Genomic DNA, 72,089 nt, shown 5'->3' with positions numbered 1-72,089 from the left:
AATACTTTATCATGAATATTACTGTATTATGTTAATTCAGATACCAGACTATCAAATGCTTAAATGTTAACAAATGAACGATTAGCTTCAGCTAAAGGCATCTGAAGAGATGACATTGAACATTGAAATACCTTATCATGAACGTTGTCGTATTGTGTTAATTCAGATATCAGATTGCCAAATGCTTAAATGTTGACAAATGATTGATTAGCTTCGGCTAATGGCATCCAAAAGGATGACCGGGACAAACGAATGATTAGCTTCGGCTAATGGCATCCGAAGGGATGACCGGGACAAATGATTGATTAGCTTCGGCGACAAATGATTGATTAGCTTCGGCTAATGGCATCTGAATGGATGACCGGGACAAACGAATGATTAGCTTCGGCTAATGGCATCCGAAGGGATGACCGGGACAAACGATTGATTAGCTTCGACTAATGGCATCTGAATGGATGACCGGGACAAATGAATGATTAGCTTTGGTTAATGACATCTGAAGGGATGACCGGGACAAACGATTGATTAGCTGCGGCTGATAGCATCCGAATGGATGACCGGAATAAATGAATGATTAGCTTCGGCTAATGGCATCCAAAGGGATGACCAGGACAAACGGTTGATTAGTTTTGGCTGATGGAATTCGAAGGGGATGGCCGGGGTGAGTGAATAGTTAACCTCGACAAATGATGTCTTAAAAGAATGGCCGGATTTAAGTTTATAGCTGATTGCAAGAATTGGTGTATATATATATACTGCAAGTTATGTATACCAAGAACATGAAGGAACTACAAATGTCACGCTTCAAACATGAGATAATGCTAATGCTTCGTTAAACTGCCAGACCATTTTCTTATTGTTGTTGTTATTATTATTATTATTATTAAGTAATTGCATTCTTGTAAATGTTTTGTACTGCAGTAGGGACGTCATACCAACAAGGTGCCTAGGAAACCCGATACATGGGAACCTACTTTTGCAAGGAATCATGTAGTTGCATTCTAAATCATGATGTATTTTATATGAATCAATGTACTGAATGTATAACTATTATTAGATCCTTTTAGATTAAATTCGTGATGACTATTTGTAGGATAGAATACAAACTTATGACTATGCATGTATATTTTAAATGCGAACTTCTAATCATGCAAACATAATATTATAAGTTTATGTAAGATTCACTTTTAAATGAAATGTCGATTGTTGTTGATGTATGGATTATATATTGATGATGTGAAGGGAACATGTTCGCCGATTACCGACACGATGTGTGTCAAGTACAAAAAAAAAAATTACTGTTGTTTTGGGCTTGTAGAAGCCGTGCTGTTACAGTCATACCCACCATTACCAGGTAAATGATCAAATGAGGGTTGGATAGTTTCACTAGTCTTACCTAGGCTAAAATCATTGGAGTACCGTATTCTCCACCTAACCTAAAATTGATATTGTGTATATTTAATATGTAGTGAGCAGTATGTGAAGGCGCAAATTCATATCCAATATATGCATGATAACATGAATAAATATGCATGTTAAAGCTGTAAAAAGTGATAACTGAATAAACATAACATAATAAACATTATAGTAATTAACAAACAAAGGACAAGATTTAGTCTAAAAAAATTCCTTAATGGAGTCGTCATTCTGTCGCACCTGATATCACTATGACCTTTAAATTTTAAGGAAAAAGAATAGATATTTGACATCTTGTTCTTGGAGGGGAAGAGGTCCGGTTTAAGAAGTCGCAACCTAGTATTATGGTTACTAGAAACCCCTAACTGGTCAACGAAGATTTTATGGTACAAGATTGATTACGTAAAAGGAAAGATATTATCACCGCTAAAAAATCCTACATGAGGTAAGCTGCATTGCTGATTTTGTCTTTAATTGAAAAGGGTCTATTGTAACTATTGATGGTCTATCTATAATATTCTTGACTCTAGCATCTGTGAATATTCAACTACAAATTCGTAAGACATATCCTCCCTCATCTCAATCGGTTGAACCTCCAACACATTAGATGAATTAGGTTAATACTTCCTCAATATTGGAACATGGAACACTAGATATATGGAGAATAGATTAGGCGGCAAGACAAGTCTGTATGCCACTGCCTCTACTCTTTCCAAAATCTCAAAGGACCCTATACACTTGGGACTCAATTTTGCCTTATTCCCAAATGTAAATATTCCTTTAGTCGAGAGACGTTTAAGAATATGTTGTCACCCACTAAAAACTCCAAATTACACCTCTTCCTATCTACATGAATCTTTTGCCTGCTTTGAGTTGTTTAAAGCTTATCTTGGATCACCCTCACCCTATTCAAAGTAACCTATATTAAATCAAGACCCATCAATCTCCTCTCACCAACCTCATACCAATATATAATTGATCTCCACTTTTAACCATACAACACCTCATACGAAGACATAACAATATTTGTTTGATAACTATTGTTCTATGCAAACTCCACTAAAGACAAATACTTATATAAAATCCATAGTGATCCTCTCTCATTTCCATTAAGGAATCAATAAATAGCTGGAAAAACCATGATGGCTTCTGATGCTCACCATTAACCCTCTAACAAGTCAAGCATCGAGATACAAACTCAACAGTATCCTTTTTCCTGCCACTCCACCAATAACACTCTCTCAAGTCTTTGTACATCTTATTAGAACTAGATTGTATGATATAAGCAGTTTGGTGTTTTTCCATCATTATATCTTTTTTCAAATCATCCACCTCAGACACACACGACTTAGAACTAAATCTCAACACACCATCATCACTAACAACAAAACCCAATGCCTTTCCTAACTCCAACTCATCTCGAATCTTACATAGCCACTCATCTTTCATCCAAGCTTCTTTAATCCGATCTACCAAGTCTGACCTAGCCTAAAAGTGAGCCATCAATGCTCCCGGTTCACCAATCTCAAAACTAGTATTCTCATCCAATAACCCGTGTAACTCCCTAATCAAAGTTGTTCTTACCTCCTGAATAGCCAAACTACCGATAAAGATTCTGCTCAAGGCATCAACAACAACATTCTATTAGCCTGAGTGATTCTAAATCATGCAATCATAATCACTTAATAGTTTTTTCCACCTTCTCTCTCTCAAATTTAGATCCTTCTATGGGATGATATACTAAAGTAGTGCCTTCAAATCTTAATAGCAAACACTACCCACAACCATCTTCAAATCATTTTGGGAAACTTTGCTCATGCTTCTTCAACTTTCTTGAGGCATAAGTAATCACATTTTTATTCTGCATCAAAACACAACTCAATCCAATCCTTGATGCATCATAGTACACAGTAAAATCACTAGACCCTGAATGTACTGTCAAAATAGGGGCCTTAATCAACCTTTTCTTTAACTCCATGAAACTCTTCTCATATTCTTCAAACCACTAAAATTTGACTTTTTTTTGTCAACTTAATTAACAGAGCTACAATTAGTGAAAAGTTCTCCACAAATCTTTTGTAGTATCCTTCTAAACCCAAGAAACTCCTAATCTCATATATTGTAGTCGATCTAGGCTACTATTTAACTGCTTCCACTTTCTGTGGATCAACATTTATCCTATTGTTAGGCACCACATGTCCTAATAATCCAACACTCTACAACCAAAACTCATTATTCGAGAACTTTCCATACAACTAATGTTCTCTTAGAGTTTAAAGCACCAATCTCAAATGCTCTTCATACTCCTCTTCACTCCTCGGATACACCAAGATGTCATCAATGGTCTATCAATAGACAGACTAAAAACCATGTTCATCATGTCCATAAAGGTCGTTATTGCATTCCTTAACCCAAAAGACACTAAGAACTTGTAGTGCCTATAATAAGACCTAAAAACAATTTTAGGAATATCATCCTTTCTAATCCTTAACTGGTGATAAATGGATTGCAAATCGATCCTTGAGAAACATTGAGCTCCTTGAAACTAATAAAAAAACGTCATCAATACAAGGGAGTGGGTATCTATTCTAAACAGTGACCTTGTTCAATTGCCTATAGTCTATACACATCATCATCGACCCATCATTTTTCTTTACAAACAAAACAAGTGCTTCCCATGGACACTCTAGGACGGATAAACCTCTTATCCAACAAATCTTGTATCTACTCCTTCAACTCCTTCAATTCTGTTGGCGCCATCTTATAAGATGTTATTGAAATTGGTTTTGTTCTTGAATTTAGACTAATACAGAATTATATCTTCCTATTGGGAGGCAGTCCATGTAAGTCATCAGGAAAAACTATGAACTCCTTAATTATTGGAACTTGTTCCATCTTCAAAACCACTATGATCACATCCTACACATAAGCCAAAAAGCCTTGTATACCTTTCATACCATCTTTCTCATGATTGTCGAGAGAATACTCATCGTGGATGATAACCCATCTCCATGGTATGTAAACTCTACCTCCTCGTCAATCTTGAAAACCATTGTCTTATTCCAACAATCCATACCTAATATCACATCAAATCGTATTATCTCTATGATCACCAAATCACCCATTAGCTTTCTACCTTATACCTCTACCTCATAATAAACATAAATATATTCCCCAAACATAACCTCATCGGAAGAGGTAGCCACACACAAAAGACTTTCAAATATAATAGGTTGTATATTAAACCTTAAAGCAAAATATGACACACGAAATAATAGGTCGCTATTGTATCAAACAAAATTCTAGCTGTGAAAAAACATATAAAAAGTGTACTTGAGACAACAATGTTGGATGCCTGGACATCCTGCTAAGGGAGGGAAAAAACATGCGCATATCTTTGACTCGCTGGCGGAAAACCTTCACCACTTGCTTCACAGTCCCGCTGGTTACGCCCACCAATTCTATAACCACCCTAAAACACTAAATGGTTAGCTGATTAAGTCTGAGTAAGAGATGCAACTAATACAGATGCACTTGACGTGGATATTCACCTGTTCAAATAATCCCTCGGTAAATGATCGGTCTTTCCACAACCAAAACAAGCTCTTATCTGCTTGTAACAAATTGATCCATAATGCCTAGATCCACCAGACTAATATAGAGGCTTCCTATTTAAACCTTACAGTGCTAACTTAATAGTATCTTAACTTCGAGTCTGACCACCTCCACTCATACCATATATGGTGAGCCCCCTGCAATGAACCTTTACAAGAAACACCTCAATTATTTAAATTAACCGTGATGGCCTCTTTTTCCATTATTAGAACCTCTATCAGATCGCTGCTGAAAAAAGATCTAACTTTCAACCTTAGGCCTCTTGGTCAAACCAAACAATACTCAATCTTCTAACTTTCGTGCCTCAATAGCTCAGACATAATCCACTATAACCGAGTATGTCTTAAACTCGTGATCCTTAATAGCTTTAACGAGGTAGCTATTACAACCTCAAACAAACCTTATGATCTTCCTCTCCTTAGTTTGTACTATATAACCAGTATATTTGGACAGCCATGTAAACTACACCTCATACTTTGTCACGGTCAAATCACCTTGAACCAACCTCTCAAACTCGTATGCTTTAATGTCCCTTACACTTTCAGATAAAAAACGCTTCAAAAACATTATAAGAAACTCTTTCCACGCCATCGGTGGAGAATTTACTATCATTTCACTCCTTTTGGACTCATACTAGTTCACAACCACCTCACCTTCCAACCTGAAGGATGTTAAAGGCACTGCACGATCGTCCATGCATCTCATAGCCTCACGTCTATGCTATGTTGCATCCAAAAACTGATATGGGTCCTCAAAGTTATCAACTCCTTTAGAGGTGGGAAGTGCCAGCTTAAAAAAGTTCGACAAAGGCACAATCATTTCGTGTATAGTATGGAAAGTTGAAGACACATTCTTATTCTTCTCTTTCTCTCTCTCATCTAAAAGATTAGCTAAGGTTTGTATGACCTGTCCAATCTTATCCAAAGCACCGTAAGCATGAGGCACCTTACATTTGGATTCCTCCTTTTAGTTCTAACCAACATCAAAACCATTACTTCCCTTAGACTTAGTGTCATCCTGAATCTCTTTCCTTAAAGGCTAAGAAGATGGTGTTCTAACCCTACCTTTTCACCTCTCATTCCTCAGCTGAATTATAGAAACATCCTTTTGATTATTACCGACATGATCACTATTAACTATATGTCTAGCCCTCGATATTTTCCTAAAAGAACACTCTTATATCAATATAACTATAAAAAAAGTTCAAAAAAGACATATTACATACTAGATAGAAGGATTTAAAGAGGAATGATTGATTAGTACTTAAAAGTGCATTTTTATCAAGGTTTTATATCATCATTTTGCACTTGAAGTATCAATAACTCCTTAACTAGAGCATGTTTTATAATAACATGTCTAATAATATAAGATATCTTTAATTTATGGTAAATGTTCATCTTAAATGCAAACCTATCACATAAATCAAAGGATTGATTGATGAGTTCAACTACTGAAATTGAGAAGACAGAGAGGGTGAAGTTTAGAAAAGAGATGTTGGTTCAGTCCAAACTGGAACACTATTCAATCATTGGGTCATATCTGGAGTTGTAGATCTTGGATTTCAATTTGGTTTATATGGCTAAAAAGCTAAGACATAGGCCTAAAACATTCATGAGGAATGCAAGACTCAATTCTGCTATCTGGAAGTCCAAATCTTAGCAACAACGGAGAAGTCGGAATCTGTCCTGCAGCCCAGACACTGTTCGGTGTTCAGCCCATATCTTTTCTAGAAGTCCAAATGCACTTATTCTTTTTTTGTTAGAAAGCTAAGACAATTTTCTAGAACTTTCATGGGGAAAATCTGTTCAAATTCTGACGTTAGCAATGATGTTTTGTTCAGACAAGAAGATAAAGATTGTCACCAAGTCAAGATGTGGCCACCCACTCAACAATTAGTCATCATATCAATAGTTTCAAATTTTAGCCTATAAAAGGAGGCATTTGCCATGCATTTAGGCATCTTGGTTTTGATTTCTTATTTATGCTTTTCATTTCCTTTCCTGTACTTAGTTAACTTATATCTTATTTATGTTCTTATCTTGTTTATTTATGTTTCTCTTCTTCATTATGTTTAGTTAAGTTTATTGTGTCAATGTGAAAAGGTTACACTAATGGTGTAAGAATTACACTAATGGTGTAAGAATAAGTATAGTATAAACTCAACATGGACTTTAATGTTTGACACTAACATGTTTTGTATTTGTTATCTTATTTACTCTTAATACTTTTGTGAAAACCCTAGAAATTTATAATTTAAATATGTAGATGTGTAAACCCTCATGTAAACGTAAGACTGAAAGTGGTAATATTTCAATGAGTGATGGAAACCAAGATTAGAAATAATAGATAAATAATGATATATAATGGAAGAAATGACCTCTATAAAATGAATTTTGGTTTAGAATTTATAAGGACAGAGAAACTGGTAACGAGTTTTGATGGATAAAATAATGAGAAAAATAAAAAAATATTTTTAGAAATAATAAAAATAAAAATAAAAAACACATGGGTTCGAAGTAATGAGGTTTCGATGAGTAATGGATATTCAGTATGAAAGAAATGAATAAATAGTAGGAATGACAATAAATGTGTCATGTGAGAGAGAGAATGATCCCCATAAACAAATTTAAAGGTATTTTTGAAGTCGAAAAGAGAATCATGATTTTTAGTTTAAAACTTGTAACGTTGGCGAAACCAGTGACGAGTTTCAATGGATAAAAGAATAAGAAAAAAAAAACCCAGAAGATATGTAAACCCCAGTCAAAAAAACTTATTTTGACAAATTAGTGATAAATGTGGTAATATTAAATTTATTAAGTATAAATTAAGGGGAAATGTCATGAGGATCTAAGTAAATGAATTAATGCATGAAATTCAGATTTTAGCGTAAAAGACACTTATTGTCTAGTTTTACAGTATCGATGATATATCTCAATCCGATCGTTGGATCGGGCTGAAATTTTATAAGGAATCTCCAGACATATTGTTTTATATTAGGTTCAAATTTCGTGTCAATCGGAGTTTGGAAAGGCTTTACGAGAGTACTGAAAATCGGGTAAATTAAAGAAGATGACACAAGGGGCATTAATAAGAGCATTTTTGTAATTTTATCAAAACAAATACTCTCCTCTCCTCTCTTTAAAAATAGAGCACGTCCTCTGGAAATGGAAAAAAAAGGAGGGAGACCATTTGTTTTGTCCCATTTTCTTCATTTTCTCTTCATTTCTTCAAGCTAAATCAAAAGGGAGTGTTCTTAGGAGGATTATATCCAAGAAAACAAATTAAGTGACAAATTAGAGAGTTATAGAGCTTGAGAGAAACAAAGGGAAGAAGCTGGAAATTGGAAGAGGAGGACATGATTTTTGTAAATTTTTGCAAGAATTCATTGAAATAAGTTAAAGTAGCAAAGGGCAAGAACTTCGGCAGCCATATGACTTTCCACCGTTGGATTAGATTGATTTTTGGATATGTTATTTTACTCAATGTCACCTACATTCTGACCGGAGGGATTGTAAGTATCGGACTTCGTTTGAGGGCTGTCACCGGAGGAACATTTCTGGAAAATCACCCTTCAAGACAGTCTTGTTCGTCGGACGTTATATCATTGTTTCACCGTTGGATTGGTCTGGATTTTGGATATGTTGTTCATCCCGATGTTACATAAATTCTGAGCGGTTAAGATCGGAAACAAACAGTCCTACCAGAAACTGTACTTCCCGAATAGTAGGTCTTCAATTTTCAGGTCAGTCCGGTATTGTTCTGATATCGGGAGATTTAACCGTTGGATGTATGTTACTTTTGGGCTGTGTTTGTTTTCCGGAAAGTGGTTTCCGGGAAACCACTTTCCAAACTTTCCTGTGTTTATTTGCCATTAGAAAAGTTGGTCAACGGAAAACACTTTCCAGTCAAAGGAAAATTTGGCTTGGTTTTCAGGAAAGTGTTTTCCTGGAAAATTTGGGCGGAAAACACTTTCCGGAAGTTGTGAAAAATTTAGAAATGTCATTATTTGCTGATTATATCAAATTTGATCCTTAAACTTTTGATTGCTATATATAATTTGTTTTGAATATTTATTTTTCAATTTCATCTCTTAAAATTTAATTTTTATATTAATTTTGGTCCTTATTTTTATAATTGCTATTTGCTTTTTTCTTATCATTTTTTTATTGAAATTTTTTATCTATCAAATTTGGTCCTTATTTTTTTTATTGTTACTTATTTTATTTGAAATAATTTATGAAATGTTAATTATTATTATTTTAATTTATTCACCTTTTATTTTTTTAATTTTTTAGATTTGATCTCTATTATTTTGATTATTATTTATTTTATTTGAGATAATTTATGAAATTATATTTTTTTTCAATTTCATTCTCATTCAACTTTTTAATTTGTAAGATTTGTTTCTCATTATTTTAATAAACTTGAGAAAAATAAAACATTAATAAGTTATTTTCCAGCTCATTTTCCATGACATAACCAAACACTGGAAACTGTTTTCCAACTTATTTTCCATTACACTACCAAACATCGAAAAATACTTTCCCGGAATTCACTTTCCCGGAATTCACTTTCCCCGGGATTCACTTTCCAAAAGGAAACTACTTTCCAGCAAACAAACGGGGCCTTGGATATGTTATTCTAATGATGATGATGTATAATTACACCATTTGGATTTATTGAATTCTAAATTTATAGAATGATGTTTTAAGTTTGGTTTGAGAAATATTGAATGAGAATCTGAGGTTTAGCATAAAAAGTATGTTTTGGGACTAAGGATAATGGCAATGGGTTTAATGATGATGGTTGTGTTTGTGTTGTGTTTGAGTCATGTTTGATGTGTTGATAAGTGATGCTATAGTTAAATTCTATAAAGAATAGTGATTGATTAATACTTTGGTTGTGTTGGAATGGGAAATCATGGTAAGGGATGTTGTAAGTTGAATTATGATATAAGGAATCATTTTAAGTGTGCTTTGGAAAAATTTGGCATATGTAGTCATTGATGAAATTTAAGTTAAATTACATTGTTTGGTGATAGATTAAATGTCTTGGGACATTAGAAAATCGGTGACGAGAATTCATGTCTTTGTACATCCATGGAAATTGTTTACGGAAGTATTTGATTTTGTGAATTTATGAATATTGTGAATAAATCGGGAAGATTCAAATATTGATTCAAGATGTTATATTAAAAATGTTGGAGAAGCATTCACTCGACTTCTCAAGAGCTCGTATAGTAGGAGCTTAAGGAGGGATTGCAGGAGGGGCACAACAACAACAAGGAAGAGCGAGTTGAGCTTTTGCAGCTGGTAGGTGATTCATCACCTTATTTTGTAATTATTAGTTTTTCTTAAATATTTGTATTGTGTGTTTAATTGATGTTAAAAGAATGAAACAAATGAATAAGTTGAGTGATTATTACAAATGAGAATTATTGGTAATTTAAGAGAAATTACCGAAATTATTTGGTTAACAAAAGAGGTTAGCCAGGTGCTGGGTAATTCGTATGGAATTACCGGATTGATTGTGGCAACCAAGACGGGTTAGCCAGATTTCTTGGGTAATTAAGAGAATTACCGGGTTTATTTGTTAACAAGGAAGTTAACTGGATATGGGGTAATTCATATGGAATTACCGGATTGATTGGCTAACAAAAGAGGTTGGCCGGATGTTGGGTAATTCGTATGGAATTACCGGATTAATTGGCTAACAAAAGAGGTTAGCAGGATGTTGTGTGGAATTACCGGATTGATTGGCTAAGAAAAGAGGTTAGCCGGATGTTGGGTAATTCATATGGAATTACCGGATTAATTGGCTAACAAAAAAAAAAAGGTTAGCCGGATGTTGTGTGGAATTACCGGATTAATTGGCTAACAAAAAAAAAGGTTAGCCGGATGTTGTGTGGAATTACCGGATTGATTGGCTAACAAAAGAGGTTAGCCGGATGCTAGGTAATTCGTATGGAATTACCGGATTGACTTTGGCAACCAAGATGGGGTGGCCAGATTTCTTGGGTAATTAAGAAAATTACAGGGTTTATTGGTTAACAAGGAAGTTAACTGGATATGGGGTAATTCGTATGGAATTACAGGATTGATTGACTAACAAAAGAAGTTAGCTGGAGGCTGGGCAATTCGTATGGAATTACCAGATGTACTGGTAACCAAAGAAGGTTAACCAAATGTGTGGGTAATTATATGAAATTACCAGAATTATTGGCAATTGAGATGAGTTAGCCGGATAGTTAAGTTTTGAAAAGATTATGTGAATTAATTGATTGAAGTTAGAAGTAGTAAATTCTAAATGTTATGAGTAAAATAATTAATATATGACTAAGATATTGAGTAAATTAATTAATGTGGTTATTGGGTAGACACAATGATTTGGAGATTGGAGGGGAATTGATAGATAATTGATTATCATAGTGTTGGTGGCTAAGGATACATTACAGTGATACTTAACACCATAATGATGGTGGCTAAGGGCATAAAATTAATACTTGGCACTGTGATGAGGGTGACCAAGGTTATGTGAAGGATGCTTAGTGACCGTAGTGTCGATAACTAAGATTGTGTGCAAATGATACTTGGCAACCGTGGTTACAATGCATATGATGTTAATAAAAAAAAAAAAAGGGATTCGGTACGAATGGAAGAATCAAATGGCATGGATTAACTATCCAGGTTTGGATTACTAATGGTGTCGAGGAAGTTTTATCGGTGCTGGTATTTTTTAAATTGATTAGTCTAACCCAATATTAGAAGACTAATGATACTAATGAGATTTATTAGTTCGGCGATTACCTTCTAGCAACAGATTTAGAAAAGGAAAAATATTGATTAATTATTCCAAAAGAATGAGATAAGCTAATGATACCAAGAGAGGAATATCTTGGTATCAAGTGAGAATTGATTTATAAGGAGATGGTGTTTGCAAACCGTTGAGTTGTGTTGAGATTTCCGAGATGGAATTATTCTTGGCAAATGAGATAGGATATTAGATGGATATTGGTAATAGATGGAAAATATATGTTGTAAAAGAGGTTTATGCCTAATTTTATATATAAAAAGAAATTTCGTAGAGATTATTGTTTGCCATTGTTATTGCTTGTTACTATCTTTTATATTTATGTGTACATGTTAATTTCTATTTTCAGGTCCGTCAGGGTCGCGTCAAGGGTAATACTAGTTTAGTTATCTTTTGCTTTTGACCATGTAAATTATTTGTAAATTAAAAGACTTATCTCCTAAAACTTGAGATGTAATATTAATCCGTAATTTTGAATGTATGTCTTTAATCTAATGGTTGAAACTCTTAGTACCTTTTTGACTATGCATGTTTATAGTTGAAATTGAATCTTTTATTTGAACTACATTATATGATGTTATTAAATAAGATGTGTTGTGTTGATGAGAATGAGTTGGGTTGAGACCCAGGATGATTGGGTCGTGATTTTGAGTTATGAGATGTGAGATATTAGAAGTGTAAACAGGGTATATGTCGATAACTTGGGACCCACCAGTATAGGGGAGACTCTGCTGAAATTTTGGTAGAAATTTTGGTGGAACCTGTATATCAAAAAAAAAAATTACCTGAATATTTCCAATATATTGCGAAAAAGAATGTAGAAAAATCGGGGTTGTTACAACTTTGCTTGTTAAATGGTTAATCTAGATTTATGTTGTGTAACCTTGGTACAACAAATACTTGGCACTTTCATAGCCCAAACCGTATGGTATAACCGACACCTGTGCTATGAAAGGAACTTGATTTGTTGTTAACATAAGTTATAATCATGAATACCTGACAGCATTTACAAGTATTAGCAATATTCGAATAAGATAACTAATGTAATCATGTTAACAATTCATAATCTGCTTGGAACCTCCTTTGTGTGTGGTTTCCAGTTGAGTAATAAAAGTTTATACTATACTTGTTTGAAATACCATTAGTGGATCCTCTAACCTTGACAATTGTTTTTATCACTGTTTAATCCTTAAATCAATATCACATCTTAAAGCTCTCTTCAACTTATTATTATTATTATTATTATTATTATTATAGTTAACCTCTCTGTGGTTCGACCCCGGTCTTGCCGGGTTATTTATTACTTCGACACTCCTGCACTTGGGAGAAGACATCAGTCTTTTGATCGTGTCAATGATATCAAGACAAGATGAATCTTAAGCTCCATATATTACGGGGTATATAACAAAACTAGGTTCTAATACCACATTTATCACAACCTGAATCCCAGGTCCATGACCAACAATGAAAAAGTGGTGTCATGGGAACACCTCATATGAAATAAGCCTCAGAACATACATATTGTCATAACCCAATTTTGGATCCCTAAAAAATTATTTTATGAAAAATACTTTTAATTCAAGAATTCAAAAAATCAAAAAATTGAGAAATATATTTTTGAGATAGGAGGAGATAAGCCTTTGAGCTAAAATAGACCAAGATGCTAGAAGAATAAAGAAAAAATTAATTTAAAATAAAGTTCAAGGTTAAAATCTAATCTAACCAAAATTAGAAGAATTAATTAAGTTTATGGACTTAATTAAACTTCTAATTGGTTTATTTGATTTAATTAACGACTTAATTGAAGCAAAATTAATTCCAAAAGTGAGTATGGGCCTAAAATTGGAAGAATGAATTAAGTTCAAGGACTTATTTAATTTTCCAATTGGGTTTTGAGGATTCAATCAAGGACTTAATTGTACAAAAATCAAGTTTAGACGCTTAATTCGAATCAATTTGTAAAAATTAAAAGATTAGGGACATAATTTAAACTTTGGAAGGCCAAATTAGTATACCCAGGGGTTCAATTGCAAGAAATTTAAAGTTTGAAGGGTAATTGAGGTCCAAATTAAAATAATTTAAGACCAAAAACCCTCTGCAAATAGCGCGCAATAATAGGGACTACATTAAAAAAATCAATGTTTAAAGCTTAATTGGGCACTATATTGTATAAACTGGAAACCAATAGGTGCCAGACTTTTAGGATCTCAATTGATTTTCAGCAAGGGCCTCGTTGTATAAAATTAGTCAATTTTGCTTCAATTAAGAATGCTTGAGCTTAAATTGAAACAACAGGGATCAAATTGAAGTTTTTTAGATCCCAATTAAAAAAATCTAATTTTTAGGGTTTAAAAAGACAACATGTCACTCACTTTTACTAAAAACAATTGAGTGACACGTCGTCTATCCCTGTTTTATTTTCTACCCCAATTGAGAAGGCTAATTACCATGCCATCTTCAGACAAATGAATATGACATCTTCAACCAACTCAAGAGCTTTAACCACCACTAATAGACTAAGAAATATCTCATCTACAAAGATGAGCCACCAATATCTAACATTTACACATTATTTGTTTCAATGAATCAGAAACATCTTTTCTTTGATTAGCCACTCTATATTAATAGATTAAAGCTGATTAAAGGCCAATCTTCCAAGCAATGAATGTGGCATTCTAGATCTCTAACTCGAGTTTGGTTTGTTTCTATGGGTAAATATGCATCCTCTTTACATGGTACAGGTAAACCATAGGTATGATTATCTCCTAATTTTCATGATGACCTCATCAAAGTAGCACACTTAATTAGTCATGACTAAAAAAGAAAAACTCCCTTGATTACTTTATAGTTGCCTTCTCTTTATCAAATTGAACCTATAAGATGACAAAATGAACCATAACCTTTTTTCCAGGGAGGTTAGGAAAGGATGAGAGGAATCTTCCCCAAACCACCCTTTTTTCATACAAAATCATCCTAGTTTTGACAACAAATTTTAGAGGGATTTTGGTTATAAAAAAACAGTTGCTCTTTAAGGAGAGGGGGTTGGAAAAAGAAATAGAGAGAAAAAAAATAAAGAAAACACCTAAAGAATTGATGAAGAAATCCTATAAGGGATTAAGCGAGAAGCTAGAGAAATAGGGCACCAAATTGAAAGAAAAGGAAAGAATAGTATCCAGACTAGTTAGAAGTAGAAAGGAGTTCAAAACCAAAGAGAAAAAAACCAAAGACTCAAAGGAGAAAGTCATATCTTCATCACAAGGTATACCTTTAAGCTTTGATGGGGGTTGCAACTCATTGAGCACACCTTTTTTTTTTATTATGTATGTTAAATGTTGGTATTAGAGGTTTATTATGCATTTCTTTTTTAGCTACTTATTAATTTTGATGCTTTGTTTATCCTTTTTAGTTAGGACATAATTTATTGTATGTGTCTTTTGTTTGAAGTTTAGTTGAATGATTAATTATGTTCATTAAATTGTTAAATGTTATTATAAAATAATATTTTACATGCTTTGATGTTAAAATGATCTTTTTTGAAGTTATGACAATGTGTTTTAAGTTTTGAAGTTGCTATGGTTTAAGTTATTTTGAGGTAGCTTGTTGGGTTAGTTTAGTTTGTATGCATGTTGTTTAAGCATTAGGACATTGAATTTATCCAATAAAACAATGTTTTTACCTAAAGAAATATTATTTTTTCTCATTGTTTTACATGACTTTGCTTACTGATTTTTCTATTATTTTTTGCTTCTTAATTGTTTTGATGATTCAAATTGGTTGTATTAAGAATGCTTAAGCTATGTGTTACTAAGTTTAGTTGTTATTATAGGTTTTATTGCATTTTTCTGGGTTTAAGTTTCTGTTGCTAGGTTTCTGGGTTTATAAGATTTCTAGGCTGGTGTTCTTGCCATGAACTTTGCCTTAGGTCCTTGATTTTGGTATCATTTTGGTCAATTGATGGTTCTTACATGTGCGTGTATACTTATTAGTCGTTAATCTAAGGTTTTCATGGCTTACAAACATCATTTTTATGGATGTTGATCTTTATTTCTGGCTTTTTATTTTTTTGCATAAAACCAAATAATTGTGGCTTTTATTGGATTATTGTGATGATCTAGCCCCCATATCTTGTGCGTGATTATATGCCTTCAATTTATGCAATCTAGTCTGAAATCGAGTTTACATTTTTGGTTTTCTTCTTGGTGTTCTTCGTGTTTGTCAACAAGATTCAAGAATTTTTCTTCTTTCGATCTTTCTTCTTTCTTTCTTTTTTATTTTAGGTTCTGTTTTTTGGGCTTGGGTTTAGAGTCAGGAAGCCCAGCTCATGTGTATGGGCTGAGTCCATCAACTTAATGTCATGTTTGGCTGGATAAAATTTTAGCAAAGGAAAAAACATTTTTTTGTCCTTAAGGCGTGTTTTCCAAAAATAGCCTTCAAATGTTTTTTAAACCTAAGATTTTTAGATAAGGGCGTATTTCCAAATATACCTTACCGATTTTCCTCAATGTTTATTTTCTCATTTCGTATGTTTTTGCAAAACAAACCTTGAATAATTTCCAACAACAACAAGGAGTTTCCATCGTCAATCCATTTATCAACCTTATTTTTATGTCCAACATTTAAATTATTTCTTCAATTTACATTTCCACCCATTTTCAATTTCACAATTTTTCATACTAACCATTTGATCAATATAAACTCTCATTACTTAGTTCCTTCAAACTTCTCACACATCAAAACATAGTATTTTCAATAAGTAATATCACATACTCTTGCACAATTCTTCAATATTCACAATATTCTTTTCATCTCATACTTCATAATTTTTCAAAAATCAAGCCTTAAGTCAATGTATTAATGTCATATAACCTCCAAAAAAATCTTATAACTAGATTCTAATATTACTCCTTCCATACTAATTACTATAAACACATCAATACATCATTAGTCATTTAAGCTCAACATTTATATATTCTGATAAAAGTATATCATATTTGTGCATTTACATAATCAATCAAATTTCTCAATGCTAATTTTACAATTTCACTTAACTCCTCTCTCTCCTAAATATGTTTATCATGGTTGGCCCTAAAATCTAGGGTTTCCATGTTTTTTTTCTTATAGTTATCTTAATTGCTTTCATTCATTTAAAAGCTAGTTCATTTAAATTTAAGTATTTGACATCAAAGTATCAATTTCTTTTAATTTCTATAGTATAACTTATATTTTTATAATAAAATCCTATAATGCATTCACCTTTTCAATTAATTTCATGATAATTCAACACTGTACATGAAACTAACATGTGATTTCAAAAGATTTACTCAATTCTTCCTCCCTCCTAATTCCTCAATTTTGGCTGGCTTTAGGGTACTTCATTAGCCTTGGATTTCTTTTTAATTACCATTACTAATTTGCTTCATTCTCATTTATTCCAAGTTCATTATCTATTATATACATTGCTTTCCATTTCCCCTAAATTTTCCTTACAAACCCAAATTCAAAATTTGAGAATTTCATGTAAAACTCATTTATCTTCACTTAAACTTGTATAAATAGTTTAAAACTCCTTACTCGATAATTATATGAGCTTTGAATGCTAGTCAGTCAAAGATTTCCCACCCTTTCTTCTTTCCCCCTCAACTTGTTGTGATCTCTCTCTAACCCCCATTCTATCTTGATTTCCTTTTAATTCTTTGTGTTTGATGTGTTTAAACACCCACTCTCTCATCTAACATGTTTAATTCATTATTTTCCTTGAGAATTTTAGGTGAAAAACAAGAAAAAAAGAATAACTCTCCTCCCTTTTTCTTTCCAGTAGAACCGGCTATTATAAAGAGAGGAAAAAGTTGAAATTCCTAGCTTATTCAACTTTTTTACGAAAATACCATTAATAAGTCTATATGTTATTTTTTTTGTCCAACTATCAACATTTTTGTATGATTTTTCCAGACTCTGGTTGCCTTAAAATTTTATCCTAAAATAGAACAATGTGTTAAGAAAATTTCAGCTTGATCCAATGGTCAGATTGAGAGTTATGCTTGATAACATAAAATTGGTTGACAAGTGATTTTACACCAAAAATCTGATTTTTCTTGTGCCATCCTTGCATGGATCATATCAATTATTCCACTAAATCCTCATGACCATTTCCTTATTCGAAAATATATTTATTTTACATTTTCATCATTTAATTCATTTATTTTATGTTGAAGGCTGAAATTAAAATAAATCAATTTAAAAAAATAATAAAAGTCAACTCGTGTTAACTTTTGAAATCGGTCTCTGGTTATTAACTTAAAACTAATCTCATAGAAGACAAAACATAAGAAATAACAAAGGAAAACTCTAAAAAAAAATTTAAAAAAATATCATCTTGAAAAAAAACCAAGCAAACCTTAACCTGGTCTAATATAAAAAAATTTCAACTCATGAATTGAAAGCAAGAAAAAAAGTCCAAAGGCCAATTCCTAATAATTCAAATAAGAATGTGATAACTCTATAGATAGCAAAATGAAAAGAAAAGAAAAGTTGAAACTCAATTTCTAGCAAATAAAATATTAAATGATGAAAATTAAGAAAAAGATATAATTAAAAATAGGTTGAGAAAGCCAATCTGAGCGCATCCAGGTCACGATGCAAAATCTTTGACCAAGTCATGATACTAAGGTAACCATGTTTGAAAGCAAACTAAATAAAAATCATGAAGCTCAATCATTGAACAATATAATGTTGAAGGAAGAAAACGAAAACAGAAATTTAATTACAAAAAACTACGAAAAAAATCTGAGTAAACCTGGATTAATCTGCTAACCTCATGATTATGGACATAAGATCAAGATAATCTTATAAAAAGAAAAGGAAAAAAAAGCACAAAGACCAATTTTCAACACATTAAATGTTAAATGATGAAATTGAAATAAATTAATTTAAGAAAAAAAAATCAACCTGCATTAACATTTAAAACTAGTGACTGTAGTCATGAACCCGAGACTAACATTATAGATTGTAAATTGTAAAAACTAATAAAGCAGAACTCTAAAAAAAAAGGTAAAAAAAACTTTAGCTTTTAAAAAAAAAAAACAAAGTAAACACAAGCAAACTTTTTAAACCTGATATAATTTCTAAAACTTGCAACTCATGAAATCCTAGACCTGAGTTCAATCATGAATCTTAATTCTCAACCAATTTAATTTTGAATAATAAAATTGTGAAAAAATATCAATTTTTAAAACTTGCAAAGCAAAAAACAAAAATAGCATTTAAAAGTATGAGGATGTATTTGATAGAAAAAAATCTATGAAGGATGAACTTATAAAAAAAAATCTAAAAAATAATCTCAAACAAAATAAATAGCAATAAAAAATAAGGACCAAATTTAAAATATTAAAATATAAAAGAGGGTGAAATTGAAAAATATTTGTAATTTTATAGATTATTCAAAATAAAAAAAATAACAATAAAAAGAACATGGACCAGATGCAAAGGAAAAAGAAATTGAAGGGGTTTGTTTGAAATTTTAAAGGCGCTGGTGCAAGATTTAAAGAGGAGGAGAAGAAGAAGAAAAAGAAGAAGAAGAAGAAGAAAAAGAAAAGAAATGACCCTAGACGCCAAACTAGAGGTGTGTTTGGCGCACACACTATATCCCATTGTGCAGGGAGCGTTAAGACCTTCCAAATGTTGTCTCTATAAGGTGATGTTCGATGACCGGACGGCCCCGCTCACACCACCCAAAGGGCGTGGGGCTATCCAAGACGCGTGCGCCACAATGTTTTTTAAAATAATATTTAATATATAGTTAATTATAACAATGTCCTTGAATAACCTTCAAATCAATAATAAAACCAGTGTAAAAGAATAAGAAAAACCATTAGAAAAGAGTTAAATTAATTTTTTTAGAACATCAAAATAATTTAACAATTTCAAAAAAAATTAAAAAGAACACGCATCAAAATTTTTATGATAGGGGTAAATTTATAATTTTACTATCAAAGACAATAAAATTACCAACTTAAGACTACATAAATGATTAAAGACAAATATATATAAAAGTAAAAAGTCCACCTTGACCTCAATACCTAATTTAAAGGTTCTTTTGATCTATGAGCAATTTTGTTAAATCACAATTCAAATAAATAGTGATTTGTTCCTAAGGTATAATTAAACCTTCTTTTCCTTTAGTTTTTTTTTAATTAATGATTAATTAATTATTTTGCTTTAATTTAATCGATTAGGAAAGAATATAATTTCGGAAAAAGAAAAAAAAACTATATTCGATTATGTTTTATACTACAAGGACCAATGAGTTATATCTTATAAACTATAGGGATCAATTAAGCTATCTCTTATAAACTATAAGGACAAAGTTATAATGAACTCTGTAAAGTGGTAATAAAACTCAACTTTTAGTCCTTGACTTCATCTCTGATTCGTTACTTCGATCCTCCTCCTACTACACAAGAAACCTGGCCGAGTTACAGCTCAACACACTGAGTCGTAACCGATTCCGATCTCCTCCGCTTCTCGATCTCTCAGGTACCACTCTCTTGACCTAATCGTCACTCATTCGTTTACATTTTAGGGTTTAATTGGATTCTAATATGTGTTTTTTTTTTACTGTTTAGGGTTTAATTCGATCCTGATTAGCGATGGTGTTGAGGTTTAATGTAGGGGGGAAAGTAGTGGAGAGAGTAGATTTGATAAGGAAGAAGAAATGGCCATGGCGCTTAGATATTTTTCCATTTGCGATTTTGTATGCGATTTGGATGGTTACGGTTGTGCCGAGCATTGACATTGTTGATGCTTTTATTGTTCTTGGTGGACTCGTTGCTATTCATGTTCTTGTTTTGCTTTTCACTGCCTGGTCTGTTGATTTCAAGTGCTTTGTTCAGTACAGTAAGGTAATGTAACTGTTTGTGTGTGCTTGGTTTTGTTTTGTTTTTCTTGTGGATTTTGGATTTTTTTTGGGGGTGGTTAGGGTTTCTTTTTTGTGATTTGGGGGTTTTGTGTGTAGGTTAATGATATCCGAGCTGCGGATACTTGTAAAGTTACGCCGGCCAAGTTTTCCGGTTCCAAAGAAGTTGTGCCGTTGTATATTCGTCAACAAGTAAGTTTTTATGTTGTTTTGCTTTGTTTTGGTGAAAATGAGTTTTTTTGATAAGTGGATTGGATGGAATTTGGACGTTCTCAGAGCTGGTAGGGATGAAAGGTTGATGTAGGCTACAAATGGATGCATTTCGTGCTTTTTTTTTTTATCTGTTCTTTTTATATTTGGAGGAGTGAAAAATGCTATTGGCTATAAAATGATAGAAGAATTGTATGCTTATGCTGGTAATGTTATTTGTGAAATTCATGGCGCAATGTTGAAGTTTTTATTGATGGAATGTTTTGGTTTTTCTGAAATTAGGTGTTAGAGGGTTTCTCTACATTAACTGGTCTTATTCTTAAGTTGAAACAACACAGGGCGAAGACTTAGCTCACTTGTTGTCAAATACCATTCATTTCAAACCCAATTATGATAACTCAAACATCTTCATTTTGCAAATATACCTGTTTGTAATACATGATGTGACTTTTCAAAGGTATCATATGAACTTGATATAATGTGTATAAGTTAAACGATGGGCTTTGCAATTTGCTGTTTAGACCTTTGATTTGACTACCAAAGATTACTTTCTCAACACTAGAAGTCCCACTCATGCTAATGAAAAAGAGATTGATTTTATTGGATACCTAAGATAAATTAAACAGGTATAGCTTTTCATCTATCACCTACATAATACCCCTTGTTTCTTTTCTGAAAATTTCTTTTACTTGCATAGTCGGCAACATCCTCATCACCAGGGGATGGGGAAGAGATTTACTTTGATTTCAGAAAGCAGTGGTTCATCTATTCAAAGGAGAATGAGACATTTTGCAAGCTTCCTTACCCTACCAAGGAAACATTTGGCCACTATCTTAAAAGTACTGGCCATGGTTCTGAGGCTAAAGTAGCTGCTGCAACTGAGAAATGGGGACGGAATGTGTGAGTATTTCTATCTTTCTGCTTCATATATGTCCAATATTTGTGGTCCTTTAGTTCTGTTTCTTCAATGTTTAAAATTAAGGTACCAGAGAGTGTCGATCTTATTATAGGCTAAGGTTTCCCAAGTGTTCTTTCTTCTCAATGTCAATTTGTCCTTTCCTTATGGGCTGTTGGTGCGTGTCCTGCTTCCATTGTCTATCGACCAGTTCAATGCGCTCTGATCTGGCTATGCTGCTAGATATGCATTTTCAATAACCTTGCAGTATGGATGGTCATAAAGGGACACTAGGACTGTTTTTTGGTTATGCTCAATTGCTCTTTTAGGATAGTAAAATCAAATTACCTTTTTGGATTTTTATCATATGGAAGGACAAATATTGCATACTATCAACTTATGATATATATTCTTTTTCATGTTCTTAGGAAAAACTACTTCATCAAGTGCGGTTAATTTAATCCCTCGTACACTCGATATAACACGTATTTTGTCGTAGTGGTTTTTGGAATATGCAATTTGGCCGTTGGACTTTTGTTATCAGCATATCATTTTGGTGTCCCTAAAATGATATCAACAATGCTTCCTGAAGCCTGAACTTAAGAAATTTTTACCCGTGTTTTTATTTTCTTCCACTGCTTGATGGGGATTGTTTATGGTTATTTAGATTTGAATATCCACAGCCCACATTCCAAAAATTATTGAAAGAGCAGTGCATGGAGCCCTTTTTTGTATTTCAGGTTCTGTCTTTAAACCACATCCTCTTTTTCCTTATTTCTAATTCAGAATTCTATATTACGCCTTGTGTTATTTTTTGTTTGTCTAAATTCAGTTTTATATATGCTTTAAATCTTTTCATTCTGGCATTCTTCTTTGGTTTTGCAATACATCTGTATAGGTGTTCTGTGTGGGGCTTTGGTGCTTGGATGAATATTGGTATTACAGCTTGTTTACCCTCTTTATGCTGTTTATGTTCGAGTCAACTATGGCAAAGAGTAGGTTGAAGACTCTAAGCGAGCTAAGACGTGTTAGAGTGGATACCCAGACCATAATGGTGCATCGCTGTGGGAAGTATGTATTTTTTATGCAATTTTGGTGCTTTTGTAAATTATGAGTGTCTGTAGATATGTATAATTATGCCATCAACATGATTTTAGATGGGTGAAGCTCTCCGGGACTGATCTTTTACCTGGTGATGTTGTCTCCATTGGACGCTCTTCTGGTCAGCATGGAGAAGATAAATCTGTACCAGCAGACATGCTTCTTTTAGCTGGAAGTGCCATTCTGAATGAAGCCATTCTCACTGGCGAGTCTACTCCCCAATGGAAGGTAGTTCTTTTTCCTGTTTTCTGATTACTGTTATTTTATACACTTTTGAAACTGTGATTATATGACATTGGTTTTGACATTTGAGTGAAAAGCTATTAAATTTGAGTAAGTCTAACCTTATTGGATTTACATTTGGGTTGTTGTGTTTTGACAAGCAGGCTATTTAATTGCTATAAGCCAATTTTTTTTAAAAAAATAATCTGTGATAGGTCATTTATGTGACTTATGCTTGTTTATATTTTTGCTTACCATTGAGGATGTTTGCATTATCAATGTTCCAATATGAAGCCTAAATGCTTTCTTGCTAAATTGATTTCCTCAATTGAGTAATACTTTGTTTTCATCCTTGGCCTGAATGCTTTCTTATGTTCATCTCAAACAAAAGGGAAAAAAAGTGGCTTTGTTTGTTTGTTAGTTATTCTTTCATTGGCTGCTGGTTTGTATATTTGGAAGTTGTTTGAATCACTCTCTCTAGAACTTGTGAAAACAGAAGAAAATTTTTCTCAGGTTTCAATCACGGGTAGAGGGATGGAGGAGAAGTTATCAGCCAAACGCGATAAGAACCACGTTTTATTTGGTGGGACTAAAATTTTGCAGCATACTCCAGATAAGGTCAGTCATGTGAATATGTAACATTGCCTTTTAAATTCCTGAGCACTTTTTTTTTTGTATCAGAGACAGTGTCTTTGCTGTTTCAATTGATTCCTTTAATTCTTCCTGGAGTTAGAACTTTCCCCTAAGGGCTCCTGATGGCGGTTGTCTAGCTGTTGTTCTTCGAACTGGGTTTGAAACAAGTCAAGGGAAACTAATGAGGACCATTTTGTTTTCCACAGAAAGGGTACTTAAAATTTCATTCATAGTTGACTGAGGATTACTGAAACTTTTATGAAACATTCTATTTCTAATTCCTAATTTGGATTCTTCTTTTGATTATACTTGTTGAAGGTTACTGCCAATAGTTGGGAAAGTGGGTTGTTCATCCTATTTTTAGTCGTGTTTGCAGTAATTGCTGCTGGTTATGTACTTAAAAAGGTAAAGTACTACTCCTTTTTGAGGTACTTTTTGGAATATTGTATAAGTTGGCCTATGCTAATGTGATTTTCTTAATGCAGGGACTAGAGGATCCCACGAGGAGCAAGTACAAGCTTTTCCTGAGTTGTTCACTTATCATAACATCTGTAATTCCACCTGAGCTGCCAATGGAATTATCAATAGCAGTTAATACGTCTCTTATTGCATTGGCACGGCGTGGAATTTTTTGTACCGAACCTTTTCGCATCCCGTTTGCAGGAAAGGTAAATTAATGTAGCCAATTAGTCATCCTTTCTCTCTCTCACTCACCAGTCCTTGAATTGCTACTTTTCTTATTAAATCAGAGATGGTGTTTACCTTTCTGACATTAGTTGGTTGCCTTGGCTATTTTAGTTGGGTTGCCATTCCTTCACTTTTGAGAGATGATAAAGGTTATAGATTAGTGTAATTTATCAAGAAACGCCAGCCTTATCAAGAACTGAACTTGTGCTTCTTTTCTCATTGACTCGTACATTAGCGTTTATGACGTACATTTATTTCTTGATTGTATGGTTACACTCTCGCATATGTGGTGATTTGGGGCACAGTGTGTGCTAGGGTTTGTGTATCAATAGGTCACCTTATATTAAGCACTGTCATCATTTTTGTCCTGCAGGTTGATATATGTTGTTTCGATAAAACTGGAACACTTACATCAGATGACATGGTATGCTTCTTACATAACCTGATGTTGCGTGTTGGTTTTTGATATTGAATTTCCTTATATCTTGTTGCTGGTTTCAGGAGTTCCGTGGAGTTGTTGGGTTGACAGAGAGTGCAGATTTAGAATCTGATATGACTAAAGTGCCTGTCCGAACAGCAGAAATTTTGGCCTCTTGTCATGCCTTGGTGTTTGTGGATAACAAACTGGTATGCTTATGTAATTTTTGGCATGCTGTTCCTAGAATCCCTGAATTTTGGTTGTGAGCCATTTTCTATTATTGTACCAGTTCACCTTTACATTTGTTTTCCTTGGATGAAAGAAATATAGTTGGAATGCATATGATTAGAGTATGTCGAACGAACTTGTAGTATAGTTGAAGCACAAGAAAATGTAATATTGAACTGTAAAGGCCTGTATTGTCATAACAAGTCTGGTCGTCTATTCCCACCTTCTATGTCAGCTGAATTAAAAAAAAAAAAAATTGTCTCTGTTGATGCATGGAGGCAAAAATGGAGTTTAGTACAATTCACTAGTAGTATGGTTACCTGGTTCTGTGGCAGTTTTCTAGCAAAACAATTGGTATTTGTATTTCTGAGTTTTTTTAATTGTGTTATTTTATGATGACTTAGATAAATGTTATTTTAATACTCCTTAGACTGGACTGTTTATTAAGTTTCATTTACTTGTAATCAAAGGCTGTAGTGCCTCTGCAGTGTGTACTGTATCCTGTCATTTCATAAATAATAAACTCAGTCTTCTACTATTTTGTCCTCAAGAACTCTAAGCTTGCATGAATTAACACCCTTGAAGAACTGCCTTTTATTTTTTTCTCTAGGAGATCTAAGTTTCAATGAAGCTTGAAGTATCCCTCTCTCGTACTACACTTGTGATTGTTGTGACTAGTAACCATCACTCTGAATCAACTTTGGAGATGCCTTCTGGCTTCTCACCTTTTTGAGAACCAATAAGATGGCAAGGAGGGAGTTGTGCCAGACTTTTTTCCCCACACTTCTCATACTGAATCTGCACTGTAAATGAATGGAAATCGTAAAAGTAAAACAGTGTATGGCCAGCCATCCATGATAATCTTGTCCCCTTTAAGAAGTATTAGGTGTGTTACTTTATTGGGTTTCTATCCCATTATCATCTTATGGTTGTCTTTACTGATGTCTAGGCCTTCCCCTCAGAATAAAGTGTTTGCAGAAATGTCATTTTTGATAGAACAACACATGAAACAAGTTTTCTTGGAATTAGTTTCATCGAGGCCTTGGGAAATTAAGAGCTATATTTTACTGAAATGTCATATTGTATGCTATTCATTGTTCTTGGTGCATCATTAAGATTCCGCCTTATCATATTTTCCAGATAGCACAAGCAAACTATTTACTGATGAAGGCAGCTGGCTGACACGGGCTAAAATCCTTTCCATATGTTTGCTGTCCCTCGAGAATGCTCTAACATTTCCATAATTGCTTGTAGGTTGGTGATCCTCTTGAGAAGGCTGCACTTACAGGAATAGACTGGAGTTATAAATCTGATGAAAAGGCGATGCCCAAAAAGTAAGTTGTGGAAATTGCTCCCATTGGATTGATTTGATTTGTATGTCTACAATGTCATTTTTCTCCTGCTTAATCTCTGCCTAGAATATATTTTGATTGAAATCTTGATGTGGTCATGATCTGTTTTAAAAGGCTATTCTATTATTAAAAGAAAATGAATTGAAGGGAAACAAGGCATGCGTTATAGATTTAATATGCAGTGTAGAATAGATTGAAGGGAGAGATATTTCATAAATAGAGCCAAGTCCAAGGAGAATGATGAAAGAGAGGAATTCAATCACAGGCAATAAAGAGTGCAATATTGATCGAGTTCATTTTCATGGATTGGCTCTTGTTTAAAGCATTTTAAATGTGCTAATTATAGTGCAAAATATTGGAGAAAGTCATTTAACTATTAAGTCATTAAATGACACAAGGATAATATCAAGCTAGTTTTCAACTTTCATCTACATTGAAGCATGGGAAAAATTATCATGTCTTTTAGGAATCCTCAGATAGTTAGTCTGTAAGAACTAGCTGGTAGATAATCAGACTGTGAAGGCAAATGGTTCCATGGAAAGATTTTTTCACAGCAAACTCCGCATCCTAATTCATTGTGTTGGTGTGACAGTCTACCAGTCACTCTAAAATGTCTATATAAGAAACGAGTTTCCTTCTATTAGATATTTTGTTTTTTTTTTAATTTTTCGGAGCACATGGAGTTTGTGGTTTCTTGCATGAAGTTTTCTTTTGACAAGTGATAGATGTATTGAAATGCCCAAATGGAGGTGAGGTGAACCATGTAGGCATTAAGCAAGACATATATTGATGAGAAAGACAGAAAATGGAAGAATGAAAGTTATGGATGAAAGGAAATAAGAGAACCTGATCAAATCCCACTTTGAGTTTTTCATAGTCTGGGTTTATTTCGTTAGGCAGTTTCATTGCAATTATTTGTCATTCTTATGAGTTGCAGAGGAGGTGGCAATGCCGTGCAGATTGTTCAGAGACATCACTTTGCATCCCATTTGAAACGAATGGCAGTTGTTGTTCGCACACAGGAGGAATTCTTGGCATTTGTGAAGGTCAGTTGCTTATGCTTTTCATACGAGTTACTGGACTTGAACAAATTTGGCGAGCAATTCACAGATTTAAGATATTGACCTTTTCATTTGCTGAGGACTCTGTAAACATTTGTTTGTTTTTAAATATTTCAATCACTAGATGGGCCACTATCAGATGTTTTGCAAAGGAGTGTATTGGAAGCTGATCTAAATGTGGTTCTGAGCCTCAATTGCCACATTATGACAATATTTTGCTAATTCTTTGACCCCTCACAACATTATCATTTGTTACTTGATTAGTGACCATTTTCTAATTTCATTGCCTGGCAAAATACAATAATATGAAAAAAGAATTGCTGATTTAATTGCAGTCTATCTTTTACTGTACTTGGAGATAATATCATCATGATTTTTGTTTTGGATGTTTCAGGGTGCACCTGAAACTATTCAGGATAGACTCATTGACTTGCCACCATCATATGTTGATACATATAAAAAGTACACACGTCAAGGGTCTCGAGTTCTGGCCCTTGCTTTCAAGTACCTTCCGGACATGACAGTAAGTTTCTAATATCTTTTACTTTCTTCTCGCCTTTGTATTTACTTAAATAGTGTGCATATTCTATTTTGATTTTCACTGTTATATGCACTTGATACTTTTTCTGATCCACCTGCGAAAAGGTTGTTTGAACCCTATCTTCAATTTTATTGTTTGTCATTCATAATGCTAGATGCGGACCATACATTGAGTCTTAACTTGTAAATACAATTATAGGATTAAACTGATAAATATTCCATGTGAAAGTATCACGACCATTTCCACCCAGCTTCATCGTTTTGCCAGGTCATCTTGAAACACATTTCTGGAGATGTTAGGAATGCACGAGTGACATATTTGTTGTCTTCTTTGTTGTTCAGTCTTCTCTGTTTTGCATCATTTTTAATTCTCTATAATGCCAATCATGAAATTCTTGCTTTTGTTTTTGCCCCTTGTCAATTCAAGCAGCAAACTATACAAGTTAGTTAAAATGATGTTATTTTACATGTTTTTTGGTGGAGCAATAATTACTATAGTAATTTGTAGTTTAGTGTGAAATGCAAATCACTCATTTGTTCTCGTGACGAGGCATGGGATTTACCTTATCTGAATTTTCTCATTGTATAGATTTGTTCAGTTTGTATATGAACTTGCAGAATGGCACTAAAGGGACCTTACTGTCAACCCCAAGTAGTTTGGGATCGAGGTCCTGTTGTATAAATTTGTTCAATGTGTATACCATGCATGCTGAAGTTGCTATATCTTTTTGTTCCTCCCATGAAGGTTAGCGAAGCTAGAAGCTTGGACAGAGATGTAGTGGAGACTGGTCTTGCATTTGCTGGCTTTGCAGTAAGCAATAAATCCTTCAAACCATGATGCAACCCCCCCCCCCCCCCCCCAAAAAAAAAAAGAAAAAAAAAAAGAAACCCTTTCTGGGTTCTGTAATTTGCTTGTCAGTAATTACTTTCTGTATTCTTGTCATTATTAAAGTTTCATGATTGTGATCACAGGTATTCAACTGCCCTATAAGAGAGGATTCTGCTAGTGTATTGTCTGAATTAAAGAATTCATCTCATGACTTGGTAAGTGGTACCTTCTCAGTAATTTTAGTTGGCATATGTATGTATGCCACATTCAACATATTAGATCGCCTGCTGATAAATTAAAAAAAAATATGTTTATTGGTTTTCTTTGTTATGGATTTCAACAACTCCAGTTTTGTTTTTTTTTTCATTGGAATCAAGAAGTGCTCCTTGTGGCTTTTAAGGGTTTAGAACTGCTTGATAAATGAAATTTGAGTTTTTTGCAGCTTTGTGTATTCCTCATTTGATTGAAAATAGCACTTATGATGTTCACTGTTTTTAGGTGATGATCACTGGTGACCAAGCTTTGACAGCTTGCCATGTTGCTAGCCAAGTGCATATCATATCAAAGCCAGCATTAATTCTTGGTCCATCAAGGAGCGGAGAAGGATATGAGTGGATATCTCCAGATGAAATGGAGAAAATCAGTTACGGGTAAAGTTACCACCTCAATAAATTGAAAAAAAGAAAGGGAGGCTATTTTGATACTTTATGCCCAATATTTATGGCATACTTGCTCTTTTTATCAATTGTAATTTGGATTCTTTAGTCTGAAAAAAACAAAATGCATCTAATTTCAGTGACAAAGGGGCTGAAGAATTGTCAGAGACTCATGATCTCTGTATTGGAGGTGACTGTATTGACATGTTGCAACAGAGTTCTGCTGTCCTACAAGTCATTCCTTATGTCAAGGTTCTGAATCATACTGCTTGTTGGGGATTGATTTTCCATGATGGTTTCATCTTGATGATGCATGCCCATTATTATGGTTTCAGGTTTTTGCAAGAGTTGCTCCTGAGCAAAAGGAACTCATCTTGACCACTTTCAAAACTGTAGGGAGGGTCACGCTGATGTGTGGGGATGGAACCAATGATGTTGGAGCTTTGAAGCAGGTATATACATGATTTACACATGCACTTTCATTTCTTGAGCAAATATTTGCTCCAATTGTTTTGGTACTGCATTTAACATGCACTTATTGTTTCTGTATGCATGGATAAGTAGTTCATAGCTGGTAATTAATTGATCTCTGTTTTTGAATTTCAACCGCAATACATGCACACAACTGTTCCATATATTTGTTTGTGTGCATGCTTGTGTGGTTGAAGACCTTTTTAGTTCAGACTAATCATATTATTGGACGGTCACCTGGCACACTTGACTTAGAATTGACTCTTGTTGCCAACTAGTGGACTTCAGTTGTTAGTTCAACCAGGAGCCAAGTATTTTATTTTCTGGACCAATCAAACTTTATTATTTCAGCTTGGGTAGGATAGATCTTTAGCGATGCCCATACAATTTTAAAGGTAAAACTTGAGGTTTGACATCAGTCTTACAAGGACATAACAACAAAAACAGTATAAATACATGATACATGTTTTTCAGGCCCATGTAGGAGTTGCACTGTTGAATGCAGTGCCTCCAACAAAAAGTGGAAACTCTTCATCAGAAACACCTAAAGATGGAAATCTGAAGCCTTCAAAGTCAAAAAAATCGAAGCCTGAAGTTAGTAATCTAAATGGAGAAAGTTCTTCTAGAGCCAAAGCTGTCACAAAATCAGATTCCAGCAGTCAAACAGCTGGTAACCGCCACCAGACAGCAGCAGAAATGCAACGACAGAGGTTGAAGAAGCTGATGGAAGAGATGAATGAGGAAGGTGATGGTCGTTCAGCCCCCATTGTCAAGCTTGGAGATGCCTCAATGGCTTCTCCCTTCACAGCAAAGCATGCATCAGTTGCCCCCACCACAGACATAATTCGTCAGGGTCGCAGTACTCTTGTGACTACCCTCCAGATGTTTAAAATACTTGGTCTTAACTGCCTTGCTACAGCATATGTGTTGAGCGTCATGTATCTGGATGGTGTCAAGCTTGGTGATGTGCAGGCCACAATCAGTGGTGTCTTTACGGCTGCTTTTTTCCTTTTCATTTCCCAAGCACGCCCCCTTCCCACACTTTCAGCTGAAAGGCCCCACCCTCATGTTTTCTGCTTCTACGTTTTCCTTTCTCTCATGGGACAGTTTGCAATCCACCTGTTTTTTCTGATGTCGTCTGTGAAAAGTGCTGAGAAATATATGCCTGATGAATGCATTGAACCCGACTCTGATTTTCATCCGAATCTGGTGAACACCGTTTCATACATGGTGAGCATGATGCTCCAGCTAGCCACTTTTGCTGTGAACTATATCGGCCATCCTTTCAACCAGAGCATCACAGAAAGCAAACCATTCTTGTACGCCATCTTGGCTGCTGCAGGTTTCTTCACGGTGATCACTTCTGACCTTTTCAGGAACTTGAATGACTGGTTGAAATTGGTGCCCTTGCCACCAGAACTGAGGAACAAGCTTTTGATTTGGGCTTTGCTCATGTTCCTGAGCTGCTATACATGGGAGAAATTGTTGAGATGGGCTTTCCCTGGTAGGATTCCATCTTGGAAGAAACGACAACGGTTGGCTGCAGCCAATTTAGAGAAGAAGAAACGTGTCTGAACCATTACACAAGTCTTTGAAATTTGGAGAATAGTGCTGACAAGGAAAGTAGCAGCAAATCTAGAGGCATTAATTAAACGGTATGGATTCATCATTGCCTTGATATGTAACATTTCTATCCCATTAATTTTGATCACATTGTGGGAATTTTGTCTACCGATGGCCCAATTATACTACCAAGGAGAAAGATGATGATTTTTTTTTACTTGGATCATTGAAGGTGAGAGAAGAAGAATGTCTCCAACCTTTTTTTAACACAGTTGTAGGTGGAAAATCTCGTACGCTACAACTCCAAACTATTTTTACTTTTTTACTAGTTGATCCATATAGAGAGCTGCTTTTTTTTCTATAATTATGCCTTTTGGGATTTGTACTACCCTAGACATGTTTGCTATAGTAATGATATTTTGTGTTCAATGAGATGCACAAGGGTGTTCTCTCTTTGTTCCCTGATGCTGATTATGAGTGCTTTTAAGCAGGCTGTGAACTAGCAGAGTCAAGTTGTGTTTAAGAATAGTTCGTGAAAACTAAGGTTGCGATTGTTTTTGCGTTTGTGGTGCAACAAACACATTAAAGTGTTTGGTAATAAATCAAAATGTGTTTTGTACTACGGGCTCGTAAAAAAATTAAGTTTGAAACACAGTTTTTTTGAAGCAGTTTTTATATGCTTTTTTAACCGAGTTTCTTGTAATCCTGTTTATTTTTGCATTTCAAAAGTACTTTTGAAAAAATTTAAATTTTATTTATTTTTTTCTTTACTTCAAATTAATATTTTTTTTATGTTTTTAGATTATTTTGATGTGCTGATATCAAAAATAATATTTAAAAAATAAAAAAAATATTTTGATGTATTTTCAAATAAAAAACACTTTGAAAAGTAACTTTAACTATACTTCCAAATATAATTACTAAATATTTTATATATGTTTTTTTGCTATAAATAAATTTCAATTATAATTTTTATCAACTGCGTATTTAAATTCAATTAACCATACTTAACCATATTTTTTTCTAACTTATTTTTTTAAAATCATAACTACAAAAGCTATCTAAAAATAAACACAGCCAAGTTTGAATAACATATCGAATTTGTTATTTTATAATAATGAGTTTGATCTTGTTTATAAATAAAATAAAATAAATAAAATAAAATAAGTACAGTGATATATTTACTTTTTAAAAATTGATTCTTTAATCTCAATGTTATATATTAACCTTAATTTGACTCTTATAATCATTTAATATGTTCATTTTAGGTGTATTTTATAGATAATTTGCTTTCACTCTTATAATAAAGCTTTGGAATTTGCTAATATTGTTTTTAAAAATATATTTTATCTCAAACCGAGTAATAAATTGTTCATAAAAACGATTGAGCTTGTTAAACTTGGGAAAATCAAAAAGATTTTGAGCCATGATCTTAATTATAGGTAATATGGATTATATTGAACACTAATGTGATTGGGATTTGAATTCATCCATCATGCGTGGATGAGAGGATGTGTGGTTGATGATATTGAACGATCTAAATCTAAATCTTAATCTTGTGTGTAATTATGACTATGTTTGTTTTTTGAAATTTATTTTCTGAAAAATTACTTTCTAAACTTCTCTGTGTTTGTTTGTCATTAAAAAAGTTGGTCAACGAAAAACACTTTCCAGTCAAAGGAAAATTTGACTTGGTTTTCAGGAAAGTGTTTTCCTGAAAAATTTAGGCGGAAAACACTTTTCGGAAGATGTGAAAAATTTAGAAATGTCATTTTATTTGCTGATTATATCAAATTTGGTCCTCAAACTTTTGATTGCTATATATATTTTGTTTTGAATATTTATTTTTCAATTTCATCTCTTAAAATTTAATTTTTACATTAACTTTGGTCCTCATTTTTATAATTGTTATTTGCTTTTTCCTTATCATTTTTTTATTGAATTTTTTTATGTATCAAATGTGGTACTCATTCTTTTGATTGTTACTTATTTTATTTGAAATAATTTATGAAGTGTTAATTATTATTATTTTAATTTCTTCATCTTTTATTTTTTTTATTTTTTAGATTTGATCTCTATTATTTTGATTATTATTTATTTTATTTGAGATAATTTATGAAATTATATATTTTTTTAATTTCATTCTCATTCAACTTTTTAATTTGTAAGATTTGTTTCTCATTATTTTAATAAACTTGAGAAAAATAAAACATTAATAAGTCATTTTCCAGCTCATTTTCCATAATCAAATACTGAAAAATATTTTGCAACTTATTTTTTATTATACTACTAATTATTAAAAAATAATACACTTTACTAAATACACTTTTCAAATGAGAACTATTTTCCATAAATTTCACCATTAAAGCTGTACATATCTAATTTAATGTCCATTATGCTTGACCAATGAGAAGATGCCAGCCAGGTAAATTAAATTTAAAACCCACAAATTTCTCCTACCCAAAAAGAAGAAGAAGAGTAACCCCCAAGCAAACCATAATTTTTTTCTGAAAATCCGTACTAGTTTAACAGCATTGGAAAGGACCGCTCAGGACACCCCTGCCACTGCCGACTCTGCTCCTCCTGCAGCTGCCAAGTTTAAATTTCAATCTCAACAACTAGAAGATGACCCAAAAAGGAAAAAAGTACAACTGTAAAAATATATATAAAAAATTAGAATATTTTGAGTAAACTATTTATTTATTCCCTGTTTATTTAGCTAAATAACTTGTGAATCCTTTTTGTTTTAAAAATCTCATATTAGATCCCCATATGTTCATGAGCCCGTTTGGAAACGCGGGCCAACCCGTGTTTCCAAAAAAATCAATTTTTTTTATTAAAAATTAATTATTTTTATATGTTTTGGATCGTTTTAATATACTGATCTTAAAAATAATTTTAAAAAAACATTATATTAATATATTTCAACACAAAAAAACACTTTAAAAAACAACCGCAACCACACTCCTAAGCAAACTTTATATCTACGAATAACTTAGTCCTCTATCATATTTGTTAAATTTATTCTAATTGGTGGGTTGACTCAAGAAGTTTAGCACCTAACCCATGTTAAGTTTTTAATTGAATTAGACTAGAATTTAATTTGGAGAATCTAAACCATGATCTTGATCATATTTTTAATTGAATTAGAAGATCAAACATTGTCTTGGTGAAATTCAATTGATTAGGACAAACTCAGTTTAAATTGGAAGATGTTGATACCAAGAAATTTTTTTAAAAATAATATAATATTATTTTAATAAAAATAATCAACCCAAACTAACCTAGTATTTTGCGAGTTAATGTTAAGATTTAATGACCAAGCTCTTTCCAAGTCAATTCCTACATTACAATTTATATCTTCTTTCTTTTTTCTTATATACCTTCCTTTCAGAAAAATAAATAAATCCAATTTCGCATAACAAAAAGAAAACTAGAGAGCCTAAAGGTACTGATTTATGATTTTTATAACAAACATAATTAAAATATAGAAATCATGAAATGTAAAGGAGAAAATATATAATTTAATTTTTTTTTACTAGAGAATTGCTTGGATTGTAGTGTATAATATTTTAAAAAATATATTAAAATAATTTTTTTTCAAGTTTTTTTTATATAAAATTAGCGATTGAGTTTTAGTATATTTTTGTTTTGTGTTTTTTTTTATATATTAATTTACATATTTAAATATAAACCCTATTTATTTTTTCACGAAAAACCGAAAAGAAATCATTGCTAGTTAGGCTACGTACAGCGTCGGCCCTAAACAAACAAGATACATTCCACTCTCTCTCCTCTTTGAAATCTCTCAAAACCCATCAATCAGACACCAAATCCTCAACTAACACCAAGGTAAGCAAACCCTAACTGTCTTCTTCTTTGATCCCTTTTTTTTTTCTGCGAAAAAAAATTTTCTTTTTTCTTGTTCGTTTCGGGATTTATTTTAACAATGTCTTGATGAATGTTTAAGGAAGAAACCCTTTAATTTTTAGGTAAAACCTTAAACCCTGATTTTTTTTTCTTTATTGGTTTCTGGGAATTTTTTTAATTTTCTGCGTGCTCTGTGTTTTGATTTTCTGCGGCTTTTTGTGTTGTGGTTGGTCTTTGAAACGGGGTGATGCAGGATAAGGGCATGTCGTTTTTGAGACCTTGGCTGTTTGGTTACCGAGGGAAAGAAGGAAGTAGAGGGGAATGGGCGTGTGGATCATGGGTTCCTTTTTGCCCTAACAAATAAATAAGTAAAAAAAATAAAATTAACGTTTTTTTTTTGTTTTTTTTTTTTTGGAAGGGGGTTTTTGTTGGAGGTGTGGGATCATAAAGTATGTGAACGATGTTGAAAATGCCGAAGGCTAGTTGTTTCTGAAAGATATTTCATTGAGAACTTCTACAACCTTAACGTGATGTGTTGAATGGTTTCGTTGTTGAACTTCATCGCTTTTAGGATGAAACCCTTTTATGTTTTCGATTTTGTGTTCACTGTTGTTTTGGGATGCATTTAATCGAGTAAAAAAAGGGGTAAGCTTGAGAGAAATTGGTTGGGATATGTCACTATTGTGTTTTGTAATTCTATCTTGCAATTCAATGCAACTTTGTTATTGAAGAATGTGGATGATGGCAGATACATTTTACCATTAAACACTGAAAAGTTATGGATGCAATTACTGGTGTGTTTATTCTTTTTTTCCCCCATTAATTTCTCTGTACCTCAATGCATTCTTACATAGTGTAACATGTTTCCATGTTTTGATTGTTGCTTTTGTCTTTTTGGTTGGTTTACTTTTTTATTTTTTCATGCATATGATTGTCCCTTCAATGGGTACCATGCTGAGAAAATTTGCTAGGTTTCAGCATTGATGTACCTTGATTCTGCATGAGATATTATAGGAAGTAGTATAATTGTATTGGCATTGAAAGTTTTTGATAGTGGTCTCGTGTATTTGCTTGTGATTCTCTGTGAAAACTTCTTTTTTTTTTTAATCTTAAAAGGGTTTTGCTTGTCTGTTTCCCATTCACCCAGAGGAGGGCAGAGGGTAAAAGTACCTGTACTCCATGTTTGTTTGTGTTTTGTAGGTTAGTTTCAAGGGACGCTTTTTACCATCAAACACTTGCTTTTTGGCTATGGGATCATGTGCTTTTTGATGTCGCAGTCAGACAAAGGTAGTGGAAAAGAACCCAACACATCTTTTGCCGTAAATGCATTTATATGTTGTAAAGAACATGGAGTCAGTTTTGTTTTTGAGGCTTTCATTGTGGTTCATCTTTACAGGCTCTTCAGAATTGCATGAAAGTTGTGGCAGGGGAGATGAAAGTACGAAGAAAGGGGCGTGTTTGTTGGAGATAAAACGCACTGGAATGATACAATGGGGAGTCAGCAGGCATATTGAGTTCATTGACAGTCCTGGGGAAAATAACCCTCAATTTCCGCCTGCCATTGTTGAGCATGGACAGAAGAACCCTCAACCTCCATCTGCCAGTGTTAAGCATGGAAAGAAGAACACTCAACTTCCATCTGCCGTTGTAAAGCACGGGAAGAATAACCCTCAATTTCCATCTGCCATTGTCAAAGAAGATTTGAAAGTTGGCGAAGATGGTATTGAGTCTTTTGTGTTGCCAGAAGCTAAGAAAAGGAAGTGTCATGCCCTCAGCGAACGCAGAGAAGCACAAGCTGTGAGACGTTCTAAGGCAAAGAAAACTAGTCTTGTTTATAAGAGTAAGCAAATCAAGCGTGAGAATTCCATTTCCATAAAAAAGGAGAATGTCAAGGATAGATGGTCAGTAGACAGGTACAGGGTAAATCATTACTCTTTTTCTTCCTTTCTGTTGGGTTGATATGTCACATGATGATTCATAAAATGAATGATGTATCTGGTTTTGAAGGTATAATCTGGCAGAGAAAAGTATGTTGGATGTCATGAAGGCTGAAGGGGCAGTGTTCGAGAATCCCATTTCCCGGTCAGCACTGAGAACCGTAGCTCGTAAACACATTGGTGACACTGGACTCTTAGACCACCTACTGAAGCACATTGATGGTAAAGTGGCCCCAGGTGGCACCGAGCGGTTTCGTCGGTGTTACAACACCCAAGGGATAATGGAGTATTGGCTGGAGAGTGCTGACCTGGTTAAAATTAAGCAGGAGGCTGGGGTGCCAGATCCAAACTATATTCCCCCATCTTGGTATAGGCCTGGTAGTGTTTCACAAGACTCTGTTTCTGCTAAAGAACTGACTTTGCTTAGAGATGAAGTAGCAAAAATGAGGAGGTAAATAAATAGTACTAGAATAAAAGTCTTGTTTACATTGAGCTTAGGTCTGTGTTCCTTGAATAATTAAGTCTGCCTCTTATAGGGATATGGAGGAGCTGGTATCCAAGAATCAAGAGCAGCACCAAGCTAACCAAATTGGGGTGAATGTTGAATCACTCTCTGCAGTAGAAAAATAAAATGATTACTATTAAGATTGCTTTATATAGCTCCAATTTTAAGTTTCTGTCCTTTCAACAGGATATTTACAAGGAATTTGTGGAATGGAGAGGTAAGATAGACCAGCGCCTAATGGGGATTTCAAGTTCTTTGGGTGGTTTGCAGGTATCAGAAGAACACCTTATCTTCTGTTTATTTTTTCAACTTTTTACGTACTATTTGCACATGTCACTATACATAAATCAATTGCCCCTGACTTTTCCTTTTGGACAGAGCATGTATAAGGATGTGATGACATGGAAGTCCAAGACTGAACAACAACTCAAGGAAATCTCAAATTCACTGAGCAGCATGCAGGCATCAAAGCAATGTACTGCCCTCAATCCAGTTTCTGAAAGATGGGAGGACTGGTTGGAGAGCACCAACTTGGATAATATTCAAGGGGAAGACTTTGCACCTTGGTTAGAGAACACAGATTTGGTTAATTTTAAGCAGAATGCCTCACCGCAGGAACAAGAACCCTACAACGCTATTCAACCTTGGTTGAAACACTCTGATAACCCCTCTCAGGAGCCTGTTTGTGCTGGAGAGCTGGAGCTGCTCAAGGAAGAAATGGCCAAAATGAAGAGGTGATAATTTTTATTTTGACACAATTTTGGGTCGAGGTCTAGAAGACTTTATGTTTGACCAATATTTATCACAACACCTCTCCTCACATAGGAAAAAAGATCTTTATTAATGATCCGAGGTTTGTTGTGCCCTTTTCTGGTATAAACAGAGATGTGCAGGAGTTGGTACCCAAGAGGATGGAGGAAGATCAAGCTAATATGACCCCAGATTCATCTGCCACGGCCAATTCCAAGTCAGAACTTGACAATTCATTTTCATTCTTTCAGGTGACATTTGATAGCATCTGGTCAAAATATCTTGCTCACTTTACCTTCTATCATGGTTTGTGAGCTCAATTAAACACTTATTTTAAATATTGCCTTTGCAGGAGATGTACAAAGACTTGGGAAATTGGAGAGTGAAGATGGAACAACAGATGCTGGAGATTTCCAATGCTGTTAATACTTTACAGGCATCAAAGCAATGCATCACCTGAAGCTTTAACATGAAGATAGAAAAGATAGGATGTTAGTGATCTATCCTTCCATTTTGATGAAACCACTTACCCTTAGAGTAGTAGGATTAGATACTGTACAGATTTTACAAGCTAAAACAAGAGCTCCTGCTGTGTCCGAATCATCCAAACCAATAGTACCAGCATCTGACCTTTTGGCCATCTAATGAAAACTTACACGAACCTTACCTTACATATGAGATGCTAACTGTAGGGATCGCTCTTTACTGTTTTTGGGTTATAGATGAAGTTGGACACCTTGGAGCAGATCCTTTTTTTCGCTGTCTAGCAGTTATATAAGTTTATTTTGTTTAGGGGATGGGATTGTAATGAGTTTCTGAATATTGCACTCCTTCGTTGTTACTTGAGTTAATTTACTTGCAGTCCTCTATTTTTACCCTCTCGTGTTGGCCAAGCTATAATATAAATGGTTATTGCAATATGCTGGGAAAGGCTAGCAAGCTGCGTTTTCTGGCATTTTTTTCCCTTGGAGTAAACCATAAGGCATTTTTTCCCCTTGAAACAGGATTTCAAGTTGTCCTTGTTTCTTGTTCGTCAGGACGGGGTTTATCCCTTTGTGAACCTGTTTTGCGAATCTATGCTGTGGCCAAACAGCTCAGTATGCATCAGATATCGGCAATACTTGTGGCAGTAAACTTCTTAATTTAGGGCTGATGGGAGTGTGGTTAAAGTTTTCAAATAATTTTTGTTTTCAAATATTAAAATAATATATATTATTATTATTTTTTAAATTTATTTTTAACATAGCATATCTAAATAATTCAAAAACATGCAAAACTAAGTTTAAAACTAAAACAAATAAAAACTTTAAAAAATATAATTGGAACAGGATTTTAGAAGAACATTTAAGTGTTTGATATAACTATTTTTTTCTTTTAAAATGTAAAGATGAATGATATATTTTTTTTCCTTGAAAAAAAAAAAAAAGGTTAGGCACCCGAACTAGAACTCACACACTAGACCTTTCTTAGGTACATGATCTCTTTTTAGGTTATTATTTTTTCAATTTTTATTTAAATGCACTATAGAAAAGGTTTAACATGATATTTTAATTATTATTTAATTTTGTTATGGTTATTAAATAATATTATAAATTGTCATGGGAATGTTAACAAATTTGTTTCAATCATTTTGTATATGAAATGAATAAAAAAATATCACAAGAATTGAATTCAATTAATTAATTTTTTAATAAATTTTGGCATGAGTTTATTGTATTTATTAATTTATTTTGCCTTTAATTACATACAAAAACTTGAAATGTGACTTGAAGTTTGAAAATAAAAAATCTTTCGAGAAAGAGCTTCTAATGGTAGTCTTTATCATTCAATAAATATGTCTGAGTTGGAATAGAAAGATTAAAAACTTGAAATGTGACTTGAAGTTTGAAAGCTCTCAGGAATTTTTGAGAAAGAGCTTATAAATATACTAGTCCTTTGCCTAGAGCTGACCATACTTAATTTTGTAGTATTTTGTTCAATAAAATGCCTTCTTTTCTCATCAATATTTCCACTCTATTACCTTTTCCTTTTTTATTTTTTTTAAAATAAAAATTGAAAAAGAACATGATGAAAATGAGTAAATTATAAATGTATTTAGAAACCACAAGAACAAATTAATTAATATTTCTAACTACAAGGAGTAAGTTATAATTAACTCCATCTATAAACAGTTTCTGTTGCCGTGCAAGCCTGTCGAAGGCCCTCACCCCTATGTAAATAATCTCACTACTTTACACTTATGCATTGCTCGTAGTCTTCTTTCTTGCTCTCTTCCTCGTGAGTTTTTTTTTGGTTTCTAGCATAGTAAGAAAAATATAATGAAATAAATATTTTAAAAAATAATACAATTTAGAGAGTTGCATATAACATATGTAATTTGCGAGTCACAAGTGTTATTTGTGACTCTCAAATTGCAAAATTATTGCCCACAAGATTCAATAAAGAGAGAGAGAGAGGAGAGATAAAGAAAGAAAGAAAGAAAGAAAAAGACCTCAGAGATATATCAAAACTCCAATAACGACAACACATGTATTGGTGGAAAGATCTCGACGAGATGAATCCAACAATACTAAGAAAGGTCACCAATGACGACCAGAGTAAGCCACACGAGCAGCCCAAAAGCAAGTGAGCCCCGACACCTTTGGACGGCTTGTGTGACCCACTAAGTTCACCGTTTGTGACATTCTTTGGTGTAGTTAGATTCTTATTGTCTAGATCTTTTTAACAGTATCAATGGTGTCGTCATCATAGTTTGTTTTCTCTTTCTCCCCTCTCATCCTTGTAAGAAGGGAAATGTCTTATTTATGGAGTCGTCACCTAGTATTATATGGTCACTAGAAAACCTTAACTTGTCAACAAAGATTCTATGGTACAAGACTAATTACGCTAAATGAAAGATACTATCAAGTGTTTAACTTGAGGTAGGTTGCATTGGTGTTTTTGTCTTAAATTGATAAGGGTTTATTGTGCTATGTCATAAATGGTTAACCTATAATATTCAAGACTCTAGCGTCAATGAATATTCAATTAAAAATACTTTCAATTCTAGCGTTGATAAGTACTGCTCATAGAAAAACTAATGTAAAACCTCGAGAACAAACTTAGACAAAGAAAAATTTATTAAAATTTAATTTTTAATAATAAATATAGAAATAATACAAATACAAAAAATTAATTATAAAAGACATAAAGGGGTGGTTCAAATTGTGAAAAAGAATAGAAATGAGACTATAAAAACCCTATTTCTTCTCCCTTGCAAAACCGGTAGCATACACACAAAAAGGAGGGGAGATTTTCAGATTTTTCCATCAAATTTGAGAGAGAAAACACCAAGATTTAACAAATTTTACAAGTCTTAGACAAGTTTGTAGGAGAAAAACATCATTTAACAAGAGAAATTACAAGAAATAAGTATGGAAATTGTGAGGAAAAGAGTGGTGAGTGGCCGGTTACATGCAAGGAGAAGGGAGCCAAGATAACTTAATGATATGGGGATTGTGTAAATCAGTTTCATAGGTTATGAGTTTATGGGCCACATGTATGGCCTATAACGTGTTTTGCGGTTGGTTGGGAAAGGTAGGAAATCGTTAACGTAAAAGATATGTATATTTCTTGAGGTAGTTCTTGGCCACTGTACACAAAAATAAAAAAAGAAGAAGAAGAAGGGTAAAAGTTGTGCAAACAGCCTTAAAAGGTCATATTTATGAAGGTTGCGATACATATGGCATGGAATTAGCTATTTAGAGAGAAAGAAGGGAAAATGGATAGTTGGAGATGCAATTAATCCACTGATGTAAAACTGGGTATATTTGTTTCATTGATTCCTGAGAGGTTTGGGCTTAAATACGATACAATTCGGAGAGGGTTCCTTCATAGAAGTTGTAGTCTAGGATGTTAGCTTTCCAACGAGTCTGATCTCGCTTAATTTTGAGGTCTAAATCTCCAGTATATATATATCCGATGAGAGGTTGAGCTGCCACCCCTGATAGATTTGGCAAATTCACAAAACAGGGAAATTTAGCTATGTTAAGGGAAAAATCCAGTTTCCTTCCCTTCAGAAATTTTATAATGTCATGTCTTGACATCCGGAAGAAAATAAACCATATTTGAAATTGAATTTTGTGATGTTCGTTATGATTTGATAATGAACCGTAATCTTAAGAGATGTAATGAGAACATAAATGTAAGGAAAACAATTGTAAAATTAATTTAAAGGCTAAACTCTGCAATGTCGATGATATTTTTATTTTTGCCAAACAATGTTAGCAAGTTTATTACACATACAATCCTTCCTTTAGAAAGCATCGTTCAAGAGTTCATTAGTGATTCATAGTGAAAACCAAACTCGAGGGGTCATGTCAAGGTTGTTCAAGATGAAAACGATGAATTAACTGTGGGAGATGATGTTTTTAAACTTGGTGAGTTAGTTGATTTATATCGAGTTGCCCCGTCTAATCCCTTAGAAGAAATTTCAAATTTTTGCATCGTCGAGAATATTTTTGTTGACGTTGACGTTGGGGGTTGAATGATGTTTTGAGATCCGTGGAAACTCATAAGTCGATGAAGATGATAGCAATGAAATCAACATAAAAGATTGTGATGGAGATGAGGACGAGTCAATTGATAAAGGAGAAGACAATTTTGATTAGTTTGCACAACACGAATGTGTAATGCTATAAACTATAATGTAATATTTATGGATGAAATTCACTTAAATATAACGACAATGATGTTAATTTATTATTGAATGATAATGAAATATTTATTTTATTATTGTGATGCAAATTTGTTTTCTTGTGTTGTGTGTGCAATTGTGAATTTAAGTACTTACAAGATGGATAGATAGGAAATATAAATATAATTTAGCATCAGACACTGTTTTACATCGATAGAAATACCGATAGACTGTACATTACATACTGGTATACCGATATAATGTGTTCGTCGGAATATTCCAGTGATTATATAAACTGTTCCTCTTTTCTCTGGCACTGTTCACGGTGTTCATTATGTACAGGTATATCGATAAAATATTTCTGTTGGTGTATTCTAGTGACTATGAGAACTGTTCACTTCTTAATGCATGTTAATTAATGTTCTTTTGACTATTCACTTTTTTTCCCAATGACAATGAAAAATGTTGGCAATATTTCAATGGCTTTCTAAAAATATTAATATTTAATTTTTCGTCTGTGATTTTGGTGGTAAAACTAAATTAAAAGACTAAAATTAAGATAGACAGGGCTTCTTCTTCTCCTTCTCTCTTCTCCTCTCACATAGTGATTTCTCTCTCTCTTTCTCTCCTCTATTCTCTCTCTCATTCTCAACCGCAATCAAGCATTTTGTTCTCTTCTCATCCTTAGGTATGTTGTCTTTCTTCATTTTTCTTCTTTTTATTGGGTTTATTAACAATTTCTTTTCTTTTCTTTTCTTTTTATTTTTTTAATTATCAATCAAAGTTAAGTATGCCATTAAGGTAAGAATTTTCCATTCCTTTTTCTTCTATTTTTGTGTTTCTTTTTGCATTATTTTTTGTTTTTTGTCATTATTTTTGTTCAAATTTATGTTCTTAATAATTTTATGAATTAATAAATGTGTTGAATTTTAGTTGTTATTGAAATAATTTTTTTATTATTTTGTTGAATTTTAGTTTTTTTTTTCAATTTTGTTATTCAATTTCAATTAAATGCGTAAGATTAATTTTAATTATTATTTTGAATTTTTGTAAATTTAGAATGATTTTTTGTAAATTTAGGATTAAAAATATTATTACGTAGAAAATAAAAATTTTCTACGAAATTGAATTATGCTAAATTGTTGGAAGTAATTGAATACAATGAACTGGTTTGTGGCATATATGTTGTGTATTTGAAGGTTTAAAAATTTTGGGTAGTCTCCCGTATAGGGGAGGTGCTGCCGAATGTTTTTTTAAAATAGAAATTGTTTAATTTGTTTATCCATTAATTTGTGTAGATTCCTAAGAGAAAGTCTATTGTATGTCGCAAGGATAAGATCCTGCTAGTTCTTCTAGCAGCGATGCTGACGACCATGAGTCTTTAGGTACTTGCCAAAAACAGGCACTTGAGGCACAAACATCGACTTACGACGCGGGCTCGTCAAGTGCAATACTGCAATGTCAGAGAGGGGGGTTCCTTCACAGTAGAATCCATTTACCCACAAGCACGAGGCCTGGTGGAATGATGACCTTTCAATGTAAGTTTGTTTTGCTTTCATAACGACATGTTTAATAACATTGACCTTTAGGTTTGCAAACATTAAGGCTACAAGAACAATAACATTGACCTTTAAATTGTCTATGAAATTTATTGTTTCAATGGACTCAGGTTTCCAAACATCCTGAATGAAAATTGCAGGTCGATGAATGATTTTCAAGGTTCAAGGTTTAAGGATAGTATAAACTTAAATATATTTTTTATTTTAATTTGGTTAGTTTATTGAAGTTACTGAAATTTTTCTTTTATAAATTTTTACTTAAAGTGGAGAATATAACATGTAAAGGAAAAATCTAACATGTATCATTCTCAATAGCTCTAATTAATGTCCAATCTTAATAGAGTATTGACCATGAATATTTAGTAACAATGCTTTGATATAATATAAATCTCATAATTATAACAACTTTATAATTTTCTTTGCAAAATATTTTTTGTCTCAATATCTTTATTTTCACTTTTATTCATTAATCAAAAATTAGATTCATTAATTAAATATTCGATGAATATTAAAGATAAATAATTTTTTTATTAAAATTAAATATATTTATACGAATAAAATCAATACTACATATAATTATTAAACATATACAATAAAATGTTTAATAATTTTAGGTCCTACTTATATTATTTTGTTGAATTTTAGGTCCTACTTCTCTTGCCCCTGTTTTTAGCCAATGCTCTTCTCGTTTCTTTTTCTTTTTGTTTCAACCCATTTGAGTAATGGCCTGAACGAACTCCAGTTTGTTTGACTATTTTCTTTTTCTTTTTATAAAAAAAAAAGCAATTATACACCATCGATCACCCGGTATGGTAGATGTTTCTATTTCTTAATTCTTACACGAGAATTAGTTATAATTTAATTTAGAGATACTTAAGAGTTTGTTAAATATATTAAAAAAATGTGTTTATTTATTGAAAATAAAGACATATTTTTTCACATAAGAATTACATAAGGATTACAATCATATCCTAATATTTTATATTTGTGATAATCTTTTATTAGAAAAATATTTATAATTAATTGAAAAATGTTTATATTAGATTTATAATAAAAATGCTTAGAGTTTGTGACATTAATTAAATATAAATATAATAGAAAATTAGTTTTAATATTTTACATTGCTAAATAATGCTTGTATATAAAAGGAAAAAAAAAGATTGTTTATGTCTTTTATTTATTTTGAAAATACAGAAAACTTGAAAACAGAATTTGTAGATTACCTCAAAAACGTGTTTTTCAAAATCAATATAAATTTCAAAAATTAAAAACTTTGTTTTAGTTTTCTTTTTCTTTTTTCCAATTTTCCAAAAACACATTATTGCAATAATTGTATTCTCGACATTTTATTACATTATCTACCAATCATTATTGTACACTATCTTCAATCCACTTGTTCATAAAATATCTCCAGCTTATTCTCATGCAATGACAGTGGTCTTCTTTCCTACTCTCTCCCTCGACATTAACTTTTACACAGTTGTCTACAAGCCACAGGACAATGGCGGCTAACAGTGTCCCTGCACCCAAAAAGGTATCCACCTTCCTCCAGGTCAGTGGTACTTATCCACCCATTACCCCCAAAAATAAACTAAAAATTGCTAGAATAATATGCAATTCTATAGGAAAACACTACAGTCATTGAACTCCTCTCAAGAATACGAATTCATTGACACCAACAATGATCTTTTTGTTGTTAGTGTGTTGCCAACCAAATATTTTTTCTGTTCCTTGCCAGTTTTTGATGACCGTTTTTATTTTTTATTTTTTTTAAACTCAAGAACTTATATGTAAAGAAAATAAAGTTTGAGTTTAAAACACATTGTTGAAAAATTATAGGGATAAAAAATGAAAAAAAACTAAAAGGGATTTTTTCTAGAAAAGACTGATTATGCATATCCGTTGTATTGTCAAATTAATTGGGTCATGGAAAATTCAATTTATTAACCAACAAAACTGAACCATATCTTGCCAAATAAAGTTTTAATTCAATGCTAGAACATCATTTTGACACCTCAAGAGCCCAAAATCCCATTTAACCTCTTTACAAGGATGCAATTAAAAATAAATAAATGGTAAAATGAAATTAAAGGGAATTTATATGAGAGGATGCTGCAATGAAGTCACCAAACCTTTCAGCTTTTTTTTTCCTTTGAAAAAAATATTAATTTAATTATTAAAGTAATATGCAAACGTTGCCCTGATCCCCTCCCCCTCCCTATAAATAACGTCACTCAGCTCTCTACTTTACTATCCTCGAGTCGATCAATCATCAATCTACTTATTTCAAAAATGTCTCCAGCCATTTCTGGTGCACCATTCCTGATCTTCTTTCTAACTCTCTCCCTCCACATTTCCTTCTCCACTGCTGTCCGTTTACCAACCAAAGTGCCCAGCTTCCTCCCGGGCGATAATTCTCCACCCACTGAGAAGTATTGGTTCTCAAGGTTGCCCAACACTCCATTGCCAAAAGCCCTTCGAGATACTCTACAACCTGGTTATTATCCTTCCGTGATCAGAGATTTCGCTAATGGCGAAAAAAGTAGCGTTGATGCTCGTGAAAAATATGGAAAACACTATGGAGAAGATAGCCATAAAAAAACCGCAAAATCTGCTCTCCCCGACTCAACAATATTCTACTTGTACAACGATCTCCATCCAGGTAAAAAGATGAAATTGCTTTTTACTAACAGTGGAACCAAGGTTAGTTTCTTGCCTCGTCGAGTCGCAGAGTCTATACCATTTTCAAGTGACAAATTTCCGGAGATTTTGAAGTACTTTTCTCTACAAGTCAACTCAGAAGAGGCTGAGATTATCAGTGATGAAATAGGATACTGCGAGAGCCCGAACATGGAAGGAGAAGAAAAATATTGTGCTACATCTCTAGAGTCATTAATTGATTTTAATGTTGCGAGGCTTGGCCAAAATGTTCAGGTACTCTCAACTGAACCAGGCAAGAAGCAAGAGTATACTGTTTCGGCAAAAGCGGAAATGAGGGGAGAACATAAAGCAGCGGTGTGTCATAAGATCAGATATCCTTATGCAGTACATTATTGCCATGTAATCGAAGGCACAGAGGTTTATGTGGTTCCATTAATCGCTGCTGATGGCGCAGAAGTGAAAGCGGTAACCGTATGCCACCTGAACACATCAGCTTGGAGTCCTGACCATATGGCCTTTGAAGTTCTCAAAATTAAACCAGGACCGGCTGTTTGTCACTTTCTGGCTACTGATACTCTTATTTGGGTTCCAAAAATGGATCAAGACATGACTCCATGATCATAGGTCAAAGCTTGGTATTGTGGTAGCTGCTTTTAAATTTGCATAGTAAGAAGGTCATGAAAAACCTTGTCTTAGCATGCTTGGATTGTCTTTTGAAAGCCCAGAAATGTGATTGTATTTTCTAGCATGGAATGTATCATTTGGTGCAATGGTGTTTGTTGTCTTTTTTGTTATCCATTAATCACAAAGATTCCGTTGAGAAAGTTTGGTTATGAATTTACATGGAGCAAAATAATAAAAGAAGCAAATTCTTCCTTTTTCTTTCTCAATAGTTTTCTACCCTATCTGGGGAAAAACTCCTATCCTCTAAGAAAGTAAAAATCTTGAAAAGCATTCTTTGAAAAAAATTACCAGTAGAATGATGGGCGAATGCACATATTAACAATAGCAGAACCCCGCCAACCTAGCATGATTTGTGGGAGTAACCGGAGAGACAAGGAGACCCGAAACAATTGCAATGACGAGGATAAACACTCCCTCAAATTGTTGGTGGAAGAAATCACTAGTGGTGGCTTTGAAACACTCAGGGAGATAAAACATATTGTTTTATTTCAATAAAAAAAAACTTACAAAATAAACAAAAGCTCTTAATACAAACCCTCTTTTTCTTTGTAGTGTTTCTCTCTTATCTCTCCACACATATAACATAAACTTAGCTGCTTATTTATACACAAATTAAGAGTAAGAAAAATCAAACTTCAAGTGTGAAGACGGCTCATTAGATTGTCTTAAAGCTCGAGTGGTACCAAAAGAATATATCACCAAGTTGATGGATTGGATTATATCGAGACATTCTCTCCGGTTATCAAACCTGAAACTATTTGCATGGTTATAACCATAAAATTAGTTCAGAAATGATCCATACATCATCTTGATGTAAAAAAAGGCTTCTTACATAGTTTAATTTCAGAAGACATAGAACCTTTGAGAATGACAAATCTTCAATATCTATCACATGTTTGTAAGCTCTAGATGGCTTTTTTATGATCTCAAACAAGTACATCATGCTTGGTTTGATCAGTTTGGCACATTCCTTCTTAAACATAATTTCTTTTGCAGCCTTGCAAACCCATCTCTAATTATCTTTTACTCTAATATAATACATTAATTCTTTTTTCTTTTATTATGTTGATGATATAATTTTCACAAGGTCTTCTGTTACTCTAGTTACAAACTTCATTCACATTTTGTGTTCAAAATTTGCAATGAAATATTTGGGACCAATTCATCACTTTCCTGGGATTGAGATCACTCACACATCTGAAGGTCTCCACCTTTCCCAATCACACTATGTTGTTACCATCCTTAAACAAGCTCATATATATGGTGGAATGTAAACCCATGAACACACCACTTTAAGCTAAGACTAGAATCACAACAAATAACACGTTACTGGAAGATCCACACTCTTTTCATGGACTTGTTGGTGCCTTGCAGTACCTAACACTCACACGATCTGATCTTTCATACAATATTAACTTTGTCTCTCAAATTCATGCATGCTTCGAGTGTTATATATTTAAAAATGGTTCATCACATTTTAAGATACGTGAAAAGAATCTTTAATATTGACCTATATTTGACTTCCCATGCTACACTAGATGCTCCATATTTCTTAGAAGAAACCTCACCAGTCACCTCAAGATGGTGATTCATGATAACAAGGAAATTTTTGTTATAGAAAAGCATAACTTGGAAACAAATCAACTTGGATAACATTAATTAATGTTCAAATCAGTAAAAGCAGCACATCACATCATAGAAATTAGTGAAAATCTGGGTCTCCATAGGCAGCTGTGGCATATTCTTCCCGTAAAGACTCACATGCTCAAAAGGTGCAATTATAACAAGATAATCACTAGTTACAATAAACAAAAACATCAAAATTCACAAGTCCTTGTTTGTTAATTTCTCCCACCAAGCAAGTTGCTTGGTGGGCCATAATGATCCTAGTATTTCTTTAGCGTCCTGGTTGACTGCTAAAGAAAATTAAAGCAAGAATGAATACAAAAGGTTTCATGAGATCTTACACATAGCAACTAACCTTTCTAAGTGGAACAAATCTATTTTTTTATCCTCTTAGAACAATCTTGAACACCCACCATTGTTGAATAATTTGCTCAATAATGCTTGAGTTAGCCCATTTGGCACCAGTTTTATTCCTTTGCACGTGAAGAATGGAGCAAGTATTAATATAAAAATGATGTATGAATGTAGTAGAGCAGCTGGGTAGGTTCTTTTCTCAATAATTTCCATGTAAAACAAAGAACAAATGGTTGAAGGTTGTACCACCCTAAAGATGAAAATGAAAGCCAATAATATCATTGTTACTATGCAAACCAACTGTGGGGGGAAGGGGAAGAAGGCACGCCTAAAACAACGATGCCATTTAGGCCAAAAACACACTATTTCATTTAAGATTTTTTTTTCTCAACTTTTAATTTAGTCCTTGTACTTCTAATTGTTCCAATTTAAATAAAATTCATCCTTAATCATGGTTTTCTCCTTGATTTGACCCTTGATTGAAACCAAATCAGTCCTTGCACATTAGCGCCATTTTCTATTCTATCCTTGGACTTTCAATGTATACAATTTCTATCAATTTGACCTTGAAAATTAATTCTTCTTTTAATTTCACCCTGATTGAACTCAAGTCAGTCGCTCAATATCGGCACCTTTTACACTTTCATCCTTAGCTCTTCAATTGATGCAATTTCAGTCAATTTGAGTCTAAAAATTCAATTTTTCTCTTCAATTAAGTCTCTAATTAAGTTTCTAATTGAATGAATTATAAACCCAAACATTTTCATATCCTTCATCTAGTTTATTGGCTTGCAAAACTACCTAATTTTGCCCTTAATTTTTTTTTTCTTCAAAATTAAGCCCTCAATTGATTTAATTGAACTTCAAAACAAATATGAATTATTGAAAAAAAGACATGTATTTAGATATTTCCCTTCAACTAAAAAAAATTGTATTATTTATTTGACATGAATAGTTGAAGGTTGAGCACCAATTTCTTCACTAATAATATGATTTCCTTCTTTATAAAGAAATTCTAAAATCTAGGTGTTTAAATACCCTAGTTATTAGGCAAGCAAGAAAGAGTATAGTGAAGCCTACAAGATAGGATCATTCTAGACATTGTCTAGAGAATGCATTCACCACCATAAACACCACCTTTAACACATTGAAAGCCAACTAAAGCTAACACATTGAAAGTCAGGTCAAGCTAGGCTTGGCAATATAATCTTTAGGCAAACAAATGGAGATACGCATTCCCTAACCTTCATTTTATTTTTCTCGTTCTATATATTTTCTTCCTCTCCATACATCTATTGTCTTAAGGATTAGAGAATTCTCTATTCCTCATAAAAATTATTTTTTCTTGGAAATCGTATAACCACTAGTCAAGCTTAATGATCAAGCTAGCCCAGCCCAAGATGCCATCCATGGAAGGTCCCCTGTTTGTGTGAATTTTTTTCTCAACTTTATCAATGGAGTCATTTGTAGAGAATTGAATAAAAAGCTAGTTCATTTCCATTCTACTTCTCATTAAAAATAATTTCCACATTGAATGAAAGTCCAAGACAAGGAGAATAATTGATCTCCCCACTACATGAACTCCGGATCTTCTAGATCTCCATTAACTCATTCATTAAGTATAATGTTGTTGTAGACATACATAAACAACTTTACACTCTTCTATTCCAATAACAGATAATTCAACATACATCTTCATTACATGCACTAGACGTGTCACATTGTGGCGGACATTGAGGTGATGGGGTTGTTTTTGTTTTTAAGAAGAACGATGTTGGGGGGAAATAGAATAATTGAAGTCACCACCTAGTAATTAAAGAAAACTAGGATTCCTAAAAGTGGCATTGGTTTGAGATATTCGAGAATTGGGTTAATTATGTTTAAAGGAAGGTAGACATCACTCTTACCACATACTTTTAGATGAAAGGTTATTGTTGCTTGTATTTTTCTAAAGTTTATTCTATGCTATAATATTCTGAGCATATTCACAATTTATTTTGAACATTAACGTTAATCCCTAAAAATAAAAGACTCGTCAAAAAATGATATTAGTCCCTAAAAATAGGAGACTTATCAAAAAATGACATTGGTCCCTAAAAAATAAGAAACTTGTTGAAAAATGATATTGGTCCCTTTTAAAAGAGAAGACTTGTCAAAAAAATAACATTAATCTCTAAAAAGAGACTTCATCAAAATTGTTTAAAGTGGGCATTTAACCCGTATATGATTTTAGAATTTTAACATTAATCCCTTTTAAAAATGGAGACATTTAAAAAAAATGATGTTGATCCTTAAAATGATACTCCATCAAAATTGTTAAAATGGGTGTTAAACCCGTATTTAATTTTAAAATTTTGACATCGGTCTCAGTTAAAAAAGGAGACATGTTGAAAAAATAATGTTAATCCCTAAAAAGAGATTTTGTTGAAAATGTTAAGAAACAAAATGAGCTTTGAACTTTGATCCACTTTGTTTATCATGTCATGAAAGATGCCGCTTATGTTTGTTGGGCTTGTTTGGGGTCATATTGACCCAAGCCAGATCTTTTCACAATAGAAAAGAATATATTATAAAAAAAATTATCAAATATATTTATAAATAAAGGCAATAATAAGAAATGACATTTTTATATTCACAAACAATATCAAAACACACAAATATAATATAGTTAACAAAAACAAGTATGCATATTTTATTTTTTTATTTATATAAAAATGCTCTTAAAAATCAAACAAAAAATATAGCATGCCAAAAATTAAACACTCAACAAAATCAAGCATACGTGTACAAATTTCATTGAATCTCAAAGAAATATTCACACATTAAAATTCAGCAACACAATGTTTTATTATTTTTCTTAAATATGTTTTACAAACACTTACCTATATAAAATGGCAACAACATAGTTATATAAAATGATATTAGTATTATTACGAAGCCAGTAAAAATGAAATGAAAAAAATGCATGAATAATAACTATCATAACCCAATTTTTAACCCTTTTATTTTAATTTTATGATAAAAATAAAAAATAATGAAAAAATATATATATAATAATGATGAAAAAAATAAAAATGAAATAAATGAAGAATGAATTAAAATTTGGGTTAATGGCAACATGATTGGAAGCTTAAAGATTTAATTAAATTTTTGACTTGTCTAATTAATCAAATCAAGGGTTTAATTGGAGAATTGATAAGTTTTGGGACTTAATTAAGCTTGAAATTAATTTAATTAATCCAATCAAGGGTTTAATTGGAGAATTAATAAGTTTTGAGACTTAATTAAGCTTGGAAATAATTTAATTAATCCAATCAGGGGTTTAATTAGAGAATTGATAAGTTTTAGACTTAATTGGACTTTGGATTTAATTAAATTAATGAAATCAGGGACTTAATTGAAGAAATAGCAAAGTTTGGGGTTAATTGGGGGTCCAAATTGCAAAATTAAAATCCAAGGATTACATTGAAAAAGGCGCGCAAATGCAGGGGGCCAATTACAATTTAAACCAGGGGTTTAATTACAAGACTTTCAAAACTGCATGGATCAAAACGAAAAATGGCCGAACGACGTCGTTTTGAAGATGCTGTTCATCTTCTTCTCCTTTAAGCCAGTGACCGTTTCCGCAGTAATGGAGGGAGGAACGTTGCAGCAGTAATCGTCGTCCGTTGGCTTCAGTTATGGGCACCTTAATGGTGGCCGACCGTTAGCCTACCGCCCGTTATCAACCCGCCGAGCCCTATATAAACCGAGCAGCACCGAAGAGGAGCGAGGTTAGAGAGAGAGAGAGGAAACAAACCCGAAACAAGACAGACACAAATAAACCAGAGGGATTCCTAAGTTTTCTGGTTAAGGCCCATACCAGAAGTGAGGCTTTCCCTCACCAATACCGGCCTAAAACAACAAAAAAACGAAACTGACCGAGAGAGAGCATAGGTTCGTTCTGAAAACAGAGCAAAAGAAACGAAGAAAAATAAACCGAAACAGAGACGCAGGAAAGGAATACAACGTGAAAAGCAGAAGGAGTAAGAAGAAAGTCGAAGGCAGAAGCGTCGTCCTCAGCAATCACGCGCAAATTCCCTGCAAACGAACCAGGTAAGTCTTCTGCTTTGTTTCCCCCGCTTTGCCTTATTTCATTTTCACCGTCTGTGTTTAATTCAATAACAGGGCCATGCACGCGTGATTTAGATCACGCGTGCCTAGTGTGGCCCAGCCGGGTCACTGGCTTGGGCCAGTGACCGGGCTGGGCTGGCTGGGTCTAGCCCAGCCCATGTGGGCTGAGCTGGGCCCAGCCCCAAAAACATAAAAAAATAAAAAAATATAAAAAATATAAAAAAATAGAAAAATATGTGTACGCATGAATAAAAATAATATAAATCTACTGGTTTATTCACCAACGCCAGAGTCGGGAATAAAATACTGGTTTAAATTTATATTATTTTTATTCGTTATATTTTATTTTATTTAGCAAAAAAATAAAAAATATATGTGCATGTATAAAAATTTTTTATTGGTTTATTCACTGACGCCAGAGTCAGAAATAAAAACACTGATTTAATTGTTTGTTTTGTTTATTTGTTTTTCTATTTTACTACATAAGAAATAAAAAATATGTGAACGCGTAATAAAATGAATTTAGCTTGTTTGTTTATTCGCTAGCGTTAGAGTCAGGAATAAAAAATCTTAATCTATATTTATTTTATTGCTACGTAATAGTTACCAACGCCAGAGTTGGAATTATCCGTAGTTGAATATTCACTGACGCCAGAGTCAGGAATATTGTGGATAAATTATCAGAACGTAAACCAATAAAAAATTAGCAATTTAAGACAAAAAACAACAATGCAGTTTGCCTTAGGCAGAACGTTTAAGGGGTGATAATATCTTCCCTTTTACGTAACCAGTCCCGAACCATAGAATTTTTGTTGACCAGTTAGGGTTCCTAGTGACCATAATACTAGGTGACGACTCCCCAAACAAGACCTTTTTTTCTAAAAGAACAAGATGCCAGATATCTGTGCTTTCCTTGTATCATTTTTAGGGCCGCCGCGATGTCGGGTGCGACAGAATGGCGACTCCACTGGGGAACCAACTTCAGGCCTAGTGAAATTTTTGTTGGACGCAAGAAGAAGGCTAACATCCACAACGTCGAAGGTGAAGGTAAGGGAAGAAAGCACAACTTCAGGCCATTCATGACCATTCCTCCCACATCCAACGTAATTTTTGTCGAACGTTTTTTCCAACGTAAAAAACCAAACAAATACCCAAAATATCCCGTACCACCAAAGGAACACATTTCACCCACGCAGAAACTTCCCTGCAAACCAAGAAGAACTGCCCCGACTTCCCATACCTCTTAGTGAGATGTATCAAAGATTGCTCAGCATTGGCCAAGTAACACCTGTTCCTTTAACACCCTTGCAACCACCTTTTCCTCAATGGTACCGACCAGACCAAAAATGTGAGTACCATGCTGGTATCAGCGGCCATAATATTGACAATTGTGTGTCTTTCAAAAGGAGAATCCTCCAACTCATCAAAGCTGGTTGGATTTCCTTTGATGATTTTCCGAATGTAAAATCCAACCCGTTACCGCACCACGCTTCTGGAAGTGGAGTGAATGCTTTGGAAGAAGAAGAGAGGGGTACAAATGTCCTAAAGTTGACAATGGAGAGATTGTATAAAATGTTAAAACAGGCTGGGTACCTCAAAGCACCCATCAAAAAACAAGCCATAGAACATGAGGGTGAATATTGTGAGTATCACCAGCATATGGGACACCATATAAACTCTTGTGAAGAGTTTCGGGCGAAAGTAGAAGACATGATGACGTTGGGAGTGTTGAGGATAGGGGCGCCCGAAGAACATCTAGTAGGAACCATGACTGGTTTTGACAAAAAGGTTGAAGTTTGTAGATATCAACCAACGGAGGGAGGACCCCCAAGAATGATTTTGGCTAGACCTGTGAGCACAGTTAATGAGAATTATAATGCCATGCCTCACAGTTATGGTTATTCTTTCCATATCACGAGACCGGCTCCTACTCTTCATGCTGAAATTGGGGGGTTAACCCGAAGTGGAAGGTGCTATACTCCTGAAGAGCTAGAAGACCAAAGGAGGGCAAAAGGAAAGAATGTGGTGGAGTTGGCCAAGATGGATGAGGTCAACAAACCAGTGAGCGATGAGGAGGCTAACGAATTCTTGAAGCTAATGAAGCACAGTGAATACAGTGTGGTAGACCAGTTGAAAAAGACCCCCGCCAGAATCTCTCTATTATCATTAGTTTTGAGTTTAGAGTTGCATAGAAACACTCTCCAGAAGGTCCTTAACGAAGCATATGTTCCTCAAGATATCACACAGGATTCTATAGAACATTTGGTGGGAAGGATTCAAGCCACTAACTATCTCTACTTCACAGATGATGAACTAGATCATGAAGGAACTGGTCACAATAAGCCATTATATATCACTGTGAAATGTAAGGATTGTGTGATCGCCAAGGTGCTGATAGATAATGGTTCCGCCTTGAATGTGTTGCCAAGGCATGTGCTTGATAAAATGCCAGTTGACGTCTCTCATATGAAGCCAAGTACCATGACGGCTAGAGCATATGATGGTTCGCCGAGGCCGATTATGGGAAATATTGATGTTGAGCTTGTAATTGGCCCCCAACCATTCCAAGTAACTTTACAAGTGATGGATATTCATCCCACATACAGCATGTTGTTAGGAAGACCTTGGATCCACGCAGCACGAGCCGTTGCATCCTCATTACACCAACGGGTTAAGTTTATCATCAATGGGAACTTGGTGACAGTAAGGGCTGAAGAGGCTTTAACTATGGTGAGAAATGTGTCGATTCCTTATATAGAGGCTGAAGAGAGTAAGGACGGAAACCTACATGCATTTGAGGTAGTAAATGCTGAATGGGTACCTGAGAATACAGTGCGAAGGAAACCAGAGGTTTCTGAGGCTGTAAGGATGGCTGCTAAATATTTTCTGAAGGATGGACTGCCATTCCGATATGACCCTATCACAGGAATGCCTGAGAGGATCAACGTAATAAAGATGAAATGCGCCGATCAGAGGTTCGGTTTAGGTTTTAAACCTAGAAAGGAAGATTTCAAGAGAGCGGTTGAGTTTAAAAGAGAAAGGAGGATGGCTCGAATCGAAGGAAGGGAGCCTAATGAGGGTCGAATCCAGATCCCTCCAATCCACATAACATTCCCATGACCTGCACAAGTGATCAATGCTGCGGGTGAAATTGAGAGGATGAACAAAGAATTTAGCGGTGCTACCATCCACTATCTAGAAGAGATCAACAAACAAGAACCCCAATGGGGTTTTGAAGATGAAGAGAGCCCCTATGAAGAACTACCCCAACTGACTGTGAGTGCTCTAGAGAATGGTCTACCTGAGTTTGTGAGAAGATTAGCTGAAGGGGAAGAGTTGAACAATTGGGAAATTCAAGAAGTCTCAATTATCTTTACAAAGTAAACATTTGTTGATTGCTTGCTTTTCATGTTTTGCTGCATTTTGTTTGAATAAATTTACGTTGCCAATAATCGTGGCTCAAGATATTGGCAACTAGATTTTGTTTTGAGCCCTTCTATCATTTCATGTTTTAATGAGATCATGCTTTGTTTTTCCCTTCATCATGCCTTCTAGTTTCACCTTTTCCATTATGCACTCATAACAAAGGCACCTTCCGCTTTCAGGGAATCTGAAAGCGAGACAACGATAAACTTACAAACCCATTGCATTGAGAATAATTGGCCTAATTTTGATAAAACTATAACTTCAATGGATGAGGAAGAAGATGGTGAAGAGGACATTGAGGAGTTCAAGAAGCTTATAAAACAATCCGAACATGCATGGGAGCCTGCAAGAGAGGAATTAGAATTAATAAATGTAAGTACCGAGCATGACAAAAAGGAGTTGAAAATAGGGATGTTGATCACTACAGATATGAGGAGTGAGTTGGTCGCCCTTTTGCGGGAGTATGTGGATATTTTTGCCTTGTCATACGCTGACATGCCCGGTTTGGATATTGAAATAGTAGTGCATAGGTTACCTTTGATTGAGGGTTGCCGATCAGTCAAACAGAAGCTAAGAAGGACAAGACCTAATGTATTGCTCAAAGTAAAAGAAGAGATAACAAGACAGTGGGATGCAGGTTTCTTGGAGGTAGTAGAATATTCTGAATGGGTGTCTAACATTGTGGCAGTTCCCAAAAAGGACAACAAAATCAGAGTGTGCGTGGATTTTCGGGATTTGAATAGAGAAAGCCCGAAAGATGACTTCCCGTTACCTCATATAGACGTGTTGGTGGACAATGCTGCTAAGAGTTCCACTTACTCTTTCATGGATGGTTTCTCCGGTTATAATCAGATTAAAATGGCTGAAGCAGATAAGAGAAAGACGACATTTATCACCCCATGGGGAACTTACTGTTATAAAGTAATGCCCTTCGGATTGAAGAATGTTGGAGCAACATACCAAAGGGCAATGCTATCACTTTTTCATGATATGATGCACAAGGAAATTGAGGTCTACGTGGATGACATGATCGCAAAGTCCAAAGATGAAGAAAGCCATATCCTAGCTCTGAGGAAATTGTTCGAGAGGTTGTGAAAATATCAGTTGAAATTGAATCCTGCAAAGTGTACATTCGGGGTGAAATCAGGCAAATTATTAGGATTTGTGGTAAGTAATAAAGGCATAGAAGTGGACCCCGACAAAGTAAAAGCCATACAAGACATGCCCGCTCCAAAGACCGAAAGAAGAATCCTGGGACATGGGATGAAAATTGTCAAAAAGCTTTCGATAAGATCAAGCAGTACTTACAAAAACCACCATTGTTGGTACCGCCCGTGCACGGAAGGCCACTCATCCTGTATTTAACTGTGACCGAATCAGCTATGGGTTGTGTGTTGGGGGCAACAGGATGAGTCAGGGAGAAAGGAGCAAGCCATCTACTATTTGAGTAAGAAGTTCACCGAGTGTGAATCCCGTTACAGTATGGTAGAGAAGTTATGTTGTAGTCTGGTGTGGAGTGCGAAGAGGTTGCAGCAATATATGTTATACTACACCACCTGGTTAATCTCAAGAATGGACCCACTAAAGTATATCTTTGAAAAGCCATACATGTCGAGTAGAATAGCCAGATGGCAAGTACTGCTGGCTGAGTACGACATCATCTACATGACAAGAAAATCAGTAAAAGGAAGCGCAATTGCTGATCATTTAGCCGATAATGCTATTAAGGATTATGAGCCTTTGAACTTTGACTTTCCTGATGAAGATGTGCTAGTAACGGAAAAGGAAGAGAAGAGTGGTTGGTGGGCCATGTATTTTGACGACGCAGTAAATGTATCGAGCAACGGGGCAGGTGCTGTGATAATTTCCCTAGAAGGAAAGCAATATCCTATTTCAGTAAAGCTGCACTTTAGTTGTACAAACAACACAGCTGAGTATGAAGCTTACATCCATGGATTGGAAGCTGCATTAGAGATGAAGGTAGGGAAATTAGAAGTATATGGAGACTCGATGCTAATAATCTGTCAGGTAAAAGGTGAATGACAGACAAGGGATGAAAAGTTGAGACCATACCAGGAATACCTCTCCAAATTGGCTGAAAGCTTTGATGAAATAGAATTTACTCATTTAGGGAGAGACAAAAATCAGTTTGCCGATGCGTTAGCTACCTTAGCTTCTATGGCTATAATTGATTGTGGTGCCAAAATTCAACCTATAAGCATCGAGATCAGAAATTCTCCCTCTCATTGTTGTTCAATTGAAGAAGAAACGGACGACGAACCATGGTACACGGATATAAAAAGATTCATCCAGCATCAAGAGTACCCGTCGGGAGCCTCGAAGGTAGATAAAAGGACCTTGAGAAGAATGGCCATGGAGTACTACATAGATGGGGAGATTTTGTATAAAAGGTCAATTGATGGGACTTTGCTGAGGTGTCTGGGTGATCTGGAAGCCAATAAGGCCCTACAAGAAGTGCATGGAGGGATTTGTGCTACCCATGCAAACGGACACATGATGGTTAGGCAGATGCAAAGAGCAGGTTATTTTTGGCTGACCATGGAGAAGGATTGCATAAATTTTGTCCGAAGGTGCCACAAATGTCAAGTTTATAGCGACAAAGTCAATGCGCCTCCTGCACCCTTATTTAACATGGTGTCTCCTTGGCCCTTTGCAATGTGGGGAATAGATGTGATTGGGCCTATTAATCCAAAAGCCAGTAACGGACATCGTTTTACCTTGTAGCAATTGATTACTTCACCAAATGGGTAGAGGCTTGCTCATATGCCCATGTGACTCAGAAAGTGGTCAAGCGGTTCATCGAGAAAGATCTAATCTGTAGATACGGTGTACCCGACAGAGTAGTGACTGATAATGCTCAAAACTTCAATGGAAAGATGATAACGGAGCTATGCACAAAGTGGAAGATCAAGCATTCCAACTCGTCCCCTTATAGACCTAAGATGAACGGCGCTGTAGAAGCTGCTAATAAAAATATAAAGAAGATTGTTCAGAAAATGGTGGTTACTTACAAAGATTGGCATGAATGGCTTCCTTATGCTCTCCATGCGTATCGAATAGCGGTAAGGACATCAACCGGGGCTACACCATACTCTTTAGTATATGGAATGGAGGCAGTGGTACCATTGGAAGTAGAAATTCCCTCTTTAAGGGTCCTCATGGAATCTGGATTTGAGGAGACTGATTGGGTCAAGATACGATACGAGCAGCTAAATATGATCAGCGAGAGAAGGTTAGCAGCAATTTGTCACCACCAATTGTATCAAAGAAGGATGGCCAAGGCATATGACCGAAAAGTTCGGCCAAGAGAGTTCAAAGAAGGAGATTTAGTATTGAGGAAAATTCTGTCACTACCAGGAGAAGATCGCAGTAAATGGGTACCCAATTATGAAGGACCCTATATAGTGAAGAAGGCATTTTCAGGAGGGGCGTTGATGCTAACAAGAATGGATGGGGAAGACGTAGTTAGGCCTGTGAACTCCGATTCTGTAAAGAAATATTATCCATGATGTATAAGTCTTTATCAAATCAATAAATAAGATTGGGCCAATGATTTCTCTTTGCATATTTTTCATAAAAGGTGCCTGCAAAAAAAAAAAAAAAAAACCCAAAAATATACCCTTACAACCCCGTATGATCTCATAGACATAATTGATCTCTTTCCCTATTGGAGTTTTGAAAAATTGATCTGGCATTTTGATTTCAAAAATATTTTGATGTTCATTGTTGACATTCTACTTGTAGAATGACAAGTGAATCAAGCAACTCCATCATTGAGGTGACTAAATATAAAAAAAGAGGAGAGAAATGAATAAACTTTATGACTTTTAGATCATGTGTTTTTAAATGTATGAATAATGGTATGTAGTGAACTCGTTACTCATGACTCATGAAATGCATCTTTGCAAAGACCAAATCATCATACTGGATGAGATCAAAGTTTATTGATCTTAACTGCTTGCGCTTGAAATGAGGAAAGACCATCTTTGTTATTCCTTTCACGTTCTGAAATAAGTACATCCCTTGCTACCCCTTTTTGAGCCTGAATAATTTTTTCTTTCATGAAAAAAATCCCGACTAGGATCACACCCCACACTGGGGGGCAAGAGAAAATTTCAATGAGAAATGAGAAAAAGCCATGAGAAAGCCAAAAAGGCATAAAGAGCCCAAGAAACTCATGCTAGGGATGAAAAAGTGATAACCAAGATAAAGTGAGTATGCTCTAGCAAAGCTATGAAAAAAAAAGGGCAAATCAAAGAACGGCAAAAGAAAACATGAATGATGTCAATAGTCAAACTATTGATAGTGATCTTCAGTCTTTGAAACCCTGAAACACTCTTTGAGCCTTATGAATCCTTTTCTTTCATAGCCAAAAACCACAGCCTACGTTACGTGCATGTAGAAGTCCTTTCTAATCAAGCAAGCAAGCAACCTAGAACAATAAACAATGCTCTCAAAATGCAAAGAATACTTTTTCATAAGATTCATGACATCAAGAATAAACTAATTATTATTCATGCTGATAAAAATGAATGTTCAAAAAGAGACAAGTTTTTTTCTCAAACAAAACCTCGAGCTTTTTTCTCGAGCCCTTCACTTTGAAAACCCATAAAAACAAAAGGTCATCTCATGACGTATTTTCACTGAAGACCTCATTACCAAACACAAGAGCAAATAATCTCTTTTCCAAGAAACAAAATAACCAAGGAGTTGCAAGATTTCAAAAGCAAATTGTTTTAGGCTCACATCGAAACAATTTTTGTTTTCAAAATGCAAGATCAAGATTTCAAGCTTTATTCTCGACCCATATTCCTTCACCAAAATGAACAAAAAAAATGAGAGAATGGTCTTTTAAAACCATTATTTGTCTAACTCGCTGGCAAAGCACACTTGGGGGCAATGACCAGTACAAGGGGGCAACATTGTGTTTAGAAGAAAAAATTCTAGAAAATGAGATGGTAATTTCCTTCAACCAGACAAGGGGGCATTTTGGTTTACAAAAGACATTTTGATCCTTTCAGCAAGTGACACTGAATGTTTTTAGTAGTGAAACGAGGAGTAATGAGTGGTACTCTCAAATTGTTTGACGAGTCAGAAAATCTTTAGCAAGCAGGTGGGTCACGATGGGCACCACAAAGGCTGAGTTGTGTAAACAAATCTGGAAATAGACTTACATGGGCCAACTCGAGTGGGCTAGAAGCCTAGCGACAAAAAGGACCCAAATCAGAGGTAGTAAGTCCTCATCAATCAAACAACAAGAAGATTAAGAAGAAATGGGGGCCTATATTTCAAAACAGGTAAAGATGCATGCATATCATCTAAACTTTGAGACATTGGACAATGAGTTTTGCTAATTTCATTAGAGAAAATTCTAGCGGAATCCATCAAGTGGAAGGCCAACTTGAAATGGCCAAAGATTGAAATTGCTTTTGAAAATTTTTCACTTTTAAGAATTTTCAACCTGAGCAGGCCGCCCATGAGAATTAGGCCATCTGAAAAAACTCTATGTTTTTCCACCTCCTTCAAATGCGCCTTCGAGCCTTTGATCATCATTTTTTAGGGCGCTTTCAAGCCCTTATCTCCTTTCAAGTGCGCCTTCGAGCCTTTGATCATCATTTTTTAGGGCGCTTTCAAGCCCTTATCTCCTTTCAAGTCCGCCTTCGAGCCTTATCTCCTTCAAATGCGCCTTCGAGCCTTTGATCATCATTTTTAGGGCGCTTTCAAGCCCTTATCTCCTTTCAAATGCGCCTTCGAGCCTTTGATCATCATTTTTTAGGGCGCTTTCAAGCCTTTATCTCCTTTCAAGGGCGCTTTCAAGCCCTTATCTCCTTTCAAGTGCGCCTTCGAGCCTTATCTCCTTAAAATGCGCCTTCGAGCCTTTGATCATCATTTTTAGGGTGCTTTCAAGCCCTTATCTCCTTTCAAATGCGTTTTCGAGCCTTCGATCATCATTTTTAGCGCGCTTTCCAGCCCTCATATCCTTTCAAGTGCGCCTTTGAGCCCTAAACCATCCAAGGTAGTGCGTTTCCTAACCCTACCTCTCTTTTGAGTGCGCCTTCGAGCCCTCACCTCTTTCGAACGCACCTTTGAGCCCTCGCTTCCTGTCGAGCCCGACTTTGAGCCCTCGCTTCCTTTCGAGCGCGCCTTCGAGCCCTCGACCATCCTTTTGAGTGCGTCTTCGAGCCCTCATTTTCCTTTTTCTTTTTACTTGGGTAGGTCACCCATCATAATGAGACCCTTTATTTTTTTTTTTTTTACTTTGGTAGGTCACCCATTACAATAAGACCCTTTTCTTTGTATTTGTCCAAAAAAAACAATTTCATCGTCTTATTCTTCATCGGGTAGGTCGCCTGGAACAATTAGACCACTCGCGAAACTCTTTTCGCGTTTTACTCTTCCTATTGAGCAGGTCGCCTGGAACAATTAGACCACTCGCGAAACTCTTTTCGCGTTTTACTCTTCCTATCAGGCAGGTCGCCTGGAACAATAAGACCACTCGCGACACCCTTTTCGCGTTTTATTCTTTATCGGGCAGGTCGCCCGGAACAATTTGACCACTCGCGAAACCCTTTTCGCGTTTTATTCTTCTCTATCGGGCAGGTCGCCTGGAACAATTAGACCCCTCGCAAAACCCTTTTCGCGTTTTATTCTTTATCGGGCAGGTCACCTGGAATAATTAGACCACTCGCGAAATCCTTTTCGCGTTTTTTTTTCTTCTCTATCGGGCAGGTCGCCTGGAACAATTAGACCACTCGCGAAACCCTTTTCGCGTTTTATTCTTTATCGGGTAGGTCGCCTGGAACAATTAGACCACTCGCGAAACCCTTTTCGCGTTTTTTTTCTTCCTATCGGGCAAGTCGCCTGGAACAATTAGACCACTCGCGACAACCTTTTCGCGTTTTATTCTTTATCGGGTAGGTCGCCTGGAACAATTTGACCACTCGCCTGGAACAATTTGACCACTCGTGAAACCCTTTTCGCGTTTTATTCTTCTCTATCGGGCAGGTCGCCTGGAACAATTAGACCACTCGCGAAACCCTTTTCGCGTTTTACTCTTCCTCGGGCAGGTCGCCTGGAACAATTAGACCACTCGCGAAACCCTTTTCGCGTTTTTTTTCTTCCTATCGGGCAAGTCGCCTGGAACAATTAGACCACTCGCAACAACCTTTTCGCGTTTTATTCTTTATCGGGTAGGTCGCCTGGAACAATTTGACCACTCGCCTGGAACAATTTGACCACTCGTGAAACCCTTTTCGCTTTTTATTCTTCTCTATCGGGCAGGTCGCCTGGAACAATTAGACCACTCGCGAAACCCTTTTCGCGTTTTACTCTTCCTCGGGCAGGTCGCCTGGAACAATTAGACCACTCGCGAAACCCTTTTCGCGTTTTACTCTTCCTATCGGGCAGGTCGCCTGGAACAATTAGACCGCTCGTGAAATTCTTCGCGTTCTTTTATCATCGGGCAAGTTGCCCAAAACAATTTGATCCTTTTAAAACAACAAAAAAACAACAAAAAAAAAGCAAAACAACAAAAAAAACAAAATAAAAAAAGTGGGTCGTCTTTCAAATGATTTGTTTCTTGATTTCTACATCTCTCTGTAAAGGTCGTGTGTCAATCTACTGTTTTCAAAGCTTTCAAGACTAAAAAAAAAAGAGAGAGAAAAGGTTCTTTCTGTATTTACTTTTCTTTATAAATTTACTACATAAAGCTAAAAGAAAATGAAATTTTCCAATATCTTTGCATAGTAAATATTATAAAGAGGGGGCAAACTGTCATAACCCAATTTTTGACCCTTTTATTTTAATTTTATGATAAAAAGAAAAAATGATGAAAAAATATATATATAATAATGATGAAAAAAATAAAAATAAAATAAATGAAGAATGAATTAAAATTTGGGTTAATGGCAACATGATTGGAAGCTTAAAGATTTAATTAAATTTTTGACTTGTCTAATTAATCAAATCAAGGGTTTAATTGGAGAATTGATAAGTTTTGGGACTTAATTAAGCTTGAAATTAATTTAATTAATCCAATCAAGGGTTTAATTGGAGAATTGATAAGTTTTGAGACTTAATTAAGCTTGAAATTAATTTAATTCATCCAATCAAGGGTTTAATTGGAGAATTAATAAGTTTTGAGACTTAATTAAGCTTGGAAATAATTTAATTAATCCAATCAGGGGTTTAATTAGAGAATTGATAAGTTTTAGACTTAATTGGACTTTGGATTTAATTAAATTAATGAAATCAGGGACTTAATTGAAGAAATAGCAAAGTTTGGGGTTAATTGGGGGTCCAAATTGCAAAATTAAAATCCAAGGATTACATTGAAAAAGGCGCGCAAATGCAGGGGGCCAATTACAGTTTAAACCAGGGGTTTAATTACAAGACTTTCAAAACTGCATGGATCAAAACGAAAAATGGCCGAACGACGTCGTTTTGAAGATGCTGTTCATCTTCTTCTCCTTTAAGCCAGTGACCGTTTCCGCAGTAATGGAGGGAGGAACGTTGCAGCAGTAATCGTCGTCCGTTGGCTTCAGTTATGGGCAACTTAATGGTGGCCGACCGTTAGCCTACCGCCCGTTATCAACCCGCCGAGCCCTATATAAACCGAGCAGCACCGAAGAGGAGCGAGGTTAGAGAGAGAGAGAGGAAACAAACCCGAAACAAGACAGACACAAATAAACCAGAGGGATTCCTAAGTTTTCTGGTTAAAGCCCATACCAGAAGTGAGGCTTTCCCTCACCAATACCGGCCTAAAACAACAAAAAAACGAAACTGACCGAGAGAGAGCATAGGTTCGTTCTGAAAACAGAGCAAAAGAAACGAAGAAAAATAAACCGAAATAGAGACGCAGGAAAGGAATACAACGTGAAAAGCAGAAGGAGTAAGAAGAAAGTCGAAGGCAGAAGCGTCGTCCTCAGCAATCACGCGCAAATTCCCTGCAAACGAACCAGGTAAGTCTTCTGCTCTGTTTCCCCCGCTTTGCCTTATTTCATTTTCGACGTCTGTGTTTAATTCAATAACAGGGCCATGCACGCGTGATTTAGATCACGCGTGCCTAGTGTGGCCCAGCCGGGTCACTGGTATGGGGGGGAATCTTGTATCAAAATTAGAGGGGGCAACACAAAAAAACCCTAAAAAACCTAACCCTACCAGCTTCCACTAAAAAAAAAGCCGTCCCTCCCTTGGCAAGAAAAAAAGCAGAGCCGCCGCCCTCCACCCATCTTGGGGGGCCTGTTCTTCTTCTTCCCCACTTAGCTGCCCCTTTGATTTTCCCTCATCTCCTTCTCCCGACCATCTCTCTCTCTCTCTCTCTGAGTCACCTCCTCTGTCCCTCTCCAGCCGGCTCAACTTTCCCACCCTTCATCACTATTTCTCTTCTTCTGGCCAACCAAAAGGCTTTTCTTCCCCGGCCCCCTGAAAGAGCTTCTCCCTCTCAGCCAAGACAGCCCCTCATCAGAACCTCCCAAAACCAGAGCCACTGACTCACTCAATCTTCCCCTGCCTCAGCCGACTTAGAGCATCCAACCAAGACCAAAGAGAAGCCGCCGCTCCCCCCTTCTCTTTGACAGAACAGAATCCCCTCACTTTCTCATCTCTATCGCCACGTCTCTCCTCCGTTCGGCCCCAGCGGCGGCCGAACAACAGCGACCATCAACCTTTTCATCTCCTTCAACCAGCAGAGCCACCGCTCAACATTCCCTTCTCCTCCAGCAGCAGCCCAAACATGGCAGATCCAACAAAACCCGCCGACCACAAGCCACGCCCCAGCACCTCTGTAATCCGACAACAAATGCCCTGAACTCAGAGCCATCGATCGCCTATAAAGGAGGAGATCTGCAGTGGAAATAGATATGAAGGGAAGAGAGAAAGACAGGAGAACAGATCTGAGAAAACCAAGAACGAATCTGGAGAGAAGAACAAAAGTAAAATCAACTGTTGTGTGCATTTCTTTTCTTGTTTTACAAGTCACCGCCAGCCAAGAAAGAAGAAGGGAGGAAGCTATTTCGGATATCCCTTGCTGCCTGGATATTTTGCGGCGACGCGTGAACCCACGCGCCGCCAGCAATGGAGGTGCGTGGAGAAGACTTGCCGCCACTGTTTTTGTGGCCCAAAAAGCTTCCAGCATTGTTCCTGAGCTCTTTTTGTAATTTTTAGACATTTGAATGTGTATTTAGACTATTGTCAGTATTTTTACATTGTTTTACATTGTTTTACCTTGTAATTTGTAATTATGGATGTGTGGGTAAAAATAGTAAAAAGTGATAGTGAATGTGTGTGTTTGTATTTTTTTTATGGATTTTTTTTCATGATAAAATCACAAAGAATAAAGAAGAATTTAATGTTTTGATTTGCTCATGGTAAAGGATTATGAATTTACACGTAAGTCATATTTCTAATATTCGATGAAAAGATAAAATTTTTAAAATTTCTTTAACACATCAAAGCCAGGAAGCAGCTCACCTTAGGTAGGGTATGTTTAGGGTGCTAATACATTTCCTAACCATAACTAGTCCCTTACCCGTGAATCCCTGACAAGACCAGTACTTTCGGGTTTCCTAGTAACCCTCAATGAAATACTAGGTGGCAACTCCCAACGAACAAAACAAACAGAAAAAAATCGCCAACCGACGCCGCACGGGTGACGTGCGACATCACCTTTAACACATTGAAAGCCAACTAAAGCTACAACATTGAAAGTCAGGTCAAGCTAGGCTTGGCCATATAATCTTTAGGAAAACAAATATAGATACGCATTCCCTAATCTTCATTTTATTTTTCTCTTTCTATATATTTTCTTCCTTTTCGTACATCTATTGTCTTAAGTAATAGATAATTCTCTATATTATTTTTTCTTGCAAATTGTATAACCACCAGTCAAGCTCACACTACTAGAAATTCGACTAAAACCAATGAAATTACCACCAGAATTTTTCTGTCGGGACTTTGCAGTGATATTTACCGACGAATATAAATCTTTCGGTAATGTTGTCGGTATTTCCCGATGGAATAATTTTATTGGTATATACCGACAGCATTACCGACGGACTATTTAGAATTTTGAAAAAAAAACACGTCGATGATGTGGAAGTTTTTGCGGGCGATTTTACTAACGAAATTACCGAGGGATTCAAACTGGATCTCCGTACAGTGACGTGACCGTTTCACCGACAGAATCACCAAGGGAATCACCGATGAAAATATTTTCGTTAGTGATTCCATCGGTAAATGTTAATATATCACCACGCTGCCGACCCTCCTCTCCCCTCCCCTATTTCTCCTTCTTCTTCCCTTACCCCTGCATCTAAATAAATTGCCCCACCCTCCCAACTGCAAACACTCACCCCCCAAACTATCCCCCTTATCTCAACACAAGTTATCCTTCTTTAACTTTTGTAGTCACACAATCCGTGTTCTGATTTATTATGGATTTTGTTATTTTTTGTAAGTAAATCTATCTTTTTTCTTAAATTTAACTTTAAAATGTTAATTTTATTATTATTTAATGTTGTTTTTAGTATATGTATTTTGTTAGTGTATGTACATGTTTTATTATTTTTTCTCAAACAAACTTGTAGTATAATTTTGTGCTTGTTATGGTTTGTTTTAGATTTTATAAAATTGTATTTGTTTATAAATTGTTGAAACTTATGTCGAATTATCTAATTAGATGTGTTGTGATGAAATAAATAATAGCTTGTTTAACGGGTTCGTTTTAATTTTTATCAATTTGCGGAGTTGTAATTTCTGTAAATTTATGTGTATAAATTTGTATGGACGTTGATAATTGATAATGAATATTTAAGAGAAGTTTTAATTAGTCTGTTGGATAATCTCGAGTTAAACCAATATTTTTTGCAAATTTATTTACTTAACATAGTTAATTAATGTATGTTGTCATCATTATTTTATTGAGGTTCGATAAAAGTCATGGATTTATCGAGATTCACCAAAAGGATTGCGGAGGATGGATTATTGTAATGAGGTTCAAGGTTTTATTAATTTTGCAACATCTATTCTGAGAAATTTTCGTGGAGGTGATATTAGGTGTCCATGCAGGAAGAGTAAAAATAAAAAGTATCTGCATCCAGATATTGTAAGGATGCATCTTCTACACAAAGGGGTTTATGGAGGATTACCTGTGTTGGTATGCATACAGAGAATTATTTGTTCGTAATGAGAGCATGATAGAAAGGATGGTTGGGTTAACTTCTAGTGCTAACAACGTGCATGGAGTTGTAAATGACAATAGTAATCCTTACAGGAATATGATTATGGATGCAATGAGAATGAATCAAGAAATGTCAGTCAATGTCCAGTTGTAGAAGAAGAACCTAATGTAGACGCGACCATGTTTTTTTGATCTGTTGAAAGATTTTGGTGAATCATTATGGGATGGTTGCACGAATCATAGTAAATTATCGGTCATTGCACAGGTGTTCACCATCAAGTTGGGTTATGGGTTGAGTGTGGCCGGTTATGACAGAATTATCGAATGGGCGAGAAGTATTTTACCTGAAGAGAACATGCTGAAAGAGAACTTATATACTGCTAAGTCTATGATAAAACCCCTCAGTTTAGGATACCATAAAATTGACATGTGCCCTAACTTCTGCATGTTGTACTACCTTGAAAATGATGAGTTGACAGAGTGCATGACATGTGGGCATTCCCATTACAAACCCAGAACTGGCATAGGAAAGACTCTCGTGGCATATAAAAAACTTATATACTTCCCAATCACACCTAAACTACAGAGGTTATTCATGTTACCAAGGACTGCTTAGCACATGACATGGCACCAATCACATGATGCAGTTGATGGTGTATCCTTACGACGGCGAAGCATAGAAACACTTTAACAGTGTGCATCCTCACTTTTCAGCTGAATCAAGGAACATGCGTCTTGGGTTGTGTACAGATGGATTAAACCCATTCGGGTTATTCGCTGCTTCTTATTCCTGTTGGCCGATCATACTCATGGTTTACAACTTGCCACGGGGGATATGTATGAGGTTGGAGTTCATGTTTTTATCTATGGTGATACCCGGTTCGAGCAATCCGGGCCAGAATATAGATGTTTGTCTTCGACTGTTGATTGATGAGTTGACGCAATTGTGGTCCTCTAAAGCTTTGATTTATGATATATCGAGAAAACAAAATTTTCTTATGAGGGTAGCTTTAATGTGGACTGTCAATGATTTTCCAGCTTCTGTAATGGTTTCTGGTTGGAGCACGAATGAAAAACTAGCATGTCTATATTGCATTGAAAATAACAAGGCATTCACGCTAACAAACAAAGGTAAAGCTTTTTTTTTTTACTGCCACCGTTGTTTCTTGCCAGCGAATCATAGGTATAGAAAGAACATAAATGATTTCTTTGTTGGTAGAGTTAAAAAGATGTTGCACCCCCGTGTTTTTCTGGTGAAGAATTGCATGACATTGTATCAGAGTACGATGACATTGTGTTTGGTTTTCAATCTGGTAAGTAGAAGTTTTCTGGTTTTGGTTTGATCCACAACTGGGTAAAGCGAAGCATTTTCTAGGAGCTTTCTTATTGGAAGACCAATCTCCTCTGCCATAACCTTAACGTCATGCACATAGAAAAGAACGTGTTTGAGAACATTTTCAACACCGTCATGGATGTGAAGAGGAAGACAAAGAACAACATCAAGGCTAGAATAGATATAATATTGTTCAGTAACCATAAAAATATGTAGTTGGCTTTTGATGGGTCACGGGTCGCAAAACCTAGAGCAAGCTTTGTGTTAGAGAAAAATGCACAACAACTAGTCTACCAATGGCTTAAGAGTTTGCATTTTCCTGATGGACATGCCTCGAACATATCAAAGTTGGTTAATATAAAGGAATGCATATTGTATGGAATGAAGAACCATGATTGCCACATGTTTATGCAAACACTCATTCTATTAGCTTATTTGTTGTCAAAGGGTGTATGGGATGCACTTACGGAGGTTAGTCATTTCTTTAGAGATATATGCTCTAACAAGTTGCATACAAATCACATTGAGCGGCTATAAATGAATATCGTTGAGACAATATGCAAACTTGAGATGATATTCCCTCCATTATGTTTTGATTTCATGAAGCATCTATCCATACATTTATCGTTTGAGGCAAAAGTTAGAGGACTAGTCCAGTATAGATGGATGTATCCATTTGAGAGGTTGGAAATTACAGATGCAATGTAATTCATAAAGTATTTTCATTGTTTTTCTTAATTAAAAAATATTTGTTTAATTACATGCAGGTACTCAATCTT

General features: G+C 34.8%; 3 protein-coding genes across 7 annotated transcripts; all 3 read left to right on the top strand.

Annotated features, from left to right (window-relative positions):
• The first annotated feature begins 20,227 nt into the window (after positions 1–20,227).
• Positions 20,228–32,050, top strand: LOC18097753 (probable manganese-transporting ATPase PDR2). Of its 2 annotated transcripts, XM_006384312.3 has the most exons (22): positions 20,228–20,373; positions 20,463–20,738; positions 20,852–20,944; positions 21,660–21,862; positions 22,525–22,597; positions 22,756–22,928; positions 23,015–23,186; positions 23,694–23,798; positions 23,914–24,024; positions 24,132–24,218; positions 24,299–24,481; positions 24,874–24,924; positions 25,002–25,127; positions 26,401–26,480; positions 27,436–27,544; positions 27,954–28,082; positions 28,845–28,910; positions 29,072–29,143; positions 29,427–29,578; positions 29,725–29,836; positions 29,920–30,036; positions 30,530–32,050. In XM_006384312.3, exons 2-22 carry the CDS (start codon positions 20,487–20,489, stop codon positions 31,628–31,630), a joined length of 3,567 nt encoding a protein of 1,188 aa, XP_006384374.1. In that variant the 5' UTR covers positions 20,228–20,373; positions 20,463–20,486; the 3' UTR covers positions 31,631–32,050. The 2 variants fall into 2 exon arrangements, with proteins under 2 accessions (XP_006384374.1, XP_052308021.1); XM_052452061.1 differs by lacking the exons at positions 20,228–20,373; positions 20,463–20,738; positions 20,852–20,944; positions 22,525–22,597 and having other exon boundaries at positions 21,712–21,862.
• Positions 32,051–35,324: 3,274 nt separating this feature from the next.
• Positions 35,325–39,555, top strand: LOC18097752 (protein DYAD). 4 transcript variants are annotated; one of them, XM_024599776.2, is made up of 9 exons: positions 35,325–35,470; positions 36,689–36,775; positions 36,885–37,401; positions 37,496–37,876; positions 37,962–38,019; positions 38,099–38,200; positions 38,309–38,664; positions 38,814–38,931; positions 39,033–39,555. In XM_024599776.2, the coding sequence occupies exons 2-9, from the start codon at positions 36,745–36,747 to the stop codon at positions 39,138–39,140; spliced, it is 1,671 nt and encodes a 556-aa protein (XP_024455544.1). In that variant the 5' UTR covers positions 35,325–35,470; positions 36,689–36,744; the 3' UTR covers positions 39,141–39,555. The 4 variants fall into 4 exon arrangements, with proteins under 4 accessions (XP_024455544.1, XP_024455543.1, XP_024455545.1 ...); XM_024599777.2 differs by lacking the exon at positions 35,325–35,470 and adding an exon at positions 35,490–35,610; XM_024599775.2 differs by lacking the exon at positions 35,325–35,470 and having other exon boundaries at positions 35,477–36,775.
• Positions 39,556–47,150: 7,595 nt separating this feature from the next.
• LOC18097749 (BURP domain protein RD22) lies at positions 47,151–48,399 on the top strand. Its single transcript, XM_024598803.2, has one exon. The coding sequence runs from the start codon at positions 47,207–47,209 to the stop codon at positions 48,191–48,193; it is 987 nt and encodes a 328-aa protein (XP_024454571.2). The 5' UTR covers positions 47,151–47,206; the 3' UTR covers positions 48,194–48,399.
• Positions 48,400–72,089: the final 23,690 nt, after the last annotated feature.

The sequence above is a fragment of the Populus trichocarpa genome, chromosome 4 (assembly GCF_000002775.5).
Source record: "Populus trichocarpa isolate Nisqually-1 chromosome 4, P.trichocarpa_v4.1, whole genome shotgun sequence".
In the NCBI taxonomy this organism is placed as follows: Eukaryota; Viridiplantae; Streptophyta; class Magnoliopsida; order Malpighiales; family Salicaceae; genus Populus; species Populus trichocarpa.
This window is presented reverse-complemented; position numbering and strand designations above follow the sequence as displayed.

Coding starts and splice junctions, on each gene's coding strand:
- LOC18097753 (XM_006384312.3), top strand. CDS start 20,487: ATGGTGTTGAGGTTTAATGTAGGGGGGAAAGTAGTGGAGAGAGTAGAT. Junction 22,929..23,014: donor ATGGTGCATCGCTGTGGGAA/GTATGTATTTTT, acceptor ACATGATTTTAG/ATGGGTGAAGCTCTCCGGGA. Junction 23,187..23,693: donor AGTCTACTCCCCAATGGAAG/GTAGTTCTTTTT, acceptor AATTTTTCTCAG/GTTTCAATCACGGGTAGAGG.
- LOC18097752 (XM_024599776.2), top strand. CDS start 36,745: ATGTGCTTTTTGATGTCGCAGTCAGACAAAG. Junction 36,776..36,884: donor GATGTCGCAGTCAGACAAAG/GTAGTGGAAAAG, acceptor TCATCTTTACAG/GCTCTTCAGAATTGCATGAA. Junction 37,402..37,495: donor GATAGATGGTCAGTAGACAG/GTACAGGGTAAA, acceptor CTGGTTTTGAAG/GTATAATCTGGCAGAGAAAA.
- LOC18097749 (XM_024598803.2), top strand. CDS start 47,207: ATGTCTCCAGCCATTTCTGGTGCACCATTCCTGATCTTCTTTCTAACT.